This window comes from Toxotes jaculatrix, chromosome 1, assembly GCF_017976425.1.
Source record: "Toxotes jaculatrix isolate fToxJac2 chromosome 1, fToxJac2.pri, whole genome shotgun sequence".
Classification (NCBI taxonomy): Eukaryota; Metazoa; Chordata; class Actinopteri; family Toxotidae; genus Toxotes; species Toxotes jaculatrix.
This window is the reverse complement of record NC_054394.1, coordinates 3,956,386-4,028,474: the sequence shown is the minus strand read 5'-3', so window position 1 is coordinate 4,028,474 and position 72,089 is coordinate 3,956,386. Positions and strand designations below refer to the sequence as shown.

Genomic DNA, 72,089 nt, shown 5'->3' with positions numbered 1-72,089 from the left:
AAATCCACATCTCAGCGTTTGAGGTGCAGGGGACACATCGAGAAAATCACGCCAGTAAACAACCCTCCGTGTCACTGAATATCCTAAAGCTAAGACTACTCACTCTCTGCAGAAGTGGAAAATCATTTGAGCATATTGACCTCTCGTCTTGCCTCCCCCGAGGTAGGGCAGATTGCTGGCCATTTCAGCACAGCAGTGAAGCACTAATTCAGACAGGCGTGGAGCAGACGTGGCTCCAACTTGAATGTCAAATCAGCTAGCATCTTCCCAGGGGCCCAGGGGCATCTGACCGCCAGTTTGTAAGGGAGAACCTGTGGCCGATGCACCCCAGGGTGCCAACATTTGACACAATATCGTATCTACTGTGTGTACAGTGCTGGCGACAAGCATCTGGACGTTGGTTGAACGTGAGGTCAACATGAGTTTATGTTGGGGGGGGGGTGGACAGTGGAAGCATGCGCGCACATAGAAATGCTAATGCTTATTTTAACTGACATATGTTTATCTTGTGGTTTCAGTGAATGTGGGATAGAAGGCATTTTATTACATACTATAACTCCATCTCAGCCTCTATAAATAGGGAGAGTGATATTAATAAGAAAACCTAACGTTAAGCACCTAAGAGAGGTGCTGGCACATCATGAACCACCAGAACAGATTCAGTGCTCCTCGGCATAGATTCCTCTATAGTTTGGTCAAAAGTCCTCCCATAGGTAACTGAAAACACCACAGCATATGACACGTATCATTTTCATACTAATCAGTATCACTAATTCAGTAAAGCAGTGGAAGAACCTCTTTGCTGCTTCTCCACTCGTTTATTAGCAACTTAAGTTTCTTTTCAGTTTTAAGCTAGGGTTGGCAATATATTATAGAGGTGTTTTGATATATTTTTTTAAAATTTTCTTTACATCACCACAGCAATCAATGAATCAAATGCTCTGAGAATAAATAGCAAAAAATCCATTGTCTGTGGCAGTTGCTGCCCTGTAGTAAACCCGTCAATCATTTCATTCAGCCCGTGTGAAATGTGCACTCTGCCTGTGCACTCATTGCATGTGACTGCCAGTTTTCCACAAGAGTAGGCAGACATATGACTAAAGCTAGCAAGCTAGTCAGACAAGAATGGCAGAGAAAGTGTAGCCATACCTACAACAACTTACACTGCTAAAAACAGCAAGAAATGAAAGACAGAAGTAGAAAAGGATACGACAAAACATTTTTGAATTTTTTTTTCTCACATGGTCATGATCTGATTGTGTCAGCCGCCAGGGATCTAGCATGCGGTGAATTCTGTGATCTAGAATTGTTATCTAAATAAAGTCATTGCACAATCAAATGAGATGCGTGGCTTTGTCTCCAAACATTAGTTTAGTTTCAGTAAGAAATTACTGAAACAATTATGACACTATGCAAATGACTCTGAAAGTGAAATGTCGCTAAGTCTATCAACTATCAAATCACTGCAAATGTTACGAGTGTGCAAATTTGATAAAACAGAGGCCTAGTCCTTTTTCTAAAATATGGCCAAATAATACACTGACATTGAAAACTGTTATGAATGTCATAAATGTCAGTACATAAAATGCAATGTAGTGGTATCATTTTTTGGCAGTAATGTGGGTGTCTTTGAAATGCAGTAATTACTGTCAGATATGTTGTGTGATACGGTGATATTCTGTCTAGAGGACAACCACTGCCAAAAGAGCAGAAGATTGCCACAGCACCCATAGGATACTACGTACACAGCCTGATCTGTCAGCCAACACTGACCTGTGTTTACAATCAAGTCAAGAAACCCCGGGACATGCCTCTTCTTCCTTCCTGTGTGTATTTCGTTATAGTAATTATATATTGTATATATCTTATACAAGTTATAGTATTTCTGTAATATGTTAAATATTTTATTGTGTTCCAAAAAATACAATAAACAAGTGTCATACCACATTTGGATGTCATTTTTTTCTGCAGCATGTAAGGAGATAATTAATGTAAATGGCTTAAATGTTTACGGTGTAGGTGTAAAGAAAAGGCATTTATCATTTTCAAGATTTTAACCAAACAAGTGGGATCAGATTATTCAGAAATGAATCAAATCTAGTTTGTATTACTGATTACACCCTTCTGAGGAAAAAAAACCCCGTCCAAATACATCTGCTCCTTGGCCTGTCACACTCCAACCACCCCATCCTCTGCCTCCTCTTCCTTGGACCCTGCTAGTTGCCCTCTCTCACACAACCCCCTCTGCTTCGCCTTCAACACCAGGCCTATCCTTTTTTCGACCAGATGATGTGCTTGGCTCTGGAGTGTACTCATAATTAGAGCCAACACTGATCTCACTGCAAAACAACGTGTAATTATATGACTCCAGTACAAAATTCATGTTCATCAATGTGTCATTGATGGTAACATAAAAAATCACCAGGTAGGTACGGCAGTTGTTTATTTGCTGCTGAAAATCCAAAATAAACGTTCAAAACAAACTTCGGCTGTATTGAATTGCTAACCTCAATGTTTTTTTTATCGCTATGTCATATCTAACGTTACCACAGCCTACCATTGCCTAGCCGGCAATAAATTACTGCATCAATCCTAATTTTTCTTAATCCCAACGCTAACATGCTAGCTCGACAGCTGTAAGCACTAACAATAGCAATGGTCATTGTTTGAATTCATTATGATAATGTTAGGTGTTTTGTGTCATGTGAATGAGATGTGACGTAGTTGGATACGGGGACTGATGGCAATGATGCGTTCATGCTGGCACTTTTGTAGTTGCAGTGAACAAATCAGCAGGTCTTTTAAGTCCACTTTGACTTTTTCAATAATTAATCAATACCACAATCTTTCCAAAATCTTAATCAAGTGCTTTAAGTTTTCCTAAACAACACAATAACATTGTTAATCATGTTTTTGTTGCCCCTGGAGACAATTTTGTAGGAAATCAATTCAAATACATCGACAGGGAACATTTTGCAGATACTTCCTGTATGAACATTTTCCATTGGCCGCGAACAGTTTTCAGATTCAGTATAAGTATTTCCTCATTATGCTGATAATAAACAAAATATGTCTGCTAATGCAAATTGCCTGCATGTGAATTTTTTGTGCAAATTGTATGTATATATACATACGGTGCATATACACACCTTAAACTAAATCCTAAACCCTAACCTTAAATACATGTGAAGACCTAGGAGTCGTGTCATCATAAACTTTGACTAATCCTAATTCAGCATATATCACAAATATAAAAACACACACTGCATACACACATACTTGTTTTCTTACACTGAAACTGGTTAACATATGTATGCAGCCTCAAACATCCCTTGTGTCACATCAGGGCCTCTCATAAGTTAACAGCATCAGCATTGTCACAGAGGACAAATGTGTGCTCATTTTCTCCCTCTCTCTTCCTCGACTTCACTTTTGCTATATCTCTCTACCACCATTAAATTCATCTGTCTCTCTTTCCATTTAGCAGGTATCTTACGCAGGACAGTGGTGGGGTGGAAGTGGGTGGAGGAGGGAGGCTTTGGGGTATCAGCAGGGAGAATGTCACACTAAGATAAACACCGGGTGCAGCTGAAGTGGCTTTGGGCTGACGTGACAAGAGTATCGGACCGTGATTTGTTTCCACTGAAGCTCTCAGTGTGGAGTGGCTCCCACGCATACATCCTGAAATATACAGCATTTGACTCCTGAGTGTTTCTGTAACCTAGTGCTATTTGTTTATGGCCAGCAGTATCATACTCTACTGTATCACAGTGAAGCTGCTAGTGATTGCAAGTTAGAGGAGGTAATATAGAGGTGTTAATGTTTCACCCCTCGCTTTGATCCATCACAACCTCTCAAAAACAAGCCACTGTATTGCAACATTACATTACTGAGATCTGCTCCCTGACCCCATTATTTTCGTTGTGTAAAGCTTGTATTGTAATTTTCCACTGCGATCTATTGACACATTCTCTCCATCTCTGACTCTGCCAGTTACCTGTGTTCATGCAAGTATGGACAGTGAGAACAGGAGAACAAAGTGTAGCCAATACAAGGCCCTAGTCTGCCAAGATAATGGTAAATATTATAAGTATAAAGCAAAATATGGTCTTTGGTCTTGGGTCGGGCTTGGGCATCAAATTTTACAGTACAGTATTGTTAGATCAATAGATTCAGTCAAAAGTACGAGCGCTCAGACAAAAAGACAGGTTAACAACAACCTAGATTAATCATATTAATATGGAAGAGGAAAAAAGGGAAAACGGTTTTAACCCAAACTGCCAGCTGTTAACAACCACCACAGCTTACAGTCCTACCAGTTAACCTTTGACCTGTCCTTCCTGTATTTGTGCACTCTAGGCTGGCCAACCTATATCTCAGGCATGCCAGCCGGTGGATTTGATGCTTCTCAAAATGGATGTTCCCAGAAATATCAGCGAATGTTGTCTTTTAGTGTTTCAAACTGATATTAGAATGACACCTTTGAATGATTCACAAAAAAAAGGTCCTGAAGTTAAGCTTTTCTAAAAATGATCTTTTTATCAGCAGAGAGACAAAGAGAGAGCCAAAAGGTGTGCGCCTGTTTTTCCAAGGAGCTTTGGTGGAGATTTAATATGTAAAAAAAAAAAATTACTCAAATTTGTGTGAGATTGGTAAAGTATACTAATAAAACAAACAAAGTATGTTTCATAAACTTGCCATTTTCCAGTGGCCTGAATGACTGTAAATTGCAAATCTTTAATTTTTTTTTTTTTATAGAGCTGACAAGAACAGAGGTTGTTGGGGAGAATCTTTTTAAAATATGGGAACCTAATGATAACCTGAATGTTTCAGAATTACATAATTCATAAGCACAAATATCTGGACGATGCCTAAAGAGTAATTAATAGTATAAGGATAAAAATGAAAAAGTAAAACCTTAAATGTTTACTCCACTCTTAATGTAATATCTGTAAGTGGGAGTAGCACAGGAGCTACTTTTCTCGCTAATTTTTCCTGTAGGTAAATATGTTTTAGAGCCAGAGATGCCAATAAGACTCCAGCACCATTTACACACCCTCATGTCACTTTGGATTTTCTTTTTTTTAATATACAACTTCATTCCTTCACTGCATTCTCTTTGGCATCATCCCATTTTCTCTTTTCATTTGCTTATAATGATGCTCAGTCTCTCTCTCTACCATCTTTCTATCTTCCTGAAAGTGATTGGTGCGTCTAAAAGAGGACGGAGGGATGGTTGCGAGAGGCCCCATCATCCTTGCGCTGAACATAATTAATAAAAGCAGCCTGTTCCAATTTAAGAGGCTGATTAATGCAACAGATACATCACAGCATGGAGTGGACCATCTCTCTCTCTTTGTTCATAAAAGGATAGAGAGAGAGCATGGCATTATTAAGGTTATGACAAAATGTGCTTATAATAAATCTCTGTAGACAGGTTTTTATTTATTTAATATTTGTTTGATGCTCATGGCCTAAATCTTACAGTTGCAATTACATAAAATGAAAAGTAGTTCAGTTTTTGTCATTATGCTGATGATACACTAATTCACTACCAATCTGTATGTCTTGTAAAAGCCAGTGATGAATCTGAAATCTGCCTTCAAATGAAATGAAATCAAACATACATTTATCCAAATTTTCTGAAACAAACAAACAGGCTCTTATTTCGGGAATTTACTTACATTTGGGTAGAAGTGATAATCTTATGTGTCTAAAAGATATTTTTTTAGCATCACATTAGGCCAAGAGCCAAAGGAAGACTTTGGAGGAATCAACAATTATAATGAAATTAGTCTAATTTTAGTTTATGTCAATATGTTTAATATAATTTAGTTGTAAGAAAGTAAACTTATCTCCTGTGAAAAAATAACAAATAGGGTGTGTTTTACTGCATCTCTCCCCATGACTTATTTTGACTTTAATATGTCTAAAGCGAATCCCATGAAAAGACCAAAACCAATGAAGAACTGATTCTCCTAAAATGTACTTCCTCTGTAGCCAAAGTCTGATTAAGTTTAAGTTCCACTCTTGCACTAGATCACAAGTTCTTTCATTAGGAATAAATATTAGCACTAAGCTTTATTTTGATTCAGTCCCACACACACCATCCAAAAAAAAAAAAGCCATCCACAGCATTCAAAATCCGTATTAATCCACAGCAGCAAATGGCTCTCAGCAAATTCACTAATTACCTCTGTTTAAGAAACATTTGCTAAAAACTACATGTAACCGAACATAGCTGACCCTTCAAAAAATAAAATAAATAAATAAAATGAATTAAATGCGTCTTCAGTAGGAACCAAAGGGACTGAGAGTCACAGACCTGGTAGAAAACTTCTGAAGTATTGACAGGCAGACTAATACTTGGGATTAATACATGGGCTTTCTTCACAAAAAGAAAAATATAGAAGAATGACAACTTTGTCCTTCCACCTGAATCTTGGATTAGATTAATATATTTTTTTTATATACATCTTTCATTTGTATATATATATATATATATATATATAAATATATATATATATATATATATATATATATATACTACTTTTTTTAAATAGATCTTTTTAGTTCTCTGTTGGACTCCACATTTAAAAGTAAAAAAAGACATGAACAGATCAACTGCTGTTAACAACCACTGTGACTGGACCACAAATACTAATAGTAAAAAAAAATAGTGTTATGTCCTGATTTTGCCTGCACACTTCAGAATGTTTCTTGGTAGAGCCATGTGATCAGGGACAGTGTAAGGTTTAAAAAAAAAAAAAAAGAAAGAGTGATTCTTTCGACATAGTGCTTCAAATAAATAAGATAAAGAAAAACAGGTAACAGGTCTTTTTTGATTTAAAGAACTCCCTGGGGCTCTCAAAGGAGCCCTGGTGGTCCCTCAACTTGACTTTAAGAAACCACTATTTTCGAGCTGTGTAACCAATGAAGTACAGTAATGGAGTGTAGTGGCCTGAAGTGTAGCTATGAAATCTTCCCTAATGACTCTAGCACATGTGTGTCTGGCTTTCAGCCCTCTCATTAACGTCACTGGACACTGTATACTCAAGTGGCTGTGTGTGTTATATGTGTGTGTGTGCGTGTGAGGCAGAGAGAGACGCTGCTGTTTGCCAATATAGCAAGGCTCAGAGTGCTTCAGTGATCTCATCTCAAGTTTGCTCACCCTGTGGCTGTGTGTACGTGTCCATGTTTGTGTTTACATACATACACACCTATAGTACTTACTGTGTACTACGTGTAGAGGAGTGTACTTCATGAACAGGTAAGGTGTGTCTTCAATTCTCCAGCGACTGGAAAGATGTAGGTGATGTGTTTCACCTCCTTATACAGAGTTTCCTTTTTCTTCATTTTTCACTCAAGAGTAAATGTTTAGTAAATGTTTCTGTTTTTCCTTTTTTTTGTTGCAGTTACAGATGTTGCAGCTCTAGTTTATGAATAAGCAAGACCTGTGTGTGTGTGTGTGTGTGTGTGTGTGTGTGTGTGTTTGTGTGTTTGTGTGTGGTAAACAGGGTGGTTTGCTCTCTGGAAGAAGGAATTTCCCCCAGCAGTCCCCATCAGTAATAGTGCCTGTAATGAGCTGCAGCTGTCAGCGTGGTTTCCGCACACACACATGCACACAAAACACACACACACATACACAGTAAAGAGGAAGCAGTGACTCACTCAGCAGTGCGCCATCACACTGTACGCTGATAAACAGTGTAACTCATCAGACTTGCATCAGACATTAGACACAAACATTTCCTCAGAAATACCTACTCCTTCTAAAAATATCTGTCTGTGAATTTACGTTACAGTTTGTGACTTGTTATACAACTGAAAACCCACCAGTTGTGCTCCTCGGTTAAAGATACTGTGAAATGAAAAATACATTTTCCAAGTTCTTATGCTGCCTGGTATAATGTAAAGTACATATATTTAAAAAAATATCTTTTGAGTGTTAACATATCAAAATTCAGCACTTTTGTCTTTCTTTAAAAAATATTTTTGATCACTCGTCCTGCACCGAGGGATGTAAACATCAGCTTATCCAGTCAAATCGCACTACAAGACAATCCTTGTCCTCGTCAGTTTGTGAGTCGTAGAAACTACAGGGTCACATGTCAGTGTGTGGATATCAGCAAAAACATTATTTTCCAAATGTGCATAGTTCCAGTCTAATTTACACACAGGACGCTACCATGTCCTGTGCCCCCGGATGTAATAATCTGGATGAAGGAAGCTAAAGGTCCTTTATTTACCATTTCACTGCATCTTTAACCCCAGTGATGTGTTCGGGGTCCTGGAGACACTGGGACAAAAAAAAAAAAAAGAGCTCAAACAGCTCAAAAAACAAACTTTTTTTTTTTAATCAGCTTGATAATTCATGACTATAAGAACTACTTGTAAGAATGATTTTGAAGTGGTGACGTGTTTCAGGGGGTCTGCTACAGAAAATGACACAGTACTGGGTCACAGGCACATCACTGTAGATAGATTTTCATTTGTTTTAGATTTGTTTTTTTTTATGCAGCACTACCCCTCACAAATCCTAAATAATGCATGCATGGACCTTGATAACATATAAAACATTTCCTTATTTAGTGTAATAAAAATGCTTCATGGTCATTTCAGTACTTCGTCACCTTCATCGGCTGTGCAAGTTTGTATCAGGAAGGGTTACTACTGCTTCCATAACTCACTGTAGACTTTACTGTAGTTTTAACATGGATCAAAGATAAGAAAAAAAAAACTGGCTCATCTTGAAATTATTGTTATTATTGTTCCACATACCACAGTGGGAACTGTGGAATCCCAAACACACTGAGGAAGTAAAGCCATTTTCAATAAAGCACGTTAACAGTAATGTCTGACTTTGTTTCCAAAGGTCTTAATCCTGCCTTTTCCTGACATTTTATTTTGAAATATTGTTTGCAGGATTTTAATGAAATTATGACAATAATAAAAGCAGGGCAAGGTGTTTTGATTTTATTACTGACTACAATTGAGACTTCTCTGTTATATGATCAAATTGTTCATTTGTACATTAGAATGCTCAATCTTCATCTTTGTTTTTTATTTATTTTTTTTTTTTTATCACATTTTAACTAGAATATTAGCTGAGGTGCCAGTTTATAATATCACAGAGACCTTGTAGTTGCAGTTTTGTATTACTGGTAATAGAATACAAACTAATGTATAGCTACCGATTTAGGCTTTGAGGCATCAGTCAGGACTACCGGACCTCCCCACAAGTTTCTTGGCACTAAACCACCAGGCTTCTCAACAAGTTTTTTTTCTCTAATTTGACTTTCCCCTCCCAAAAACAAAAATCACAACCAGTAACCTACAAAATATAGAGAAAAATAATAAAAGCAGCACCACAAAGTGTCCCAGCCGAATCGCAGCATTGTGTTTTGACTGGCCGGGCCCTCGGTGACCTCTGCCAATTTTTATCTCATTTCACTCTAACTTTGTAGATCAGACTTTAATTTTGAAGCACGGGCTGCGGGACAGTGATGAATAGGCTACATCAAGGAGGGCTTAAATTACCCCTCTCCCTGGTGGCAACACTGACCGCAAGGAGAGGTGTGCGTGCATGTGTGTGTGTTGTATGTGTGTGTGTGTGTGTGTGTGTGTGTGTCTGTGTTTGTGTGCATGTGTGTGTGCTTGTGTGTGTGTGTGTGGTGACCTAGTAACAGCAGACAGAGAAAGAAAGAGGGCTGGTCAGCACTTGCCCTCTCAACCCTGCTGCTTCGCAGCACACCCAACGAGGCAGGAGGGAGGGAGGACACTGGGGAGGAAGGGAGAGGGAGGGAGAAAGAGAGAAAGAAAGAAAGAGAGAGAGAGAGAGAGAAAGAGAGAGAGAGAGAGAGAGAGAGAGAGAGCATCCACTCTATCTTTTTCAGCGACTCTTGTCAATGCTTGTCTTGTTTTTGGTGAGAGTTTGTAACTTTTAAGGTTATTTGAGGAGAGTCTAACCCTGGCCTCCTTTTTTTTTCATTCTCTCCATGCAAATAGGTGCCTTTTCTTTTTTTCGTGAATACCACCACCACCAGTAGTCTGCGTTAGGGAAGATGAGTTTTGGAGGTCATTCAGTTATCGACGAAACCTTAACACTACATAATAAAACAGTCTGTCTCAAATTGAGGTGAGCTAGGTGGGAGGATTTGGCCAACAGCCACAGGCACGGCCTAAGGCTCAGATGAAGAAAATCAAAAACAGGGTTTAAAAAAAAAAAAAAAAAAAAAAGAAAGCAGATTTTTTGGGAGAAAAAAAAAAACACTAAACATAAAACTAAAAGAGGTGTTTAAAGCAGGCTAGTGGGCTTCTCTTTTCAGCCCGTCCATCGTAAAAGAGAAATCATTTCTTTCTTTTCCTCATTAAAAATCTACTTTTTACAAGAATTTCTTGTGACTCAGGGGCATCTTCTTGATTTTGTGGGAGTCTCAGTTGTTTCTAGTAAATGTATTATTCTCACCTAATTTATAGCAAAAATGATTTTAAGAGGTTTTCAAGTGTTTCAGAGAAAAATCGTTTTTAGAGTCAGAGTAAATGATTTGTTAAGAAGAATATAATTCAGGCAAACTTCCACTGAAACTGTACATGTGTGCTAATTTGGTGACCTCCACACTGTTTCACCGGCTTTCATTTGTATATATCAGTCACTGTCCCACTTTTTCCCCCAGGACTCCATGCTGAGACCGGATAAAAGGAATCAGGGGCTGCGCATTAGTTTAGGGTTTAGGGGACATATAGTATATCATACAAATTTCTTTCTTTTTTCATTTTCCTGCGGTTTTCCAAGCTGCTCTGCCAACTGTCCCTCCCTCTGGCTCTTTATCCACTCTACTAGAAACCAGTCTGCCGTGAAGCCGGTGCGCCACGCCGCCTCTCCACGCCAAAGTGATCATCATAGAGGAAGGAGAAGAAGAAAAAGGAGGAGAGAAAAGAGTGAATCTCGGATGGTGTAGAGTGGTGGAGCTCAGAGATAAATCACAGTAGTTGTGCTCTAAACCTCCCCCTGTTTCTACTGAACCGAACGCATCTATTTGCGTTTTGAGGAGGGGGCGGAAATTCACTAAAGGTTAATCTGGACTGTGACAAAGTCCCTGCAGCCAATAGAATAAGACTCTGGAACTTTAAAACTCGCCTTTACTGATTATATTTATCGCAAGAAAGTGAATGAATGAAACCTAAAAGGATGTTTTTCTCCTGGTACCTCCATGTGATAAAGAACATGTTGTAGCGACCAAAATACTTTTCTAAAAAGCATTAAATATTCTTCTGCGTGTGTCTGCGCGCGTGCTTTGATGAGATCTTTACATAACTTAAGTCTATTTCGGCTTTACCTTACTGTTCATTACTAAATAACAACAATAATAAAGCGATACGGTCGCATTTGGACTCACCCCCTCCAGAGTGAGTGCCAAAACCGTGCCATGCCGTGCGTCCGTGAAGAGGCTTTTGGAGGTCCGCCTTGTGCGTAAAGGCAGCAGCGGCAGAAGACAGAGGCAAGGTCCCGATTCCCTCACTACAGCCCCCCTTTACCACACACACACACACACACACACACACACACACACACACACACACACACACACACACACACACACAGCTCGGCACACGGAGGGAACACCGCATAAATTACTGACCTATGCGTAAAACAGAAGTTTCACACGTGCACACGCACAGGGTAATAATGGCACCGTGTAAAGCCTATAGGAGTCTGGACCTAAATGTGTGCGCGCGCTGAAACTGATTAGCGCGTTCTAAGTCCTCTCTTTAATTGTTAGTTGTTTCTTCATCACTTTTGTAGCCATTTCCCTGCGTCTCTTAACACTTTATGGCTCAAACACTCAAATATGAGTCATCCACGCAGCTGTCATAATATTCTTATGCGTCTCTGCCTTTATGGAGTCCGAGTCCTATAATTCCAGCGAATTGAAACCTGTCACCGCAGATTTATTTCGCTATACGATGCATATTGTTTTAAAGGGGGAGAAGTAAATCTGTTCATAATATCAGTGCGACTTGTGTATCCCAGTTGCAAACCACCAAAGGCGACAGAGTTGAATTAAATTAGTTTTAATATAAGTGTTAACATGAAAACGCACCAGACAACACAGTGATATACTGTGATATTTATCATATAGGCCCACTGGCAAGAATTAACAATCTACGAATTTGGTATGTTATTTATTTTGTAACGCTGTAGTTTTTCATGTGTGCTACAAGCAGGACGTTAATAAAGTTGTGGTGATTTGCTCGTGTATTTCACTTTTTAAAAATGAAAACAGCAACTTTGTATCGTACCCAACAAAATCTTTGCGCCAGAGATCTGAAGTTTTGTTCTCGTCAAAATCAGAAAGTTGAAAAATATATTTAACCCATGAGGGACGTGGGGTTATCAGATATGGAGTAACCTGCGTATCCTGACTCAGAATGACACCGTAGGTTTTCGAAACTACAAATTTCGATTCCAAACAGGTCTGACACAGGGAGGAGTTTGGGTAATATTAGTAAAAAATGTTTTTATTAAATGACGCACAGCTCTTCCTGTAATGAAATATATTGAATTACTTTTTGGAACACGGCTCAATGTTTTTCTTTGTGCGTTAAACACAATGCAGCTTTAAATCCGTGTCGTTTTCACAACATTGAAGTGATTTGGAAAGTTTTATGGAAACGTTTTAATATCCTGAGCCAGAGATGAATGATCAGAGTGACTCGCTCTCTCTCTCTCTCTCCCTCTCTCTCTCTCTCTCTCACACACACGCACACACACACGGGCTTAAAAACGCGTGCGCGCGTACACCACACGCTGCAAATCACTGACTCCATAATCGTAAGGACAATTTTGAAAATCTGACTTTATTTCAAATGGAATAATTTTTGAATGCTATCACTTTGTTTCCGTTTCATTAGAACATCGAGTTTTAAAATGAACTGCACACACACACAGACACAAACACGCACACACACACAGTAAATAGAGAACTGATAATTGAAATTGAAAAATAAAGCCATGGTCTTGTAAATACAGGACACTGATTTAACTATACGACACCGAGAAAAAGTCGTTTGCTGGCTTTGTATTGGGCTGTGCACGATATCTACACTGCTCTTTTCACAAGTCACACTTGTACACGAGACTCAGCAGCACTTTGGCGTAGTGACTTATTTCACACACCGATGGCTGAAGAGAATACAGCTCCTCAAACTTATATTAACCATTCATTTCATACATTTCAAGTTTAAAGCCAACATTTGCCCATAAATATCTGATGTGATGCATTTAATCCAAATGAACCTGGCACACAACGCGCTCTTAAGTTTTTCTATCTAAACCCAGTTCACTGCCAAACTGGTACAAATCCCCAGGACCTGGATCTGTAGAGCACATCAGAGAGGAAACTGTCCAACGCTTTAATCTGTCGGATCATACGACTTTAAAGAGGAAGATTTTTTTTGTTATTGTTGTTGTAATACAGTTGAGTTTCATATTCAAGAGTTTGGCAGCTGTGTTGGCAACACCTTAAGGTCCCCATCCCACACAGACACACACACCCAGACACTGTCCTCTAAAGTAGGCGGTGTGGGTCGTGTCTGTATGTCTATATCTCCATTAGTGAATACAATGTGAATACAAGATTTGTTACATGATACTGGAGTTTAATATACAGAAGAGAGCAGAGATAACTTAATGTGTCCTCGGATGTGCTGCACAAAATAAAAAATATATCTATATATATATATATATATATACGATTGACTTACTGAAATCACCTTTCATTAATGTGGTTAGGAAAATACATTAAAAAAAGAGATAAGTAGGACAGATTTTAGATATATTTAATGGTGAACATTTTTTTACAGCCACTTTTATTTTTAGTTGATATATAGTGGTTAGGAAGCGACTTCGTCAGTTCCATTTAATTTCAAACATTAAAAAAAAAAAAAAAAAATTATGAGATTTGCTGCTGACCAAAACCCAGAGTTCGCCTTTGCATGGACTCCTTAGCACGTAGCACGCCCCGGTTATTAAATAGATATGTCTCATGTCTTTTTCTAATTCTACTGAAAGCAAATTTCTTTTTTTTTTTTTTTTTTATCCGAGCGCAAAGCACCGAAAACCACGCTGAGTCTGCCAAGGAATATATATTTTTTAATGTTCTAAGCGGAGAAAATTAAAGTCTCAAAAGTCGGCGACTTGGCACACGTTGGGTTTTTTCCCCTGTTCTTTTAAATACTTGCGAAGGAGAATAAAATGTTGACGTCGCGAGAAGCCAAAACAACAACAACAACAACAACAACAAAAAAAAACTCGGACTCCTTTTTGGGGGTAGAAATGCCCAAAAGAAATGCCGCGCGCTCGCTGACGAGCTTCTAAGAAAGTGGACTTAGTCAGACAGACGAGGACGAGAGCTCTCCATCGCCCACGAGCGCGCGCGCGAGCTGTGTGTTTGTGTGCGGGAGTGTTATGTTTGACTGTACACTGTGGGGTGGGAGGGGGTGTTGTAGCATCGCAAGGAATGTGAGCACGGCAGCTGTGTGTGTGTGTGTCTGTGTGTGTGTGTGCGTGCGTGTGTGTGTGTGCGTGTGTGTGTGTGTATGTGTGTGTGTGTGTGTGTGACACTGATGGATGCGCCAATGGAAAGACGGACAGATGCTTGGGCGGATCTAACGGCATGCAGTGGTGGAGCGGCGCACACAGTCGCGGCGAGATTAGGGCGAAAACATCCTCGATCGGCGGAGAGTCACCAATCACCAATCCTCCCACCGAGCCCGGTGAACGGAGGAGGAACTGAGAGACTCTCCGGTCTACCCGAGGAGCGACGCGGGGAGAAACGCTGAGGAGATCTGATTCCCTCGACGGAACCGACGAAAGAAAAAGCTGTTTCTCCGGCTTTTGACGAGCGTGAGAGACGAGGCGCAGCAGCACCACATCTGGCGCAGAGGAAGACAGGAGGAGAGAGAAAGACAGCCTTTGGCAACTCACCCTTAGTGCCCTCCCTTGTTCTTCCATTCCCTCTCCAAGAATCTTTTATCCTTTGTTTTCACCATCGTGAAGCCACGCGTTCCACTCTGAGGATTGCCTGAAAAATACAGGATAATATTTTTTATCCACTTCACCAACTCAGTTGAAGCCAGAAACTTTTATTCCTCACAGTAAGGTGAAACACTGCGAGAAAAGGGAGCAACGACATCTCCAGAAAACATCAACATAACTTACTTGTCAAGGGTGTAAAGCTTACCTGTAAAGAAAAAAAAAAAGTACTTTATTCCATTCAGTGCCAAGGAAAGGGGGACATCGCTTGGTGAGGATTTTGCGCTTCTCCGATCATTTGAGGCGCAGGAAGGAGAGCGGAGCGCAGTGTTGGGAGACACATCTGATTCGCTGCGTGGCTGATTTAAATAGCTCCTATCAGGCCACGTAAAGAAAAAAAAGGGGGGAGAAAAGTACCATCAGCGGCCAAGAAAGTGTTTGGCAGTAGGCGCTAGAGCTCGGTTGATCCGTGCGCTCCAGCAAGCCTGCATGCATAGGAGCAGCCTGAGCCCGTCATCTCCTCCTCCTCCTCTTCCTCATGTACATTATTACAACAAGGGAGACCCAATCAAGCACGTATCTCATCGATTCACGCACACACACAGACACGCACGCAGCTCCACTACCACGCGCTCACACACACACACACGCACGCGGACACGTGCATACGCATACATACTGACTGAGTGACTTGCCCTCAGCGGATTTTTCAAAGCGCTCTCGGACAAAATAACGTAGCCGTGCCAGGCAGGGCAGCGTGTGGGCGACCAGTCCCGGCCGTCACCTCCTCCTTTTCCTCCTCCTCCTCCTCTTCTTTTTTCCTCCGCTATCGGCCCTGAGAATTAACAAACTGAAAAAGCTGCATGTGGCTTCTTTTTTTTTTTTTCTCACCACCGACAGGACTTGCCAGAGGCGAATGGATTTTTATGAGATGGTTTCAGGCACGTTTCAGCTGGTCCACCTCTTGGCTTTGAACTGCGCGTGATTTTACCGGGAGGGGAAAAAGCGAAAACCTCATGGGTAGCTCTGCGGAGGATCAGCCCGCGAAGTAAGTATGCATTTCCGTTCAGATCAGGCTGTCAGCCTATGTGTGCTTGTGAATGATACTGTATATGTGTGTTTTTGTGAGGCTACCATGTGCCTGCATGTCTGCTCCTCTCTTTCCATCTGCAATATGACTGATATTACGCACATTTCAAACCACAACCAAAGGCTCCTGATTACCCTGCTCGTTCGGAATAAACGGGGCTAGAATAAGGTACTGAATGACAGAAAGAGTGAGAGGGGTAAGAGAGGCAGCGGGGTAAGAGAGGCAAAGGGTGGGGGGGTTGGTGGGGGGAGGTTGAGTGAGGGAGGGAGAGAGAGACAGGGAGCTACGTGACGCCTATCAGCGGCGGAGAGGTTGAACCGTAGAGGAGGCGCAGGGCTTCAGTTGTGTCAGCTCTTGATGTGTTGTCCCCTTGTTTGCGGACTTTTGACTGACGCGATCATTTGGTTTTATCTCTTCAAGCTTGCCTGTTGCAGCCTCCGACGCCAAATAAAGAGGATCACACGGAGGCATAAGGCGCTTTTTTACCTCCCTTCTCTGTTTTTCTACCGCGGAGCCCCCCTCTCTGTTCCTGCCCTCACCGCGTCCATCCAAGTCGGAGCGGGCGAGAGATCGACGGAGCGACCGACAGAGAGAGCAGCCAACCGGGGAGTCACGCTGGTTTCCCCCCTGTCTCTCCTTTTTTAATTAGCTTCGCATCTACCGGCTATTTCTCCTTTGATTTCTTTTTGTGTTCCAAAACTGCACATTCTCCCCTCCCTTCACGCACCCTCCCCGATCTATGTGGGAGCCCTGAGAGCGCACCCAGGGGGCAAAACTGTGTATCAAAGCACCGCGGATTCCCCAGGCAGCCTCGGATCAGCGGGGCCAGAAAACTCCCTGCCGGGCCCCCGAAGCCGACATGCCGCGGAGGAAGCAGCAAGCGCCTCGGCGCGCCGCAGGTACGCACTGGCTGTGGTTTGCATGCAATTTACCTCTCTCTCTCTCTCTCTCTCTCCTTCTCTCTCTCTCCCCCTTGCTCTGTTTGTGCCCCCCCTTCCTCCTCTCCGCCTCCCCCATTCAGTTACTTTTCATTGATATTTCCCTCACCCACATAGTAACATTTATGTAACTGCATCACCTTTTGTTGTGTACTGTAAAGAAACTAAGAACTCGCATAAATGTAGCACTTTTCACAGCTCCAGTGCCCTCAACGCAACTTTTGCCCTCTCCTACTAGACATGCGTTATAATTTCTGCCAAAATTATTACTGTTACAGTCAGATGGTGTGCAATATCAACCGCTATACCTCTGCTACAACACCTTATCAGGGATTTTTAGAATTGCAAAAGACTTTTAACTCCACAGTTTTTATTATTTTTTTTTATTTCTTTAAGTCCATTAGTAAACAGAAATGCTGATTCTTTTTGTGGTCTGTGGTAGAGATTAAATGATTAGTCAGTCAGTCAATTAGTTGATGACACAAAAATCAGTCTCTTATTTTGGTAATCAGCTCATGGCTTGAGTCCCTTTTCAAGCAAAAATGTCAAACCATCTGCAGTTGTCAGCCACTTTCAAATACAGATGTTTTCTGCTGTTTCCCTCTTTGCTGTAAATGACTGCAAACTGAACCTCTTTGAGCTTTGAATTGCTGGTTGGACAAAACAAGACATTTGAAGATGTCACCTGACGTTTAGGGAAACTACGATGAGCACTTTTTTTTTCCATAATAAAAAAAAAAGGAAATCATGTTTGGATTAACCAATAATGCAAATCACTGATAATCTGTAGGTTATTAACATTTTTCATAAACGCAAATCATGAAAAGACCTGTTCGTTAACGGCTGTGACCCAGAGGTTCGAGGGACCATCCTACTGCCTCTCAAAAAGGGCACAGGCCAGCTTCTCACATAATAGTGCACGGATCCTGGAAAAGCGTGTCAGTGTGAGAGTTTTCAAAGTGAAAAGTCCTTCTCGCTTTCGTTTTCTCCTCGCCTCAGAGAACCTGATCTTTTATAGATCAATCTTTACCTCTTTTTTTTTTACTCCTTCACACTGCCCCCTTCTCCTCCTCCTCATTCTTCTCCTCCGATTCTAGATATTGACTGTGGAATTAAGGGTCTATACCGGAGAGGTTTTGGTGGAACCCTAGGGTCAGCTGACTGTCACGGGGGCCTTCGGTGTTTGCTGATTTCTTTTTGGAGAAGTCTGATTAACTCTGTAACATCCCGGTACATTACAGGAAGTGGACTCTTTCAGCCACATTTGTCTTATATGATCAGCATTTTTCTCCCTATTTATCCTTCTGTTTTCACTGAAGTGTTACTCTAATACCTCTGATAATGTAGTGTTTCTGATGGCCTACCCGTGATAGTATTACACCACCGTGCTGCTGTAATATCCTCTTCAGCAATTTGTAATGTGATGTGTTTTGATACACAATATTTGGTCTTGGAACTTATTTAATTTTCTAGTATATATTCTGTCCCCCATCATATCAGTATATTTATTCAATACTCACTTAAAAAACATTGTTATCGTTTGTTCTGTAAGTGCTTTCTGTTTTTGTGAGACTTTAATATAGTGACCTCTGAAAATTTCTTGGAGATTTACCCTCCTTGTTTTTCATCAGGGTTCGGTCTGTTTTCTTTTTCTCATTCCCCTCAGTTTCTGGGAAACACTTCTCCTCTAGTCTAAAGATTCTTTCTCAGCCTGGTGAGGCAGCGTATACTGGAAGAGAGCTTTAATGGACAATTGCCATCTTTGATTTGACGCTTGATTGATCACCTGTCATCTGGCTGAGCCTTTGATCTGTTCATTCCCGATAAGTGTCAATAAATCACCCCTCCCTCCAGCCTTCCCTCTCTCGCTCACTGTGGTAGCAGAGCAGGGCCTGCTGAAGTCACGTCTGGCCTTGCAAACTTCTAGCCATCGTTTAAGTGCATCTTTGTATTTTTCCCTTTTTATTTAAATTAAATGTCCTACTTTTTTTTCCTGCTTTTATTTAATGTCCCTGCAGAAGTTGAGGGAGACTTTTGGTTTTCTCATCAAAATCATTTTCGAGGCTAATAATTTGTGTTCATTTTCAAACTCAAAAGATTTTGAGTCAGTTAAACAAATTATATGAGCTTTCTTTTTTTTTTTGTAGCTTTTGTCTGTCTGTAGCATGTGGCTGTGTGGCTTTGAAACACTAATTACCATTCATTTTTACTGTAGTGGATTAGTACTGATTTATTCATGACCTTTAACATTTTATTTTAAGCCCAGCACAACCTTGTTTGCAACTTTATTTAACTCTTGAGCAAGTACAGTCTCCAAAATTGCCTACAGTCTAGCAGTACACACACACGCATGCACACACATATTCTAACACACATAATTACATCGGTGCAGTGGCGCATGCACACAAGACATGCTGCAATGACTTTATAGTACATATAAACAAAAATGCAATACTTTTTGCGCACACGTACACGGAGTGGTATGAAAAATGGAACTATTAGCCTAATCGTGAGGCGGAAGACTGGTTTGCTCCATCAGAAGGACCCGTCAGAGAGACTTTGTTTCATATTTGATTTAATTGTCTGCCCCCTCACAGCCACATTCATCAATGGCCTTAATGGTCAATCAGAGGCTGGCAGAGAGAGAGAGAGAGAGAGAGAGAGAGAGAGAGAGAGAGAGAGAGAGAGAGAGAGAGATAGACAGAGAGAATGAGTCTTATGTATTCTCAACCCAGGGCCTTACTTGATCAAAATGTTTTAGCTAATGGACGCAATGGGTGGGGGCAAAGGAATGGATGGATGGATGGATGGATAGTGGGATGACTGAAAGCCTTTTTATTCAGCTGGAATGAGCGAGCGAACGCGCCGGCAGTGAGAGCTGGAGAGAAAATGAGGCATTTATTTCTTCGATGAGCGGATGAGAACAAACACGAGGCAGGCAAAGGAGGAGTTTCATTTTACACTATTGGCAACTTCCTATTTTTTACTCTTCATTCCTCCTCCTCCTCCTCCCACCATCTCCTACTCCTTCCCTCTCTCCCTCCCTCCTTCCCTCCTTCCCTGGCTCACAGCTGCAAGTTATAAGGTTGAGGAGAACTGCATGGCACACAAAAAGTGATGACAAATTGATTGCGCCATAGTGATGGCAAGACTTATGGGAGGATGGCAAAATGATAGGCCTTGATTGGGAACTTGGGGGTGGGGGGGGTCTTTTTTTTTTGTTTTCTTTTGTTTTTCCCACAGCAGAATTTCTTCTTTCCTTCACTTTTTCCTCCCTTTTATGTCAGTGATTCGGTCTCTCTATCGTGCACCCAGAAAATTAAGCATTCCTGTAGAGTTTGTGGTTGAAGGCAGTGATTCATTCAACCATCAAATCTGTTAAAATGACAGAAACTAGTAAATCTGGTTAAAGGTCAGAGTGCTTATCGAAAAGTTCCTGTGATTCTGCTGATTTGGAGCTTTTCATGTGTTCTTAATTGGTTAATGCCAAAACAGACCAAATGTCGATCCATTTGAACGTGGCGTCACAGTCATCCCATCTCTTCTACAGGGTTCTGCTGGGGGTACAGCTGTAGAGAAATAACCAATTTATTTTACTTTGCACAAGTCTACATCTATCTCTGTCCTCTGTCCTGATCCCTCACGCTCTTCCTCTTTCTTTTCCAACACACCTCTCCCTCTCCACCTCCCCCCACCACCACCACCACTGTACACTTCCCACCTCAGTGGCGGAGCGCACTCAGCCATCTAAAAAGAGGAGTTGTTTTGCCAGCTTCATTAGCGTTCTCCTAATTAGCCGAGCATCTGATGGATCTCTGACAGGCCTAATGATTGGAGATGACAAGCTCCGCACACTGTCACGCTCGCCAATTAGGTCTGCAGCGTAGCTGGATGTAATCAACTTGATCTTACACCGTCCTCATTTGCCCCCCCTTTTCACACTTTCTTCCTTTCTCCACCCCACCACAGGTGAGATATTGGACATTGGTGGCATGGTGTGAGTATTAGTAGCATGAGTATTAGTAGAAGCTAATTCCAGTTGTTCCTGAAATTAGCGGCAAAGACAGAATGAGAGAAATTAGATTGTTTGGCCGTTAAGGCGTTGATGTTGTGTGTGTGTGTGTTTATTAAACACATGGGTCAATTTAAGTCACCCTGGCTTATTCATGCACACATGTATACGTGCACACACACACACCATTTTCTGAGGTATTTATTTTTTTTAGTGCTCCTGACATCAGGAAAGGACAAAGCTCAGTCGAGCAGCGGGCTTTTGTCTGTTGGCTTCAAAGCCAGGCTAGACCAAACAGATCATTGTTATAGGAGAGGAAGCTCGGACATCAAACAGCCAGTATATTTTTTTTTTATCCACATTTTTTTTACGGCTCCTTATTCTACTTACTTATATCCTCACATGTGAAACTGCAAAACTATTGTTTCAAAGCTGTGTAGGTTATTTAAAATGAAGGATGTTTAGCAGTGAGTCGTAGTCGCATGTGTGTGTGTGTGTGAAGGTGTACTGTCTTCCTATGAGCCTACTGCAGATTGATAACGTTGACACTGGTCATTATTAGCTACTCAATGACACTTTCCCATAGTGGGAGGATTTTTCACCCGAGTTGATTTTTCAGAAACACCTATCATCAGCACGGTGTCCAAAGAGGCTAAGCATGATTTATGTAAATATTAACATCAAGACAGATCTGGTTCTGTCCAACAGGAGATAGATGGCAGCCGTGGAGGAAAAGCAGCTGATTTCTGTGATTTCTCTGCCTCTGTGTGTGTGTGTGTGTGTTTGTACGTCTACGAGTGTGTGTGTGTGTGTGTGTGATTGATTGTAGATGAGAGCGAGAGATTAATCACGCTTGATGTGTGTTAACGTTGCACTCGCGGTGGATCTAAGTCGAGATGCAGTGGCCCATTTAAATATACTCACACACACACACACACACACACAGATTCACAGGAGGGCGCGGGCACACTTGCACATACTCACAACGCTGCAGATACACACATGTTCACATTGTTCAGCTGCGCAGAGCAAACATTTTTTAACAGGGATTTTGAATTTCTAGAAGAACAGGCCGTTGGCTGTTTTAAAATACACTTTATGATCTTGTTTATTTAAAACACAGCATAGGATAATGTCACCTTATATCAGAGCCTATAGTCCCGCCCAGTGGTTGGATATAAGACCCAATGAAACAGTAAATACAATAAAGGTAATTAACAAAAAAAATCTTGATGCGCTTTGCTTACGCTCACTATTAGCTACATCTTCTCGGGCAGTCATTGTAGGGAAATGTAAAATAGTATTGTTTATTATTATATTGTACAATTGTCTACTAATTTTATCTCATATTTCTTCACACACGTTTTGCTCACTGAGTGTAGTAGCAGAGAAAAAAACTGCCTTTTTATTTTTCAGTAACTGTGATTTTTGGAAGGAAAAACATCATCTTATTCAGCACATACTTTTCAGTTGCAAAACTTTTAAAACCTTAGTTTTTTTTTTTTTTTTGTCTTTTGGACTCTAGTATCCCTCTTGAACATTTCAAAGGTCACCTGGAAATGAACTATAAGACATGGTCGAAGAATTACTCAAGTCCTTCACTGAAGGATGAAATTCAGAGCTTACTCATCCTTGAAGTGAAAGTCGTCCACTGCAATTTCTAATGAAGTGGATGTATTTGAATAGCAGCACTTCAAAGTCCTTTCATGCTTAGGCTCTCACTACTTCCCACCTGACACACTAAAGCATATTAATTCTTTTTAAAAATTCATGTATCCGGTCGTTTCTCACATGTAACTCGTACCTGCTGAAAGATTAAGGAAGAATAAAAATGAAGAGTTCTCTTTGAAATGAAGTGTATCAAAAGGATATATGGTTTTTGTTTTTTCTTTCTTTAGTATGACTTACTGTTGTGTATGGAATAGACCGTGGGAGAACTGCGGTCATCAAACATTTATCACTACCTTCACTAGCCTGTCTCTGACTGAAACTTACCATGTTTCCTAACTTTTGCATGTATGCTAAGCTGACAACACTTTCTGTTCCCGTCAGTCTCTGAGTCCCAGTCTCAGTCCTGCTCCCTGCATTACTTTGTGCAGAGTGAGTCTTTCCCAGGCAGCTAACTGACATTGTGATTAGTTATGGCCTTCCTCTGCTTTTCTCAGTGCTCCTGCCCCACTACACTCCGCCACAATGAACCCAGAGAGAGAGAGAGAGAGAGAGGGAGAATATATAAAGTGGGAGAAGTTGCATAGTTAAATATTCTATCATAGGGAAAGACAGAAAGGGAATGAGATTGTAAGAAAAAAAAAGATTATGAGCATGGGCAGGAGGAGAAAGTAGAAGTGAATGAAAAAGCAAGCAAGTAGACAAATGACAATCATAGAGAGAGAGAGACAGAGAGAGAGACGGAGGGAGGGATGGCGGGAGGGGAGCTAGAGCTTCCTTGAGGATAAGTGGCTGATGGTTTATAAACAGTGTTTCTTCTCCTCCCTCTCCCAGAATCTTCCGTCATGGCTCCCATTAGGTTGACAGCTGTCAATTAGAGCTCCCTTGGTCTGGCGCACTGCACTTTATTGCAGGCAGTTGATGCTGTCATTTTGCTCCCAGTTTCGCCTTGAGCGTTATCACGAGCGCTCAAACAGTCAATAGCTGATGCATCAGCAGTTATTTCTTAAATTGGCTCACAAGGCTGCATCCTGCATCAACCCCCCACCCCCTCCTCCCCACCCCATTCTTCTCCCTCTCTTCTCTGTCTATCCCCTCCTTGTTCTCCTCTTTCTCCCAAAAGATTATTTTGTTAGGAGAGAGAGCAATGGATTGTGCCTGTAGGGGGGGTGGGTGGAAAGAGTGCAAGACAGGTTGCAGAGCACAGGACACATGAATACTGAGAAGTATATTAAAGATTATATATATATATATGTTCACCTTATGAATGCAACAAACAAATCAGAGCAAATTTCTTAAAGCAGCTGTGAACGAAGTATTCTGATTGCAATTAACACTGCAAAGCAAAAGTGTATGTAAAAAAAAAAAAGAAGTATTTATGTGCCACATAATCATACAGTTTGTGCACTGTAATGCAGGGTGGCTAAAAAGGCCAGAGTGTGATAAAGAGTAATACAAGTGAAAACAAGAATTAGAAAAAATAAAACTGAAAAAGTGTAAATGTGATGTGGAAATACAGAAGGTATGGCTGTTTGAATACTGAATGAGAATCTAAATGTTGATGGCTGCTGATTTAATTATGAACTACAACTTAGTGTTTTGTGCCAGAATAAGATTCATGGTCTGTGCTTCTTCCTATATTTTTTTTTAACTTGACTTAACTTGACTTCAAACATACCTGTAATAATAGAGATCAAAGGGGACTGGTCCTAATCCAAACAGAGGCCCCTTGCCGTAAGGAGTGAATGGAGTGAGATTTCCACAAACACGTGTGTGCGTATTTAACTATGCACACACACACACACACACACACACACACACAAATTCCTGTGCTGACAAAAAGCAGATATATGTGTATTTACTGCTGCAGTCCGAGCAGGTTGTAGACCAGATCTGCTGGTGGTCTGTGTTCAGGCCACAGACTCACGGCAACATGTCTTCAACATGTCTTAAAATCAAATTAGTCATCATCAAATACTGGGTCTAAATCATGGTTTCAAAATGTGGAGAAACTTCTGAGAGAACGTTTTACTAGTCTAGTAGTCAGTGCTCTTTCCAGCAGCACAAGTGGCTTCTGTCTATGGTTTGCTATATTTTTATAGAACGTACAGCCTGTTGTACTTTGTATCATGTTCAGGAGACAGGGGACAATGTGTGTGTGTTTAAAGGGGGCTCATAGACTGTAGGGAGCTGCACACCCAGTAGGGGGATGAGACAGTGTCAAGACAAGGTGTGTGCGTGAGTGTGCGCCTGTGTGTGTGTGTGCATCTTTTGAGTGTCATCTGGGCTTGGCTCCAGGTCTGGGTTTCTTCTTACCCTCAGTGGGGGTTGGCTTTATGTCTGCAAAGTGTGTGTATGAGTGTGTTTGTGTGCATGCTCACACACTCAGGGCCGTTCACTTCCCTTTCCCACGGAGGCTTTGGCTGTACCTAGACAAGACTGGCAGCCATCAGTCTCGTGTGTGTGTGTTTGTGTGAGACGGTGGCTGTGATAAAAGGCAGGGGAGCCAGTGAGGACCCGTCTCGGGCCCTGGTAATCAGGGCCAGCCTGAGCTGACATCCTTCTCAAGCTGACAGCGCCTTCCTCTTCTCTCTCTCTTTCACACACACACACACACACACACACACACACACACACACACACACACACACACACACACACACACACACACACACAAGTTTGTCCAGCTATCCTTCTTAGGACGTTGCACTGACTTCCATTCATTGTGGACAGCCTAACCCTAACCCACAGCTTAGCTATAACCAAGTCATGCCTAACCCTAACCTTAACCTAACCTCAGTTCACACCTCACCTCTAACCTTGACCAGGACCTCAGAGAAATGATGTTTTGCCTCTTTAGGACCAGGCTCTGGTCTCAATGAGGACTTCTGGTCTTGGCAAGGTTGGCATCTACACCGGAAAATGTCTCAAAGAGTTAACAAAAATGCATACACTCACACACAGACACACACACGTACATACAAGTCACCACACAGTCACTGCCAGAAGACAGTTAGACATGCCTCTGGCCCCTCTGTTCTCCTTTCTTGTTTCATGTTCTGATCAGTTTCAGATGCTGGGAATTATCCTTACCCTCTACAACACCACGACTATGTGTCTTATGTCTGTCTGAAGGTTTATGAGTCAACCAGGAAATGCATGGTTAGATACGGTCTGATCTTACAAGGGTGTGGTAGGAAACGTGTGTATAAAGCAGCATACACACCTCTGAGTGTGTGTTTCTGTCTATTTTGTGTGTGGTCTCAAAGAGGGTTAAGAGCAAGGAGGCAGGTGAGATGAGAAAGAGAGAGCCAGAGAGAGAGAGAGAGAGAGAGAGAGAGAGAGAGAGAGAGAGGAAGAGAGAGAGTCAGCCATGCTGAAAAGAGAGAGAGGAAAGTGAGAGAGATGAGAGGAGTGGGGAAGAAGGCTGTTTTATTTTATACTGCGAGGGCCTGTTGCTAATTAATGTTTCTTGGTCGGTTTCTGTCGGAGCTGAGTAATGTTTTTGATCTTTATGCCTGATAACTGCATACCTAATGAGATTTCAAAGCTGGTGGAGATGGGAGTTGCTGCTCCCTGCAATTATTGACAGATGCCTTTTCTCTGCCACTGGCTGCCGCGCCATAAATCCTTCCTCAGTAATGAGCTTGAGAAGTGCCACCCTGCCAGTGAGCTAATGAAACCGAGCAAGGGGGGCCGCCTGTGTGTGTGTGTGAGTGTGTGTGCATGCGTGCATAAGAGTGCATCACACTCCTCTGACACATTTTTTTCTCTTTAAATGCACTCTGCAGATGTCAGCCACCTCGCCTGCTAACGACAAAGAGAGAAAAGAGGCAGGAGAAAGATAGTCAGGGAGGAAGATTGGGGAAAAAAAAAAGAAATACAAAGCAGAAGCCTCTCTCTGTTTCTCCACTTTATGAGAAGTTTCAGGGTGGTGCTGGGGAGGGGGTGCTCAGGTTACAGCCCCATGTTAAGGATATTTGTCTAGGTTTGGCTGTTTTATTTGAAATACTAGTATCTCTGTTGCCAAACGGGACTGTGATTGATATCGCTGTCCCCCCACCCTCCCCCCCTCGCCACTCGCCTGCCCACAACCGGCAGTTGCTTCTCCCTCCTTTTCTTCTCTCTTTTTTTTCTTTTTCCTCGATGAACTCTTCCTCTCTATAACTCAGCCAGGGAAAGCAAAGGACTTTTTCAAAAAAACAGAAAAAGAAAGAAAGAAAAAGGCGTACGAAGAAAGAGAGAGAGAGCGCAAGAAAAAGGAGAAACTGTAAAGGAAAAACAGGACGACCTTTTCTCTGCCCCAAACACATTCACTCAGTCCGAATATCTGGTGCAGGTTTGAGCACATGTATGCATGTGCTTGCATATTAGACTGTGCATTGATGTGGTGTGTTTAAAGTATGTATGTGGATGTGGGTGTGTGTGTGTGTGTGTGTGTTAGGAGCGTGCTTTTGGAGGATTCCAGAAACCAGAGGAGGAGAGCAGTGAGTAGACGAGCACCGTCTCACTGCCAAACAGTCGATTTCCCCCTCTCATTGTCCCCACCATACATCACAGACCCACCCTTCTCTCCTGACACAATGACGTGTGTCATTTATCAAACAGGGCTTTGCCAGGGCCTCACATGTGTGTGTGGGAAAGCATAGGGGTGTGTGTGTGTGTGTGTGTGTGTGTGTATGCATTTGTGTGTGTCTACAAGCACATATGTGGGTTTCAGTGTTTTAGGGGAGTCCTTCCTTCTGCCTCTGAGGTCCTCCAGGGAAGGGAGGGAGGGAGGGAGTGAGGGATGAAGAGTGAGGAAGAGAGAGAGAAAGAGAAAGAAGGGGATTACTGGTGTTGAATGAGTGAGTGTGTGAGAAGTTTGGGTGGGGGGGGGGGGGCAGAGGAAGAAATCGGCTGGACTAGTTTCACTCGTGTTTTGGCTCGGCTACTTTCCATATCCCCTGGGAGGTGATCGGGAGAAAAGCAGCACGTGAATGTGATATTGATACAGCAGCTTTAAATAGTATTTTACACACAATTACTCACATTTCACGTGTTAGAGAAGTATAGATTGTAAATCATACCTCCATTAATCTCCTTGATGCATATGCAGGCGTGCATTTATGTTTCTGTGTCAAGAACAATCTGTGTATATCTCTCTCTCCTATGCTCATGTGTTTAGGGGGTTGCTTGCAGGCGTGTATCAGTCACAATGTCTTATCTAATGCAGACACACACACATACACACACACACACATATATACACACAACCTCTCACAACCGCGCACAAGGCTCTCCCAAGGGTTTGGGCAGTGCAGTCTCTCTCTCACTTCACTTTTTCCTGATTCAAAGAGAGGCCTTATAGAAGATGGATGCTCCTTAAAAAAAGAGCCTGTTGATGGATATGAATCTGGCCCTGCCATTCATCACTGCTATATTATTTAGACTGGATCACTACAGAGCTGTAACCTGAGCTACAGCTACGTGTGTGTGTGTGAGAGAGAGAGGACATAGCAGGTGAAGGAGGGGAATGGGGGGGGTGGGAGGAAGAGGGGACAGTCCGGATCTCGACAAAGGAAGGGAAAGACGAATAACAGTGAGGGAGGAGAAGAAGTGACCGAAATTGTGCAGCAAATAAAAACACAACAGAGCGGGATTAAAGGTCTAAATACCTGTCAGGGTGGGGAAAGGGTCTGAGGTGAGAGCTGATGATGGATCTTAACAGACAACTTTTACTTAAAGGAATCTAATTAATATTCAGAAACCTCTGACATGGTCCAAAGTAGCATAATGTCTCTGATAATGCCTTTTCATTATGGATGTCTTAAGGGGAAACTACACCAATGTTGCACATCAAAGTCATTGTACTAGTCATTGTAGCTGAACAAAGTTGTATAAAGCTTTTTGTGGCTCCAGAGGGAGCCGTGCAAAGCATAAAGTAATATCACTTGAGTCACAAGTTTGAAAATTATATACATATATATAATAAAAATCTCAGCAGACCTGTAACCTGCTCTTCATCTCTGCTCGTCAAGCAAGGCTACATTAGCTATAACGCGCATATGCCAAAGAAGTTGGACCTAATGAATCAAATCTATGCTGAAACTAACGTATGTGTAAAAGTAAAGACAGGAGGTGCAAGGGGAGGGAACAACAAACTATGGCTCCTTCCCAAAACTCCTTCCACATGCATGTAACCATTTTAAATAACATGGTATGCTCTCTCCTTCCCTTCCCTCGATGCCTCTCTTCCATCTCTCTCACTCTTCCCTGGTTTCTATTGCGCCAAGGCAGATGTGGTGATTTATTGTGGCCATCCATCTCTCGTACTCATCCATCACCGGCCGGTTGCTAGGCGATCATGGCAGCAGCTGTTTGCTTTTGAGTTCGACAGAGGGGCCGTCAGTCAGTGGCGGCAGGTGAAAAGCATTACGAACGCGCCGTTGTCACGCTGAATAATTAATCAAAGGAGGGAAAGATAATTAAAAAGATATGACCCTTGCTGGTACTTGGTCCTGGGTTTGCCCGGGAAGAGAGGGGGAGGAGGGTAAAATAGAAAAGGTGAGAAAAAGAGGGCTCTTTCTTTGTTGCTCCTTTTTTTTTTTTTTTTTTTGCAGTAACCCTGGACCCCTCCTCTGCTTCCCTCAAAACATTCAGAGGTACATGGAGGGATGGAATGAGTGAGTGCTGATAAAACAAGCTCTCCTGTTAGTCTGTGGCACTGCTGTAATTAATTATGAAGAGATCTGCTTGAAAAAGGAGTGAAAGGATTTTTTTTTTTTTTTTGAAATTGCAGAGAGAACGGAAGAGCTCTTCAAACTGGTCACAGTCACACAGTTATATGCAGAGACTGGACTGAGTGATAACCACCTGCTCTGTCAGTGTTTCAGAGATGACTTATTTTTGGCATTTGAAGTTTTTTTAGACAGTTTTACCATGAGGGAGACAAATGGGAGAAGAAAAGAGAGGAGAGCATGACGTGACAGAAGTTTGATGTCTGATTTAGCCAGATAAACCATTAAGGTGTCAGTGTGCTTCAGCTGTAGCTGTAGTCCCCCCCCACCCCCCGCACCTTTCCTGATGATGTGACAAAGAGGGCAGGGGGTGAGAAACTGGGAAAAGTTTGAACTTCTCACCCATGTTCTTTCGTTTTTTTATTCTTTACCCAACTACTTCTGTCACTTTTTGTAATTTAGAAACAAGTGTAACACCATAAATGCCTTTGAGCAGAGACTCTCCGAAAGTGTGCACCCTTTATCCCCATTAAAAAAATAATAATCATATCTCCCAGTGCACATATCATGTTTTTTTTTTTTTTTAAATAACTGTTGGTTTCCCCCTTGGTATCCACCAAAGCTCTTTTCTGATGTCATGTTTTCAGATTTTTAGCTGTAGTCTCTGGGGCCTAAACACTATCCTGTCTAACACTGGCATCATGGTGCAGCAGCTCTCCAGCCTGACTGACCTGAGTCTGTCAGGCTGATAATGTTAAACTGTTTTGGCCTTGTAGGAAACAATTTTCATTAAAGGCTACAAAACCCATTTCAAAATAAAAATGAGCATGGCATTGTCTTATAACAGCTTTAAAATCCCATTTACACAAATGAACTGACCCACACATCATCAGCAAAGTTATGTTGTCAGGATGGACTTCTAGAAATCTGTGACCAAAACTGCAAAAACAAACCTCAGAACATCATAGGTATGCTATAGTGTATTTTCTTTTGTGTAAATATGGAGTGTGTAGTGTGATTCATTTAGTTAGAAATGTAGGATAAACGCATTTGAACTTTTTTTCTGGCTTTACTGTGTGTCTGTGTGTGTTCATGTGTACATTTTGCTTCCACGCTCATCTTAGCCTTCATATGTGCATTTACATCAGCGGTGAAGTATTCGACAGGATCTCTAGCCTTCTCTTCTGTGTGACATCTTTGATCTCCCGAGCCGGGTCCCCGTGTGTTTTGACATCCCTCATTTTCTCACCACCATTTATTATCTCGAGTTTATACAGCGCTAGCACACCGAATGAACCAAATGTTCTGTACACACAACCAGCCAGGCTCTGAGACATAACAACAGCATGGGAGAGAAATACACAGACGGAGAGAACTAGACAGAGAGACAAACAGGAAGACACAAAGAGATTATCTTGTATTTCACATATCCGGCTCATTTTAGGATGTCTGAAATGGCCTCACTGCACTGGAAGATAATTTATATTTAATAGAAGATTTTTTTTTTTTTTTTCAGAATTAATTACAAGCTCTTAGCTGCAAACAGAGGATGCTGTCCTAAGTCAAGTACCTCGAGTACACCTCCCAGAGATCACTTCTAAATCACATAGCTTCTGATATTAACTGTTATTAATGAAGTATCTCTAGAATGTATGACGATCTATGTATCTGTGAAAACATCATAAATTCCTTGATCTGTAACAATTTGTAGAAAAAAGTTATACAGAAGAAACTTAGAGGTATGCTTCACCCAGAAATGAAAATGTTTGTTTCAGAACCATGTTTTACTTTGAATGCCAGATAAAAGAAGGTGTTCTGCCTGTTACACTGAGCCCGCTACTTTAAGAAAGGATTGTATAAGAGAAACAGTCCTCCTGTAAAAAAAACAAAAAAATAAAAAAACAAAACGCCTCCCAGGTCATCTGTACAAGCAGCTTATTGTAGTTACATTTAATTGTTAGTCGACCAATAGTGACCATCATAATTATCACCTGATCAAAGGAGGAAGATAGGTGACGTAGTATAAAGTACAACAAAGTCCACATTAGGAGGAGGTTGGGATGGATGGATGAAGGGATGGATGGTCGATAAAACACAGGACCTTCACACAGGAGACTGATGTTTCCCGTGTGAAAGTGATAATACGTGTTGTTTCTTTTATCCATGACCTTTCCACAGCCTTAACCACATGTTTATCATTGTAACCATGACAAGCTCCTCTAACCATAATGACGCACTTATTTTAACCCAAACCACAATCTTTTCCTAAACCTAACCGAGTATTTTTTTTATGCCTAGACCTAAGCAAACTATTTCACAACCTTAACTGGAAGTTTGCAATCGTTACCATGACAACAAAGGTCAAACATGTCTGACATTGGTACGCTCCTGTGGGTTGTATCTGAGGGTACGGACAATCGCCCTATATGTTTGTTTAGGTTGGAGGGCGTTGGAAGTTACGAGGTTAGCTAAGTTTCTGTCTGTTTGTCAGCGTCAAAAGTCCAGTCTTCTGCTGGTTAATGTTACCTGTTGAATAAAAGAAATAAATCCCTAAAGAATGAAACGTAGAAGACAACATTTCTACTGTGGCAAAGGACAAGGGACAGAAATGTTCTGACAAAGTTTTTCTGTCGTCTGAAATGAACTAAACAGTGAGAAAAAAACTGAAGGAAAGCATACTGTCAGCGCTGTAACTGAGCTGAAAGTTTTTGAAATTACTGAACTGCCATTATTCTCTTTAAGATAGTACGGTAAAATGGAATCTATGAAATACCAGAAGGCCTCTTTTTCCTTTCTTTTTATTTATTTATTTTTTCCTGGCTTATTATATTAAAGTGATAGACATTTTTAAAAGTCATAAAAATGGCATCGATTTTGTGATGTCTGTTGTTTTGGGGGTATGAAGTTAAAACCTTCTTTATCAATCCAGACTGAATTCTTTGATGTACTGGACCGAACAAATTGCCCCGTAAGCGTGGAAATAAATGACTAAACACATCCTTAGGTAAGGTGATTAGGCACATTTCTGCAATACAAAATACTATTCTAACATATTTTGCAGTGGAGATAAAGACAGGAAGGGAGATATGAAGATAGATAGGAAGACTGAACCGACTGACAGATACTTACCCAGGTAGTTAGGAAGGATAGACAGAGAGAGAGTGGAAGGAAGACATGTAGCTATAGAAATACACAGACCGGGGGAGGGAGACAGAGAGAGCAGCAGAGATGGGAGCAGCAGACAGTGCATCAGTCAGCATTTAACATTTTGCTTTCTACCTTTTCTGGCACTCTTCCAGGAATGATTTAGCCTCAAGCTTTGCCCCAGGTTATATCCAGTCTCTCTCTCTCGCTTTCTTTCTTTCTTACTCACACACACACACACACACACACACATGCACACCCATACACACACACACTCTCTCTCACACACACACACACACACACACACACACACACACACAAAGAGAACACAGAAATGAAAGTCTCTGTTTTGATTGAACTAAATGAAAGAATACAGGCTATTTAAAGGCACATTGGCATCACAGAATCACGAGCAGAAGGAGGAGAGCAGAAAGAGAAAGGAGGGCTGTGTGTGACTGTGTGTGTTTGTGTGTGTTCCTTCCATTAGCACTTATAACCTAGTCAATAGACACTTGATTGGTTAACACGTAGTTATTGATTCATCGACCGTTATAAGCTCGGGTGTTAAACAACCTCACCATACACAGCTACGCTGCAGCTGTATGAGTGGAATCTGCTCTGAAACATTTACACTCATATCTGAAGGTCTGGAAATAGGATACATTTTCAGTGATGGCGTCCATTTAGTTGGATCTTTTATTTATTAATTTAGTTTCTGAAGTTTCTGAAACCAAAACAAGGGGGTGGGGGGGAGGGAGTTTCTGAGAAATCTATTAATTGTTGAACATTCCTGAACTTTAATCAGTCATGATTTAAAAAAAAAAAAAAAAAAGTCTCAGTAATTTGTGTTAAATAACTCCCTTATGTCATATGGGCTTCATTTCACTTGGCTGTGCTGTATGAATCATCACCACATGGTTTAAGCCAAAGCAACCATTACATATCTCAGTCAAGAATTTCAGAGATTAAGACTGATAGATTCACTCCGCTCTGACTTCCATCACGCGAAGCTGAAGCTGTGTCACTCTCAAATCAAAGAGAAATGAGAAATCTGTTATTTGAAAAATTGAATAGCAACGATTTCCGGACTCAGACTCTCTGTGAAATTATGAAGTATCTCGAGGCTTTAACTTATAAACTGGTAACTTCAATGAGGATGCAAATATTGTATATTAAAATTAATGAGCATTGACTATGAGATAGTTTTGTTTGCTAGTGCACAAAGCATAAAATTAAAAATACCCCGAGCACTTATTGAAAGATAGAGCCTGTGCCAGACCATGTTTCTTTTTTTGCCCCAAGTTCAGTTTTGAATGAAACATCTTAATCATCAACATCTGTCAGATCAGATGGTAAAATACAGTGCAACACTAATTATGTCATTTGTTCACATCCCTTCAATTGGAGTTTATTCAAAACCCAAGAATTGTCTCCTTTTGGTGCTTGTGCATTTTTGTTTAAAGCTGTTTGATCAAATATCTCTTCAGATAAATGCCACTCATTGTTGTGTTCCCAGTGCCCAGGGTGATCGGGTACAAATATAGTTTTGTGTGGTGTGTGACTCCCCCACACCCACACCCACACCCACACCCACACCCACACACACACACAGATAATGTGATCAAGCCAGTAAAAAGCTCCCTCCCTGTTATAGTTGAGGTATTTTTAGTTGAACACCACGAGATTGGGGCTTTGTTAAAACAGCAATCTGGGCACAGGATTTTAGCGTCTGTAATTAAAACACACACATGGGTTCAAAGTACTTTTCTAAATAAAAGTATGAAGTGATTTTTGTAAGTATTTTAGCAGATTTGTTGGAATGTGTTGGAGTCGCAGTGGTTGTGTATGTGTGTGTGTGAGGGAGAGAGAGAGAGAGGGAAAGCTGGTCTCTTCCTGTCAAAGAGGAAACAACGTTAGACAGAGTCCTGACAAGACTCAGTGTTTGTGGATTCCATAGGCCTTATACAAATGCACACCAGCACACACACACAGACAAACACACACTCACTGACAGAGAGTGTCTGCATGTGTGTGTACCCTGTGTCTGTGTGTGTGGGAGTTATGTTGTAAATCATGCTAATCAATTGTGGCCTGTGTCAAGGCATGCCAGACATGGCGAACGGTCTGTTTTACATTGGGGGGGCATGTGTGTATGTGTGCAGCTGTCACATGATGTCCTGCACACAGCTGTCACAAATCACAGTTATGTGTCTCCAACACCGCAGTTACTGTATCTATCATGTTAGTGTGTGTGTGTGTGTGTGTGTAAGCTGTACAAGGCTGTAATATGGAGAATCTTCATGATACTGCAGAAATGTGAGATGGTTTGACGGAAGGAGCTGAATTGGTCATTTCGGCCATTTTTAAAAAAATCTTTATACCATCACTAAGGATTTAAACAGATGCTCAGGGGTTCATTGGCAGGGATGAGACCTGGGTAGTCAGACATGTACAGTTATCACCATCTTCCAGCAGTTTCCTTCCACAGCCCACACACACGTACACACACACACACACACACATATTCACAGAATTGCCGCATACTTTTAAATGTTTATATCTTTAAAAAGTTTATTTGAAATTGAATAGCAAATATTGGAATATTATTTTTCAAAAAATATCTGTTCTAAATTGCATTAATTGTATCTCATAGGAAACAGTGATGCACTAAGGTACTTTAACTGTACTGTCTGCTTATTTGTATGAACTGCACTGAACAGCAACAAAATCTATTTCATTTGTGTTTAAAAACACTGGGGTTTTCATTGTGATGTTCGTATTCTTTTTTTTTTAGTTTATAACAGTTCAGATTATTACCTATTGTCTCCTCGTACCAAAATATATATATATATATATATATATATATATATATATATATATACACACCCAGCATAAGCTCTCTATACTGTAGATTAAAAAAAAAAATACATTTTTGAACAAACATTCAAATGAAGCTTTTGTAATGTTTTGCTGATCAGCATTAAAAAAAATAAAATTTTTAGACGTGCTGCTCAAAGTCACTGACATGTTTTAGCTGTGACTTTTTATCATGAACATCTATCCTTTGATTAATTAAATATTAGCAAATATTAACTTATTTCACTCACTGATCATTTAAAAGGAAAATAAAGTCCAGAAATATAAAAGAAGAAGAAGTTGGAATATTCTCAAGACCATTTTCATTCATCACAACTCAATTCACCTCTGTGCATCTTGGGTTCTTTCATTTCCTCTTACGTGTAGAGTATGAGTGTGTGTTAGCATGCGCATGTTTATGGATTCCCTTAAGGTCTGGTTGCCATAACAGCACTCTGAGGTTGTGTAGTTAGACAAGGCCTTGTTTGCCTTCGTGTTCTACCTGTAGCCTGGGTGACGTGTCTCGTGAGCTCTTTTATATACTGAGATATTTTTACAGATAAGCGCGTGCACACCTACACACTGTTCACACACACACACACACACACACACACACACACACACACACACACACACACACACACACACACACACACACACACACACACACACACACACGCACACATATCCTTTGCAACATTGCTGCATGCCATTAAAAAGAACTTTCTTCTCTTTTTTGCTGGTCTTCAGGCCTAATTACATGGCGGTCTCCTTCCTGACATAATTCATTGCTGTCTGTGTATTTATTGCCCTGCTAGAAACACACACGCACTGTCGCAGACACACAAATCCAGTGCTTTGAAACTGAAAACCCGTCTTTCCCCCTGACAGACTCACACACTCAAACACACGCCGCACACCGTGGCCAAGAGGAAAGGTGCTGATGGCCTGATCCATCATGTGACATGCATATGGTCAGACTAACATGCTAACAACACACTAACTACATATCAAAGTCAAGGAAAAGCCTTGTTTTTAACAAGCCGCAGTTCTCAGGTTGCACTTTAATTGCATGTTACTACAAAGATGATGAAGGGGAGAAGTTAAAGTGTAGAACATGTCAAATCAACACAGAGAAATCAGCAAGCCTTTGATGGAGAGTGAAGAATATGAAGGTCCCCAAGCTACAGCATCAATATTTAACTGAAACTTACTTTTTTTTTTTTTGACTGAATTTATGGACCAATACAAAAAGACAGAATACTTTTTTTTTCTTTAAGCAAATTCTAAAATTCAGCATGAAAATGGATTCACGTCACTGCAGTGCAGTATTTTGTTAAAATGATGCTCCACACATACTTACTGTAGTGTAAGTGTGTGTGTTTTTATGTGTGTGGCAACTAGCTGTAGAAACACATTGGAGAAGGGTGTCAAATTAACTGATGCTTGCATTGTCACAGTTTAGTATGCTGCTATTTTCAATTCATGTTCTATTTACTGTCATGGAATACACCATTGTTTGCTGTCAAAGCAAAACACACAGGCACTGCAGTAAGAATAAATAGCACTAAAGTTACATGTGATATATTTGGAAAATAATTGTGAGTAATAATGACAGTAAAATGTCTCATTTCAACGGATGAAGTGATGAAGATACACAGTATTTGGAAATCATGTGTTTTCTCTGTAGCATCACTCATCGTCTCTGTTGTCATCACAGATTCAAATATTGACCAGTTTTACTCTGAAATCCTGGAAAAAAAGTCACTGTGATTTCTTGGTGATGCATGCCGTGTACAAAGAAAAGACGCTGTGACAGAGAGAGTGTTGACTTTGTTGGATCTGGGTCTTGTTGAGGATTTTGTTAGTTCAGTCACTTTGGCCAGGTAGACTGTCATTTTGTACTTGACCGTACGTACAGAGAAATAGTAAGATTATACTTTTTGTACACATTCATGCAGAATTTATTGCCTCTCCCAAGGAGGTTATGTTTGTTGTATTCAGTGTATCAGGGATGGGTCCTGGTCCAGGTAAGGACCCATTACATTTTGGTGTGGTTCTGGTTAAAGTGTCAGATCCAGGAATTTTTAATAACTTTCCCTAACATTGAAAGTGTTTTTTTTTTCACCTTGGTGGAGGCACATTAATTCCGTTACTTAAACCTTACTAAACTAGTTTAACCCTTATCCTAAACGTATCTTAACTTATCTTATCTGGCCTCTGTATGTTCAAGGAGAGGCAAACGCTCCTCCCTTTATGTGATCACTCTCATCGTCTTCTGCTTCTGAGAACATTTGCTTCTAATAAATACAGAATTACAGCTGTAATTCGGACAGTCGCCCTAAAACCCAACTTCATAAATTCCACATTTTCAAACATGTCAGTGTAAATGACAATGATACCTGAGTTCTTGTCAAGAAATTTGAAAGCCAGTGAAAACAGACCACGTAGTGTGTGTGCATGGCCACATTAAAGCATGTGTGACTCTAAGCCTCATTAAATGAGTCTCATACATGGCTTGGCGCTGTAAACATGCTAATATTTCTTAATGGCACTCTCCTACATTGATATGCATGTGAACTCTAGACCGTTAACCCCCTCTATCCCACCCCACCCCGCTGCTCATCAACCAAGGAACACACACACACACATATATACACTTGCCACCATTACGGGGCCCCCCTAGCTCTCTGTTTTTCCATTAATATCAAGTGATTGAGCGTAACATTAGCAGATAAAGCAGAGACTAAGATGACATATATGCCGTGGATGGAGGAATTAAAGCCTAATATAATCACTCGGCCTTGCATAAGGAAAAACCATCGGTCGTCACTACGCCTGACATTTTGATTTCCAACGTTTCTGGCACAGCAAGAGAGAGGCAGGGGCAGATGGAGACTGATTTCTCTTTTAAGTGAACAGATACTTAAGTAATTGTTCAAAGGGTCCCCACACACACTTAAACCATGTACACAAAAACACACATTTATAAGAAATAAATATAAACTAATATATATAAAATAAACGTGGATGCAAACATAAAGTATTGATCTTATACCTCTTAGGAAAAAGGTGAGTGTGTGTGTGGGTGAGTGTGTCTTTAAGCTCTCGGTCCGGCTGGTTATTTTCAGAGCAAGTGGAGAGCACATCAGTTTTTATTAGCTTAATAAATCACCTTTGTTGTCAATCAAGCAGCAGAGAATAATTGGATATGGTTGAAGCCTTGCGTGATGGATTATAAATCATTCAAGATTAAATTAAAAGATAATGCACAAACTTAATGGTTTGTGTTTTGCAGTCTAAATTGCCTTGGAGCAGTGCTGTTTTCCAGCTTTATTGCCAGCTGTTTTTTTTTTCCCCTCTAAAACCCCTCACATTTCACACCTTTTATTGCTTAGACAGCGCTTCGCCACTGCTCTTTTACATCTGTGTTTGATTTGTTTTACAAATTCATTTTTGGGGAATTCTCTTTATTAATGTGTGGAGGAGATGCATTTCATTTTTACATGCAGCATGCCTTTGGTCAGAGTATGTGTGTGTCTGCATGTATGTGTAAATGTGCATGTGGATGATGAGCTCATACACATGCATCCTCTTGTTTTATTCAGATTTAAAGATCTGAATCTGTCTGTGAGTTACATTTGCTTTCGGTCGCAGCTGCACCTTGGGCCTATAGCAGCGATAATGAAAAAACAAACAAAAAAAGAAGGTATTGTAGCACAAGAGATGGGAAAAAAAGAAAGGGAAAGAAAGAAGAGAGACACAGGGAGGCAGGAAGAGACAGAAAAAGAGCTATATCATGTATATTATGCTGCGGCCAGTGAATTTAAGTGTGTCCGTTTGCGTTTGAACAGAGCAGGCGTTATCATAATCGCCTCTTGCCAACTTGACAGGACCTTAAAGTGATCCTGTCATTTTATTTACACCCAGACCACTGTCTGATTTACTCCAAAACACACACGCATGCACACACACACAAACACACACACGTACACAAATGTTCTCCATTGCTAACTTCCCAAGCGAGCTCAGTCGAGTAGGTCGGATGACATCTTTTGATCAGAGCTGTCCAAAGAGATCAGAGTAGACTGGCAGGTAATAGATACCCAGCAACTAACCAGACTGCACTGCAAAGAGTGTGTGACTGTGTGTATTTCTGACAGTGTGCATGTGTGCTTGTGTACGGAAATACAGCACATAGACATGTATACTCTCTATTTTAGCAAATCAAAATCCTCACAGTGCAAAAGCACTGATATCACTGTGTACTTGCTGTTGGCACACAGCAGTGTTTTCCTTTGCAGTGTCTGAGTGTGTCTTATTTTGTTCTTATTTTAGTTACTGTGTTGTGCATTATGGTGTTTTCTTGTGTTGTAGTGTGTGTGTACATCAGTGAGTGATTACTGTGTGAATGAGTACTGTCTGCACCCTTTCCCTCTTGGCAAGTCAGACCTTTTCTCTGGGAGACTGCTGAAGGCCTGTGACAAAGATCATGGAATTAGAGGAAAAGTAAAGAAAAACAAAGGAGCGACTTGGTGAAAGTGAAAGACAGACCAAGCCTACGTGGCGTGTGAGGCAGACCGGAGATGATGGAGGCAGAAGGAGAGAGAGAGATGAAGTGAAAAGAGGCAGGGAACAGACAGAAAATGGTGGTTACAGACAGGAACAGCACCAGGTGAAAAAAAATAGATGGTGAATGGTGACTAGCGTGAATAAATCATGACAATATTGGACAAATTTGGATGATGCATTTTGAATGCTGAAATAATGACTGGGTCAACACTCATGCATTATTATGCATGTCTTATGTATATTGCTAGAAACCCCTTTCAAGTTCAGAGAATGCTGCAAGCCCAATAAAAATTAAATCTTGATTACTTAATTACTATTTAACGTGTGCATTCTAGAGAGAAACACATTTTGAATCTGATGCTCTAACAACCACCAGGCCACTTAAGGAATCAAGTTTAAATGTAATGTTAAAGGAATACGCCACATGCTAGCGGGGACCAGCCGTTCAGTTTAGACCTAGAACAGACACACACAGGAAACAATAGTGTGAACACATATCAGTGGATGACTGTCAGTAAATGATCATCTGCCTGTCCTTTGTTATTCATGCAGCTTCCACACGGAGCAGTCGCACTCTCAAAGACCACAGGGTAGCCTCAGGTCATGGGTACTGTGCGAATGTGTACTTGTATGACTCATGTTGTGGGGACATAAATCTGTTCACACAGTCACACTGTGGGGACTCAGCTTCTTTACAGGGGCAAAAAGCAAGTGCCCATAATGTAAATGATTACATTGTAGGGTGAAAACTTGGTTTAAGGTTAAGTTAAGGTTAGGGTTAGTAATGTAATGAAGTTAAGGAAACACATCTGTGTGTGTTTGTGAGGGTGTAAAATATTCACCTCCCTCAAGTGTTTTTAAAATGCCTAGAGTAAGATTTAGCTGGGAATACTGACTTGATAATTAGTTGGCACACAGTTTTTACACTTTTATTACCATTTCTTATAAATAACTGAATATCACGGCTTTTTCCCCCCCAACAGAGAAAACACACGCACACACATTCCTGCAGTTAAAAGTCAGTGTTAGGTGTTAAGATGACTGTCTACAAGACAAACTCATTTGAGATGGTGCTGCATTTTACTTGTCCAAAAAAATTGATCTCTTTTGCTAAATAAATACTACATATATATAAACATATATGCGCACACACACACACACACACACACACACACACACACGCACGCGCGCGCGTCAGTGAGTGTGTCATCCCAGGCATACACTCTTGTATTGGCATTGTAACAGCAGCATGTAAATACACTGTCAGCAGCTCCCCAGCTGAGTGGCATGGGGAGATGATTAGCCAGGCTAACGCTGTTCACACACACACACACACACACACACTTACGTTTCCATACACAAGAGTGCTACAGCAGGATCTGTGTTTCTGAATAATTGCAGTATTTCAATGTCTTGCGATGCTGCTGCAGCCACAGACAGACACACTAACTGTTGCCACTCCAAATCTAATCTCCCCTCTCTCATCCTCTCCCTCGCTAACACCACTGCCACTATGTGCTGTATATGCTAATATTATCTCAGCTTTTTTGAAAGGCATTTTGCATATTTTGGACTATCATGCTGTTCATTACCACTTATCAGCATGGAGCTAGTTCCACATAAAAATAATTCATATCCAGTACATACAGATACAGGCCTGAAAAAAAAAAATATAAATATAAAATACACTTTAGAAGGATGCCTCAAACAAAAAAAAAAAAAAACCACAAGTATCTAAGAGCTATAAATCTTGCAAGATTAGCACATTTTTGTCAATACAAACACTGGAGTGAAAACCAAAAATGAAGAAAAAGCAGAACTCTCTAACGCGTATGACTCCACAAACACTGTAAAGTACATTTCAAATGCCTCCAGCGATATTACAGAAATATTAAAATATTTAATAGATTTAAAAGAAGAAGAAGAAGAAGAAGAAGAACCATAAACACTACAAAGCAGAGGAACTGTTATGTTATTTTTAATTTCCACAAACACAGTGTTGTTGCCTACAATGGTGATTTGTGCATGATTCATTGTACAGCATCAACATGTTTCTACTAACACATAGTGTGCTGGTTGAGAAGCAATTAGTGTCATATTCCCTATGATAGTGTAAATATGTTACAAGTCTGGTAAGTCATGTAGCCGGTTGAAGGAACAGCTCAATTCGTCAGGCGTCTGGGTCGATCGAACACCTCTTGGGATCAATGGCATGCCTCACCAATCCCACGGCACTCACTGCAGACAGACATGCCCCTTTAACCACTCTTTGTGCAGACACAGACACACACACACACACACACACACACACACACACAGAAGCCATCCCACCAATTTGTCTGTGCATGTCAAATCACAATAATTAAGCATTATCGATCTCAGATTCAATTAACTTCATTAACGTGGGTTGCACTGGTGATTGGGGAGGGATGGAAATGAGGAAGGGAGGGAGGTGAGGGTGGAGATTATAGGATCTCATTAAGTGGGAAATGGCAGGGGGGTGGATGCATGTCACACACACACACACACACACACACACACACACACATACACACACACGTAAAGTCCATGTGAGAAAATCTGGATGGCGGTTGCTTTCATCTTAGGCCAACAGACTTGTCTTCAGCTTTGTCTTAACAAAAATGTTGCCCTACATGAGACTGATGTGGACAATCTGTCTCTCTCTGTGTCTCTCCCTCACTCACACACACTCACACACACACACACACACATGCTGAAAGTGCGTGGTCTAAGCAGAAGTGTAAACGAACAGCGCTGACGTGCCTGTGTGTCTGATAGGGCTGTTAAGTGGTTATATAAGCATGATAAACTGTTTCCTAACATCATAACATCTGCAGAGTGCATAAGCATTTCCTCACTTTAAGCGCAGACAGGAATACAGAGACATAGTTCAGAATCATAGTTTCATAATCTTTTGTATTTGTGATATGACTGTAAACCCAAAATTTCCATTTATTTCCATTTGCTATTATATGACAGATTTGTAATTTTGTTCAGATGTCAAGAATAATTTCCGAGTCCTTCCGCCTCTCCCAGAAACAACTGTGGTGTTTGGTTGCTTGCCTGGGTTTCAAAATCAGCAATCTCTCCCGGCCCGTTCGCCTGAAAATGAGATCAAACCACCTCTTCCACCCTGCTGACAATTCATCTGGAACTCTCTCTACCTCTCTCTCTCTCTCCTAATTAAAAGAGCACCTGCATACCTGGTGTGTTTGGTCCTGGCTTCTTCTACTCCAGTGGTTTTGTGTGCATGTGTGTGTGCGTGTGTGCAGATGTGTTTCTCCATATTTATCTCGGTATCCTCGGTCATAGTGTTGTGAACCTTGCAGCCTGGATCTAAGCCAATGGCCTTGGGGATCATCTCTGCATGTGCTGAGTCTGTGTGTGTGTGCGCGTGTGTGTGTGTGTGTGTGTGTGGCCCCAGTCTTGACTTCCTTCCAAGTCCTTCCTTCCTTCCTCCCTCCTCTCCCTCCTCTCCCCTCGATCTCTTCTCCTTCTACCACATAATAAATGTGGTGTCTCTTCTCTCCTTCTCTTTGATTTGCACTGTAAATTCTGTCGCAGCTTTATCTGACTGCATTAGTTACAACAATAAATATAATAATGGAGAAGGTGTGGAGGAAACCTTTCCCCATCTTGTGCTCATCACCCACAAACACAGTGAAACCATTTTGAGCCAATTTTTGGCAAAAAATATGAGAGTGGGACAGTGAACACTGACACTCTTAACCCCAATAGGAATATTACAGTGAGTTTCTATTAGGTCAGAACTAATAAGTCTGCTGGTATGTAAGGTGAACAACAAGGAGCACTTGTACTCAATGGGATACTTCTGCAGTGACCAGGGAGTATGAGGAAAGATCTGGGTAAGAAGAAAAGGGCGGAAGAAAATAAACACAAATAGGTTTACAAACTGGTGTGCGGTTGTAATCAATAAACTACCAGCTATAATGGATCGGCCATGTGGCGTGAAGGAGATTTAACAAAAACTAGTTCGCAAGCTGGCAAAAAGGCCAAATAAACAGCTAAAAGTAATAGATGCATTGTTGAAATATCCATATTGTAGTAGTATGAATGCAAACTTGACAGAGCCTACAAAGACAAAGCTAAAACATCAAGCACTGAATCACTGTGTAACGATATCCGTTTACCCTTTGTAACTGCCAGCACGGCTGTGGTGGATGGTGACATGCTGAAAGAAGCCAGGTTCAAAATGAACTTTAAAAAAAAAGATACTATGGTGAAGTGTTTATATTAAACTGGATATTGAGACTGCAGAAACAGCAATCAACAGTCTGCATATTTTATGACACACAAAACCACGCAGGCAGCTGTGGTCGAACTGTCATTGCATTAATTTATTGTAACGCTTCACCTAGTAAATGTCCCAATGTTTCCGTATTTTAACATCTTCTACCTCAGACAAGTCTGGAAATCAGCTGTGCGCTTCATGCACCATGTAGGTGGATGTATCCTACACACCAGGGTTTCATTCAGCACATGCTGGTCTTGCTGGAAAACACTGTTTCTTCCCTGATCCTCTGCATGTGTCTATACATATCACACACTTGCAGGTACACAAATCGGCACACACACACAATTACACACCGTGCTCTTATCACACAAAGGCAGCTAATTTGAAGAGGAGTGTGTATGTTGTGTTTTAAAGGAGATTTCACATTGATGTTTGGCCTTGATGAGAGCACCGGGCTGCTGTCTTCGGCTGTTTCCTCAGCCAGAGCATTGTTCTCTTAAACAGCTGTCGTTTTGGCTGATTCAGAACAGATGGCATGTACATGTGGGTCTGCTTGGCTGCACGTATGTGCGGGCGGGTGGATGTGTCTCCGAGACAGAGTGGGGGAGAGAGAGACAGGGAGGGAGAGGGTGTGTGTGTGCGCTTGCTATCCATAAATGTTACAACATACAGCTGAAATGGATCATGAAGGTTTTAAGATGGTCGTACTTCAATAAAGTAAAAGAAACAACAGTAACTCACGCAGTGTGGATAGGGATCAGGTGACCCCGCAGTCAGTTTTTTAATTGAACATAACAGCATTTAATACAAGATAATGTGTTTGAAGTGTTTCAAATGGATGGTTTTTGTTAGACTGAACGCTGGAGCAGACTGCATGTTCAACAGAGAAGCTCCTGAGATCGCCTGAAGGCAAAGAGTTGTTATACTACAGCAGTTACAGTACAGCTGTATGTGTGTGTGTGTGTGTGTGTGTGTGTGTGTGTGTGGTGTGTGATGTGTGATGGGCTCTGGGATATCTGTGTCTCTGTGCATCTGTTTATCCCACGGCAGTGTCGTATCATCGCCGATGGCAACCAGTGGCTTGACAATGACAGACTCCTTTCTGTGTTGCTGCTGATGCAGTACTTGCACACACACAAATGCATGCACACATACACTCACACACACACACAACTTCACTGCTCAGTAATAGATGGGAGTTGGCAACAGCTGAAGTGTGTTGGTAGCCTGTGTTTTCCTGTGTTTTCAAGCCCTTATTCTCACATAACTGTAGGCACTATTTGGAGTTTTGTTTTCAACCTAGTTACCTTGCACAAAATTTTCCTCTTTCTGTTGTTTTTAAGGAATTTCACTGTGCATTGTCATCATATATATAACCGAATTTTTTTTTCTTTCATTTATTTTTTTCTGCGTGTCTCTGAAAGTGGTAGATTGTGAGTGAATATGTGCATCTGTGCCACACCCATCCCACTGACCGGCTCACTCTGTGTTTACATACCAGGTTAGATGAGTGATGACCTGTTACAAAGAGGAATGCTAGGCACAAGGCCACTGATGTTCACACCTACACTCATCTTCTTTGCCAGTGTAGTTGCTAAAACAAGGAAGAGGCCCGTGTAAGCATGTGTCTGTGTTTGCTTCAATTGTTATTCAGAAATCCAGCCTTAATCTCAAAGTGTGAGCATGCAGCATTTTTCATCTGATGTTGTTTTATCCTTTTGATAGACTTATTAACAAAAGAAAACATTCATAGATGTACAAGGAGGCGAGACTGTGATTTGTCTTGATACATCTTTTCTCTGTATGATTTCCATTGTATTATTCTTAAACTAGAGGGATTTGAATATAAATTGAAAGCCTCAAGCCCAGTCCCCGAAGCTAAACTGTAAATAATAACTCTAAACTTTTTCTAATCTTTGGTAATTGAAGCAAATGGGTTTTGCGGGGAGAGATTTGTCGCAGACAAACGTACATACATTCATTTTTATTTACGAGGAGGCGAGGGCTGAGCAGTGTAATGAGTGAAAATGCATGCTTAATTTAAATAGCGAGTGTGTCTGTTAGGGAATGCATTAGAGTCTGCAGAAGAAGCGTAAGACATATTAATTGACAGACAGGAACCGCTGTCTCCGAGGTTGATACAAGTAATTTATTACTTCAGAAACGAATGCCACCGCCAGAATGTGCTTCATTAATTTCAAATTTAGTTTTAATTTCAAGCTGTTGCCCCTTGAGAAGAATAAGGTGGCAAGTTCTATTTGAAGACACATTTTCCCCTTTCCCTCCCTCCATTTTTCTCTTTCCATCCTTCATCTCTCTTTCTTGCTGTCTCTGATTTTCTGCAATACAGAACAAAGACCTGGGGGTGGAGAGAGAATGGGAGGGGGTGGCGACTTGATTTGAAAACAGTGTCCATGTAAAAGGGGGAAGTTAGAGCAGAATTACTCCAACAGTTTATGATAGGAAATACTTTGTCTCCGAACGTCACTGGATGATTGCTGTGTTTCCTCTGGAGAAAGTGTGAATGCCAGTATCTTGTGTTTCTATCAGTTCCCTGCTTGGAGAATCTTTGTTAGATATGCTTTCAGTGTGGTTCTAACAAATCTCTTTCCCTCTCCTTTTTTTTATATCTCTCTGCCTGAGCAGCATATGTCCCTGAAGATGAGAAGGAAGCAGCCCTGTTGGATGAGGACCTGGATGGAGATGACTCAGCTCCGGAAGGGGAGGAGCCTGCTGCCAAGTTCCTATGTCAGGACAAAGACTTCCTTCTCAAGGACAGGCCAGGATCCACTGGCTTCCATGACTCCCCCAACGCAGCTGACTTTTCTGGTCAGGAGCTGGACAGTGAGTCTCACGTGAGCGAATCCAGTGACAGAATGTCTGATTTCGAGAGCTCCTCTCTTAAAAATGAGGATGATGTCCTCCTCTCTAAAGAACCCTCAAATGCCCTCTCTCTGTCTTCCTCCTCTGCCATGATGGCTGCTGCCAATGCCAATGCCCCAGTAAGTGGAGATGAGGCCGTGTTAGCCACAACAGGGTCTGTGGCTGACAGCCTGGAAAAGATGAAGGCGATTTACACCTCCTTCCTGACCAACTCTTATTGGTCTACACTGAATCTTAACCTGAGCCAGCCCCCTGCAGAAAAACCCCCTCGCAGTCACAGCAGTAGCAGTAGTAGCAGCAGTAGCAGTAGCTGTGGAAGTGGAGGCTATGACTGGCACCAGACAGCTATGGCTAAAACCCTCCAGCAGGCCTCACAGAACCACCACAATAGACTGGGCATGGTTCAACACCCCGCAGTGGCTGTATCCACAGCATCTACAGAGCCCAACCTCTTCAGCACTGTCCAGCTGTACCGACAGAGCTCCAAGCTTTATGGCTCTATATTCACGGGTGCCAGCAAATTCCGCTGTAAGGACTGTAGTGCAGCCTATGACACACTAGTGGAGCTCACGGTGCACATGAACGAGACAGGCCACTACCGCGATGATAACCACGAGACAGATGGTGAGGGCGCTAAACGGTGGTCAAAACCCAGAAAGCGTTCCTTGCTAGAAATGGAGGGGAAGGAGGATGCACAAAAAGTTCTTAAATGCATGTACTGTGGGCACTCCTTTGAATCCCTTCAGGACCTAAGTGTCCACATGATCAAGACAAAACACTACCAGAAAGTGCCTCTGAAAGAGCCTGTTACACCAGTGGCAGCTAAGATTATCTCCACGGCTCGAAAGAGAGCCCCTATTGACCTAGACATCCCTAGCTCACCTGACTCTAATGGAGGGACCACACCTAAGCCCACCTCCCTCAACGACTCTAACGACATACTCCAGAGGGTTACCAACCCTTATATCACGCCTAACAACCGCTATGGACATCAGAATGGTGCCAGCTATGCCTGGCAGTTTGAATCCAGAAAGTCACAGATCCTCAAGTGCATGGAGTGTGGCAGCTCTCATGACACACTGCAAGAGCTAACTGCTCACATGATGGTGACCGGACACTTTATAAAAGTCACCAACTCTGCCATTAAGAAAGGTAAACCCATTATAGAGTCATCCACCTCAGCCCCCATATCCAATTCAACAGGTGAAGAAAAGGTCCAGTCCGTTCCCCTGGCTGCCACAACCTTCTCCCCTCCACCCGCCCCAGTACCTCCTCCAACCAGCATCTCCCCAACTGCCATGGCTGTGGAGATAAAAAAGGAGGAGAAGGAGGAGGAATGCACTAAAGAGTCCATCATCAACAACGGTAACAATCTCATCAAGGAGAAGAAGACAGGAGCTGAGGAGGAGGCTGAGGAGAAGTTTGATATTTCTTCAAAATATACTTATCTGACTGAAGAGGATCTGGATGAAAGTCCAAAAGGGGGTCTTGATATCCTCAAGTCTTTGGAGAACACAGTGACCTCTGCCATCAACAAAGCCCAGAATGGCGCTCCAAGCTGGGGTGGGTATCCCAGTATCCATGCTGCCTATCAGCTTCCAAACATAATGAAGCTCTCCCTAGGCAATTCTGGGAAGAGTTCTCCCCTTAAATACATGTTCCCCGGAGGAGAGATCCTCTCTCCCACTGGTAAGAGCCAGCCTCTGATCTCCCCTCCCAGTCGCCAGACCTCACCATTGCCCAAAAACAACTTCCATGCTATGGAGGAACTGGTCAAGAAGGTGACAGAAAAAGTGGCCAAGGTAGAGGAGAAAATGAGACCTCACAGTCTTGTGAGGGGATCTCCTCTGAGACGTACCACACCCTCACCCTGCAAGAGTGAGGCAGGAGACTCAGCCCGGGGAGAGTCTCCCAAAGAAAATAGAGCAGGGGGCTGTAAAACTCCTGAGAATACAAGCGGAGTGGAAAAAGTAGTAGGAGATGGAAATGGAACCAATCATGGAGATTCAAATGGAGATGTTTCCATAAAGGAGTCTGTGGAAAACGGAGTGGAGTCAGCTGCTGTGACATCGCCCCTGCCCGCCTCCCTGACTGGCAGTACAGCTATCATTACAGACCATCCACCTCCAGAACAGCCATTTGTCAACCCTCTAAGCGCACTGCAGTCAGTAATGAACGTCCACCTGGGGAAGGCTGCTAAGCCTGCCCTGCCCTCCCTTGACCCCATGAGTATGCTGTTCAAGATGAGCAACAGTCTGGCAGAGAAAGCAGCAGTGGCTACTTCTACACCACCAGCACAGACCAAAAAGCTCAGTAATGACCACTTAGACCGCTACTTCTACCAGCAACATCTAAACAACGACCAACCCATAGATCTCACCAAAGGCAAAAATACTGACAAAAACAGCAGTAGTGGTTCTCTGGGTTTGACGGTTCTCTCTTCAGCTGCTTCAACTCCTTCCTCAATTCCTCCCCCCTCCACTGTCACAATGACCAAAGCCTCAGCTGCAGTAGCTTCCTTCATGTCCACCTCCCCTTTGAGAGAAAACGCCCTCTCAGACATCTCTGATATGCTGAGGAACCTGACAGAAAGTCAGGTCGTCTCCAAGTCCTCCACACCTACCAGCCAGTCTGAGCGCTCCGACATTGAAGGTGTCACACAGGAAGAAACAGAAGATGTTTCGCCAGCCCAGAAACGTAAGGGCCGCCAGTCCAACTGGAACCCTCAACACCTCCTCATCCTACAAGCCCAGTTTGCTTCCAGTCTGAGGCAAACAAGTGATGGCAAGTATATAATGTCGGACCTGAGCCCACAGGAGAGAATGCACATCTCCCGTTTCACTGGCCTCTCAATGACTACAATATCCCATTGGTTGGCTAATGTCAAGTACCAGCTGCGGAGAACCGGTGGCACCAAGTTCTTGAAAAACTTGGATTCAGGTCACCCGGTTTTCTTCTGCAGTGACTGCGCCTCGCAGATCCGTTCACCATCCACCTATGTCAGCCACTTGGAATCCCATTTGGGTTTCCGTCTGCGAGATTTGGCCAAGCTTTCTGGGGAGCAGCTGCTCAGCCAGATATCGCAGCAACACCATCAACAACGCCACACCAAAGGACTATCTGAAAAACTGCTCTCTAATCTTCATTCATCCAGCCACCCTCTACCCTCCTCTCTACCCACATCTATACCCTCTTCCCTACCCATCTCCTTGCCCTCGTCTTTAACTAGCTCTCTGCCCTCGACTGAATCCCCAGCACCCTCCCCCGAAGATGACGACAGTGGGGCCATGTACCAGTGCAAACTCTGTAACCGGACTTTTGCGAGCAAGCATGCGGTCAAGCTTCACCTGAGCAAGACTCATGGGAAGTCCCCTGAGGACCACCTCATGTATGTGTGTGAGCTGGAGAAACAGTAGCACTGGCTGGGGGCAATGATGCACTCTTTCATAATGGCTCAATCTTTCTTGCTCTGTCTCTCTTTATCCTTTCACAGACATTTCTTTCAAAGTAAAGAAAGGATTATTAATGTGATGGAACTGCACAAAGATGCCATACAACTACTGCTTTGAGTTTTGGCACATGGTTTTAAATTTTGCATTGTAGCAGTTTTTTTTTTCTTCTTTGTTTCAGTGTGAGGTAGACTCACTCTGGATAAACTCACTCGATTTTATGATCTGAGTGTGTGACGTGATCTCCTTTGATAGGACTAGTGAATTTTTTTCATAATGTGCAGATGGGGGCTGTTGTCATTGAGAAGACACAGTAAATGAAGGTAAAAAAAGAGATTCTAAAATGAAGTGGTATGTATTTTGTGTACATGAAAATTAAGTTCCTTTATATTTTGGCATCACTGGGGTGTGATAAGCTGCATGCATAAATGAAACGGTTTAGTTAAACATTTTATAACTAAATCTGGTGCACTTTCCATGATTTTTTCTCTTCATGTTTTCACTCTCCTGCTCGCTCTATCTTTTTTCCTTTTTTTTTTCTTTAATAATATTTTTGTGCTGGAGTCAGCATTTAAAATTTAACCCTCTGAGTACGTTAAAGCACTTCTACAACTAAGATCCAAACATTATAGACTGAAGATTTACGATTGGGAACTATTGAAGCTATTGTGAGAATTCGATGGACAATGAATGCAATGTGTCCACAATGCCTGTTTCTTAGACATATAATACGTCATGTGTCTAATGGTGAACATGAAAGGAAGAAGATTCTGTATTCAGTGCAAAGTTCTCACATCTTGGGCTTAATACTTGTCTGGAAGATGCTCACAGGACTTGACACAAGCATTGTCGCTACGTGGTGAAAAAGAAAAAAAGAAGGAAATATTAAGTCTTTTACTTTGGTCGATCAGGGACCTATATTAATTCAGGTCTGTGTAAAATATGTATATAAAAACATATTAAGTAATTCCTGTCTAAATTATGCATCATTTCTATATTTTTAATTTAAAAGGATTATGACTATCTGCTGGCGCACAGTATATGAAGACATAAATAAAATTGTTTTGCACAATAGTTTTATAAATGTGTTATTTAATCAAAGGATACGAAAAAAAAGGGAGGTAACAAAGGGATGACAACAGGTGAATCTTTTTATTCCCGACTCGTGCTCAAAGGGTTAAAGACTCTTTTTACCAGACACTACTCTACATGTGCCGCTGTATGAACACTAAAAAGATAATAAAGGTTGTACAAAAAAGATGTTACTTTATGAAGATATTTCACATGTAAACTGTTATTTATAAGCACTCTTGGTTGTTTCATATCGTTGAATGCCTTTTTGATTGGTCATATTTTTTTTTCCTTTGTTTTTTTTTTTTTTTGTTGTTTTTTTGTTCTGTCTAATTGCTCTGCCATGATTCCACACTGCAGCTTTATCTTTTTGGGATATGAAAGGTAACCATGGTTACACTAACCCCTTGAGTGACAAGTTCTGCTACATTTTTGGCAGTTAATTTGCTGAAGTAACTGACAGCTGCCAGTGTAGAGAAATAAAAAAAAAATCCCTATGTGTAAAATATCGGCATGTAAACAGCACAGATACTGTTATGCATTCTGTGCCGTTAGTCCTTTTCATTTCATTTTTTTCGTTTTCTGTTGTTGTTGTTCTTGACAATGAACCCCCATTATATGACTTCATATAACCTTGTTTTCTACTGCAGCATTAAAAAAAGGAAACTGTTTTTTGCAATAATGTGTGTGTGCATTGTGTGTGTCATGGCTATCAATTATGTGTGTGCTGTGCAGTCCCTAATGAGCACATTAGACTGGGAGTGTGTCAACGTCTGTCTGTGACGAGCTGCAGACTAGTTTACAGTGAGTGGCAGCAGTGGGGCCGTGTGGGAGGCAAACACACACACACACACACACACACACACACTCAGACATGCAAAGAGACACCATCATTGTTGGGCACTTGAATAGCCTCTTCTGTTGTTCTAGTGGCTTAGACTAAGGCATATACTGCATATATAAGACTGAGTCTACAACAGTAACAATCAACAATCAAATGACAAAAAGTTTAACATTTATAAGGAGGCAGTGGATGGTGGTGGTCTCTCATAAAGCACAAAATCTGTAATTTATAGGGTCAATTTAAAAAAAATCTCACTACTCACTACCTTACATAATTTGCAAACATTTGCCACTTAATTTGTGAAAATATGTGAATAAAGTGCAGAGATGTGTCAACTCACACTATCAGATAACACATTGTTGTCTGATAGTGTCAAACAGCAATATGATAATCCACTTCATCTATTCACTCTTTGCAATCAAACAACCCAAGAGAGCAACTGAGTTTCACACCCACCATCTCTCTCTTTCTATGCGGGATATGGACTCATAGACACACACTCAAACACACACAAAGTTTCCCTTCCATATCTCCAGCTCTATAATTACCTCCGACGTCCATTTTGTGTCTACTCTCAAAGAGGTAAGGGACCTGACAGACATATTTGTTTAGGCTTTGTGGGAGATGACAACAATGCTGACAAGATGAGCAGGTCCTTTCAAGTGTTTATTTATTCATATTTTTCCCTGTCCAGAGATGTGATTAAATAGGAATTGTATCAGGATCAGTTTGATGATATGTGCTACACAATGGTACAATATAGAAAAAGCAGATGGAGAGAAGAGTTAAAGCCTATAGGAGGAAGAGATCTGTGAGAGCTGCTTTCTGTCTTATCTACATGAGAATCAGTATATGTTAGGTAAAGGAATGGGAATACAGAGTTAGGAGTCAGCTGGAGAAAGAATGTTGAAGAACTAGCACATAGATCATCAACACATGCAACTCTGCTCATACAAACATAAGTGCATCACATAAACATATACAGAGCACACACAAGACAGCAAAGTGAGACTGTGAGCAGATTGTGACTGTGAGCTGAGTGTGAGCTGTGTGTTGCTGAACTACATCATTTTTTTCTGCTCTGTTCTGCCACTTAATATACCATGCTATAAAAAAATCATCCATACAAGGGTAAGTACACACACCTGCACACAACACAAACAACTCAGACCAGTAAACCAAATTCTCTTCTTCACACATACACACATGGACACACAAAAGCCACGTACACACACACATACACCTCTCAACAGCCAGGTAGAAGGACTTCATCTGCAGTGACAAGGTGCCACTGTGTGTGAAAATGTCAGCCTTCAACAGTGCAGCCTGAAGTCTGGCACCATATTTAAGGCTCTCATTAGCCTCAAAGAAAATATGCGTGAAATTGAAGTGTAAGAAAGCCATTTTCTCTCTCCCTGCCTTCACATCCAGCAAGTAGAGGAAGGGGCTTATTAAGGTTCAAAACTAACATGCAGGAGACAGTGGGCAACACCACTGGGAAGTGCACGCATGCACGCACACACAGACACACACACACACACACACACACATACAAGGAAATATTCACATTCATAGACTTACTGTGTGTTTCAATGTAATCATAACGTGTACTAAACCACATTAGTTACAGTCAGTGAAGTAAACTGATGAGTAAATGCTGACCACCAGACACTGAGGCAAACACCAACATTTATGTTTTTTTGTTTTTGTTTTTTTTCTTCATTAAAGCACCCTATACTCATTCGACTTCACTTCGGGTCTCAGTTTAACACAACACCATTACACCATTATGTGCACCACTTATGGAGATCATGAGGAGTTGCACCAATATTCCTACAAAAGGGGTAAATGTGCTTTAATAAAACAGGTCCAAGAGTTCTTTTCAAAATGAGACAAGTATCAACCACGGAGGCAGTTAACACACTTTGATACTTGCTCAGAAATACAGCAGAAGTTGAGCAAATTGTGTATCTGTTCACAGCACAAATAGAGAGTGGGCTGAGAGGTTCCTATTATAGTATTAATAAAGACACCTAAAGAAATTGGTCATCATATCCATCTGTGAAGGACAGGGGGACTCCACCAGTAATGAATGGGGGTTGACGTAATGGAAATTATTATTGCCTTAACTTGACTGTAGGTGGATCCAAATCATCCACAGTCACAAGCTTGTGGCTCACACTGAAACAATTAGTCAATTAATCAATTGTTTCGGTGTGACTGATGTTAATCTCTCAAGCATCAAGACTAAGGGTCTATTGTCACGCTGGCTACAAACATTTGCTTAAAACATTTCAAAAGTGATGATTTGATGCTTATGCACTACCATTTCAGTTTTTTTACTACTACTCTGACAAAACCACCAATCTGAAAGGCGTCACTTCTCTACACTGGCAGCTGTCAGATGTTTAGCCATGTTAGCACCGTGTCACTGTCAGTCTGTTGCTCGGTCTACCACTTTTGTCCAAACTGCAATATCTCACCAACTTTTGGATGGACTGCCATGAAATCCTACTAAGTTTAGCGATCAGCTGACTGTTCTCTAGCGTCACCATGAGATCATTTCAGTCGGAGACTCTTGCGACCATAGCAAATGGTTATAAAGTTAGATTTGGTGGAAAAGGCTCTGCTGTTTGAGGAGGCTCTCAGTGAATCCAAGCAGATACATAGATTCTGCAGAGAGAACTAATCCCCATACATGAACATGAATCTTAGTTAAATCAACAACAAAAAATAGATTTAGGATTTTGGGGTGGTGGAGGGAGCTGAGCACTGGTATGAGCGTGAGTCATAGAGTAATGCTGAAGAAGTGTCTGGTTGTAATGTACACCTGAACAAATACACCTGAATGAAGACTTTATTTGCTACACAGCTGTGAATTAGCCAATACAAGTGTAAATTCAGTGTTCTGCCTGAACTAACGCTATGCTTCATTTCAGTCAGAGACACATCAAGGAAGTGACCATTTATCGCAAATGGTTATACATGTAAATTGGCGAAAAAGGCGCTGCTGTTTGAGGGAGCGCTCAATGAACCCAAGCAGCAATGTCGACTCTGGTGTGAGAGCTAATCCCCCCGAACAAAATTATTGCTTTCTGCTTAATAAGTTTTAGCAGGGAGTGTATAAAACCCCCTAAAACAACAGTCACTGCGATCCACCTTCCTGAATATGCAACAAGCTTCCTGCAATTTCCACTGAATATTTTCAGCTAAAAGTATCTAACCTATGAGTGGCAACCAACATCTTGCAATTTTCCTTGAATGCTAGCAAAGTCCTTCTAATCTGAGATGTAACTCAATATTATTGATTACTCTCAGAACAACATATGGCAGCATCTTCAATAAGCATCAGATCAATAACTTTAACCAAGTTTGAGTGAAGTATTCTTTTAATAACCAGTTAAATAGCATGTACAAACTAGGCTAGCATAGCAGTAAAATGTTTTATTGTTTTTAGGCATGAAAAAAGCAAAAATGATCAATACAGAACAGTAACCACAGAGGCACTGAAGTTGAGGAAAGGGTTTACAGTTTTCAGTCTGTAATGCTTTCATTTTCATGTCATTTTAGGCAGATTATTTTAATCAATCAATCAATTAATCACTCAAATAAATAAATAATTGCCATAGAACACACACAGTACCTAAAAAAATCAGATACCACACTCTGCCTTGGGATAATCTTCACGGAATGCTCAGCTTTCATTCACTTTAACTAGCTTGCTTAAAAAAAATTTACTTTAGTTGATTATTTATAGTTCATAGCATAGGGATAAAGTCTGTTTATGTTTGGTTAAGTGTCTATATGCCTGAGTCTCTAGGCGTAGTCAGAGGTATCTCAGAGTGTGTCGGTGTGCCACGTTGCTCCATCACCAGGATGCAGAAATGGCTAACACAACAGATTTTGTCAGCAGTAGATGAAGTGGCATACCAGCCCAAATTGTGCACTTTGTCAGTAACTCAAACAGTCAGTGGAGAGATTAGAAGTTGAAGTCTCAGTCTTGTGACAAACACTTATTCCCCAACACAAACAGTTTACTTTGTGTTTTGATCGCACTGCGCTCTACGAGTTGCTCGGTGGAGCACCTGTTCTCAATGGTCCATGGGATAAATTCCAGAAACAGAGCAATCATGCTCACAGGTAGAAGGTGTCAGAAAGTCAGATACAGTCAATCTTGAAAAAAATATGTAGTTGCAGCAATTGTTGGACACAGTGGCTTAATATACAGTAAACGTCATTAGTTGCAGCTCTGCTTATGTCCAAAATATATGCACGTATGGACACATATCCTAGTTGTCTGCAAAATGCATAGCAATTAAAGTCTATTGTCCTATTCTGTGGACTATGTCAATAGGAAGTAGGCTTTTGGAGATGTAAAACGATTGCACTGCCTGAAGGTAGCTATGCCAGTGAACATTAACATCTTAATAGTGGTTTTGGAGATGGTGCTATGTGCCAACATACCACACCCTCATTGTAGCCCACACAATGCAACCATCAGAATCCCCCAGGAACACAGAGAGAGCCTCCACAATAGTGAGCTGCTCACATGCATTTGTGGAAGGTGTGCTGCAGATCCAGATAGCTTTATCTAAAGAAGGGGGCTGGTGGGAGGGTGGGAATACAAGCTCAGAGGATCTACTCTCCACAATGGAATCACACTGCATAACATAAATAAAGCCAGGGTACAAGCAACCATACTGCTTACACAAAGACACACAGGGAGAGCGCCCTGTCCACGTCACTTTCTCTTGATTTCTTTTTCTGTTCCCATTTCTTCTTTCTCCTGTTCTTTCTTTCACTTGTACACAGAAAGTCACACAGACACACAATGTTATCTATAGGAACACAAGGCATCTGCTTCACACATCCTCTTTTCCAATTAAACATAATATAGTTCTTATTGGTAATATTTTATGCTAGTGTGCTTAAAATCCAACCAACCACACTTATTCAGAGGAAAAAAGTGGCCGCATCTCTGCCTAGTATGAATAGATCTGATTGGCTAATACATCTTAGGAATGATTTGTCAAGGCAGGTTCACGCCACTGTGTTGATGATGACAACCCATTCCTGGAAAGGAAAACAGAAAGATAAATAGATGTACTTGGTAGAGATGTTGATGGAACATCAAAGACAGAATCTTCAACAGATAATTTTCTGATGAGAAATATCTGAAGTTATTTTGAGCCATGCTAGCAGCTTGGCTCCAGGGATGGCAATGACTGTCTATTAGTCACATGGTCAGTCCACCTGAAATAGCTAAGCAGCTATTGGATGGATGGTCATAAAATTGGGTGCAGATGTCCCTGGTGCCCAGGTGATGAATCGAAATAACTTTTACAGTAATCCTCTGACCTTCCCTCTAGTGCCACCTGCAGGTAGAAAATTTCACTTAGCCAGTGAAATATAACAGGACTAAACACCTGTAAAACTAATGATATTCCCATTATCCTTAGCTGTACTTGCAATTAGTGCTAAATAGCAAATGTACACATGCTAACAGCCTAAACTAAGATTGTGAACCATAGTAAACATACCTGCTATACATCAGCATATTGGGGTTATCACTGTGAGCATATTAGCATTTAGCTCAAATAACTGCTGTGTACCAAAATACAGCCTCACAGAGGCAGCAGCTTGGCTGTTACAGCCTATGAAAAAGTAAAGTTTAAAATCTTAAAAATTTCTTTGCAGCATTAAACGACTAAATAAGTAACAATGAAACTTAAAACTGAAGAATAAACATCCATAGCCAAGAGTTTAAAACTTGAAAACTATTTTAAGTGACGACGCAACAAACGAAAAACAAAATAAAATCTTTCATGTTCAATAACTGAGCTCGTTGCAACTTGTTCATAAATGATTCTATCACTCATTATATGAAGATTATTGAGAAAGTAAGTTTTCTGGGCCTTTAACTGTTAGTCGTGTTTGTATCTGCACAGTTTTTACGGTTCAGCTTACAAAGCCAGGTATTGTTTATAAGTGAAATTGCTGGGGAAGCAAGATGTAACATCAATATTCTGTGTGCATAGTTTTACAGCCAAGATCACAACAGTTACAGTACAGACACACACACTGACAATCAGTGATGGACTGGACTTTGACAAGTTACAGCTACTCTTTGTCAATGTGTCAGTCAAACAAAACATTATAGTGAGGAGGAGAAACTATCAAAAATACATCCAGTGTTGTGGGAATACTTGTGGGATTCTGTATCACTGAGTGAGTTAATGATTGAATGTGATCGTGGAGATACAGTGACGATAACAAGGAAACGCAACTAGCCTCAAGTCAACGCTGAAGTTGACACCCTAATGCTTTGCCGCAATACAAGAATAGGGAAAACTTGATATTGTCACAGCTCCACTTACTTTATTGAACCTTTATTCTGTATAACAGCAAAGACAGCGCAAAGCTTCAACTACCCTCTTTACTCAGCTGATATTGATTGACTGGGGTTTCAACTCAAAGAGGGCCTCCTAAAACATATCTGCCTAAAGCCTCTAAAAGGGTAATCTGCCTTGCTTCGGTATCATCATTTTCAACCAGTCTTCTCGATGACCTGAAACGATTCACATTGATTTTTTCAGACACTTTTTACAGCATGTTTTTGCCTTGTTACTTAAAGGCATTATTCCTCTAAAATCTAAAAAGTAACACTGTGGATCTAACACTGGATTCTAACAACCTCACGCCCCACTCTCTACAGTCAGACAAAACTAGACAAGAATGTTAAAATAAGTTGTCTGGCTGCATCACTGAGGCTTTTCTGGGTATATTGAGGGGAAAAACTAATTATATGGAGATATTGGTCATGTTTCCATGTTAAATCATGTCCGAAATTCTGCAAATACAAGCTGCCAGTTGGAGAAAAGAATTCCCCCTGGTGTATGAGAAATGGGAATTCTTTGTGGTCACTTTTTTCCCCCCACTTGGCATCCTGAGTTGCAGAAGTTTGTCAACAACGCATCAAGGCTGCAGCCATTCCCCTATTGCTGGTAGTTCAAGGTATGAAAACTTAAAACCTAAATTTCATTTGCATACTTGTGCAGGAGCTGCTACATGCAGTAATACAATACCCTTTCCACAGAATTGAACTAATTTGGATGTAAAACATCAAAGAACCATTCTATGAGATCACAAAGATCACTCTCTGAATCCGTCTGCAAGTCTCTTAGTCATAAATTCACCAGAGCAACTCTTCTTGGTAACATTACCAGGGTCTTGATTCGCTAATGTCTTGCTTTGGGAGAGAGTTATTCATTTGTACAGCCACTGATGCCTCAGATCATAGGAATGGCATATGTAAATTCTGTCTGCGCAGGTTCTTGGGCTAGATTCCTCAAGAAGACTATGGGAAGTGTGCCAGGAGACTGGGAAGTTGCACATCAAAGTCATACATCAGAAGCAGCTGGAAGGTGGAATCATGACATTTACTTGCTTTTTTAATAAAATATTTAAAGAATCCTTACAAGGGTTAACTTTTAAGGTTTCATACTCTAGTGCTGCCCTGAATCTTCTTTTTGGTGCATATAGGAGAAAGAACAAACACAGACACTTTTATGTATGAGATGACATTAATTCATAGTATACATTACCAGCACTTATACACAGGATATAGGCATGAAAGGATATACTTTACTGTGTGAATGCCCTTTAAAATACTAAAATCTATCATAAGTTATTATCACTTATAGTTATCATTTGTTTGTTAGCAACGGGGTTAAATATATTTTTGTGAAAGCATCAACCAGAATTGTCATTAATTCTATAGGCTTGTAAATAAAAATTATCCAAATATTCAAAGTGAGATAATTCTCTTATAAGATATAGATTTAACCCCATCTGTTTGCACTAGCCAATCACATTCTTAGAACCTTTTGGCTTATAAACTTACTTATAACCATGCAAACTATGAAGAGGCATAGTTTGATGCTTCAGGTGCAAGTGAAGATGGTGTTTTTTGGTTGTACTAGGGGTTATGTGACTATTTGTTTGTTTGTCATAGTCATAGGGGATGTCAGGATGTGATGTCCAGCACCTAACCCAACCATAAAATCACATTTCATAGTTTTAACATGAGACACTTTTTTTAAAGATAAATTAACATCTTAATAGTTAAATCATCTCATGATTTTCCCATCTGTGGTCTTTGAGATTAAAAACTATTCTTGTGATCCGCATTAATAAAATGTCCACATTTCATTTATTGATTTGTTTTAATTGATTTCCATATCTTCACATGAGTCAGGCTTGAAAAGATATTATATGCAAATTGCTAATTAAGTATTTAAGTTGCTTCAAATGTGTTTTTGTCAAGAATCCACAAAATGTGCACTGCACTTTCCTGAGATGACAATACTTCTCTGTGGATCTGTATTCTCTTTATTTATTTATTCTCTTTATTCTGCCATGTCAGCTATCACTTCTAACTACTGTGTTTCAAAGTATGTTGTGCTATGAATTTTAATGCATGCGCCCCCCAGCTCTGATTAAAAGTCAGTCAGTCAGTCATTGTGTATATTTGGTACCTGCAAAGCCACAGCTCTTGTCTGACCCCACACGTTCTAAAGTATCTTAAAATAACGCTTGTGATGAATGTGCAATTTCCCTAATTTACAGCTGGCTGCCGTACTCAGGACTGTGGGCTGGATGGAAATCTTAAATGGGGCTTGAACAGCACTCCTCACAACAAGAAATCAATATGCCATGCAGCCTAGAAAGGCGACTTGCTATCTACTGTGGCCGAGGCAACGCTCGTGGGGTAATTTCCTCTAAACGCTACAAACACAGCTCAGCCACTTCACCGACACAAATAGAATCTCAGTCACACGCTCCGACACACATACACTCAAGAAGATGCGTGCTGAATGTGTACGCTCATGTGTGCTCGTGTGTGTGTGTGTATGGAGATACAGTGACAGAATGTATTGTAGCCTGTATATGTGTGTGTGTGTCTGTGTATTTTCAGGTGCTGCATGTACCATTTTATTTGTTTGCTTTGATCTGATTTGTCTTTTTTTACAGGTGGACGTGTAGACTGTGTACAATTTTGTGCGTACACACGTGTCTCTGCTGTTGCATGTGTTTACTATGCATAGCAAATACTCAGTACTTATTCAAATGATTTACATCCGTCACACAGTATATGTGAATTGGAAATCAGAAACATTGCATGAGAAAAAACTGTATTTGAATGAGAGCTTCAAGCAAGTTCTTTGGTGAAATGTTAATGCGTGAACTTGGAAATAACAACACACAATACTCTCTTCAGTAGTTAAAGTTGCCATGACAACAATGTCAATGATATTAGGGACAGGGAAACTAGCTACATTAAAATCACATTCACCATATACACCGTATATTCAACATCACTAAACGTTACGCCTCAAAATGTACTGTATTCGTAACATGAGGTATCTGGACTGAATTGTTTGGCCAGGATGCAGGCCGAGGTCTGGACTTTGAGAAGCCAGTGTTCGATTACTTGTCACACTTAAATACAAACACAAATCACCAGGAAGTTAAATGTGACACTAAAGATGCTCTAAATCTCACTTTCCAGCAGTCCTGTCCAACATGACCACACTCGATTTTCCTCCTCAAACCTGTCATCTTAAAGCAAAACCTGAAAAGACGTACCACTTAAAAACACACAAACGTTTCTGTTAAACAAATTATGACACTTAGACAAAAGGTTTACAGATAACAAAATCTCAACATATGAGCAAAGACTTGAAGGTGTCTCCCACTTAAAACTCACAAACACAACACTGTAAAATGTGTCTTACAATTGTCGAGATCTGAAAACAAACTCAACTGAAGGTTTATATGATTCAGACTTTTGTGACTCTTCATCTGCGGATATGGTGCAATCAGGAATAGAGCTCTCCTGATTGAGGGAGAGTTGTAGGTGAGTGAGTTCAGACCATATCCATTACCAAATATAATCTATTCTCCTCTGTGGAGATGCTATCTGTCCCGAGTCCTACAGGAACAATACAGAGGATGTGCTGGGACTGTTGTTCTTGGATTGGTTTGCTATGGTACTCATCAGATAAGCTGGGCGCTCCCTGCAGTTTCACATGTACCACATTAAGAGTGTGTGTGTGTGTGTGTGTGTGTGCGTGATGATCCTCGCCACGACATGGGTCTACTATTGTAGTTCTATGGCAAAAATGTTTTCTAAATATTTGATGTTCCAGTATGTGGGGAAGCCTGATAAGAGTCACCTGGAAGGTGGGAGGAGGCAAACCTGAGAAACACCGTCAAAGTCCTAAAAACAGTCTGCTATGCAAGTGGCACCATGATACACGGTACATGTCAAAAGTAAATAAATAATGTAATTAATTTAAATAAATAAATAAAAATACTTAAGCGGTTAACTTGACTGTTACTTTCATATTACAGCATCTTGACTTTTCCTTGATTCACCAAGAGAATCTTGAGAGCAGTTCAGCTGCATACAGTATTTTGTGAGGTGTGTGTGAAGGTGTGTGCCACCTTCTATATCCGGGGCCATTAAAAACTGTGTTCAGTCCAATAGCAGGAAACCTCAGGGTGGGGCTCAACTGGGACATTCAAGGGGCTCCAACCATGGCCTGAGCTACAGTCAGACTGTGAATAGTTCTTCAACAAAACACTCTAAGGGTCTGTGTTTGTTTGGGTGTGTTACAGTTATCAGTGAGAAGATAAACACAAACCAGGAAGTTAAGCCAAAGATGCTGCGCTGTGGTAATCTTGATAGTGACACTGTAATCTGGAGGTGTGTGTGGCTGCACTGGGTTGCAGCAAAAGGCAAACCAGGATAAAATGTTTAGCCCTGAATTCATAACAATTAGGAAGTCCCGGCCTACAACCGTACCCCTTGCGGGGGGGGGGGGGGGGGGGGGGGGGGGGGTTCTGCAGGAGAATGGGGTACAGGGGCCTTTACAATGAGCCATTCTGTTTGTGATCACAAGGCACAGCCAGGGGGAGGAGCTTGGGGGACCTCAGAATTGCCTTGCTGCTTTTTGCAGATGATGGGGTTCTGTTAGCTTCATCAAACCACGGCCATGGTTCACTGCTGGAATTGCTTGCTTCGGGTTGGGAGACAGTTACTGCCTCAAGTGGGGGAATTTTAAGTATCTTGGGATCTTGTTCTTGAGTGAGGGTACGGTGGAACGTGAGACAAACAGATTGGTGACGTGTCTGCAGTATTGCAGGCATTGTACCGCACTTATGATGATGAGCTTTGGGTAGTGTCTAACTTCCCATCTCATATAACTATATACTATAAGTTATATAACGCTAACTTGTGAAATGACTATATAAACATTGAAGTCACAATAATTAACAGCAGTAGAAGTAGCAGTAGTATAATGTTAGGTTTGTACCTAACACTATACTAGTCTATTTCTTTTCCGCAAACTTCCATTTTAATACTACACAAGTAGAAAAACCTCTGCTGTTATTTTGTTTCATTCACTCAGAAGGTTAACATCATCTCTGCTAGGGCAGCAATCGTTTGGGTCTCAAACGCTGTTAAGCATTGTAAAGATGCCATTCAGCCTCTGATGACAAATATCTCATAGTGTCAAAGGTGAAACAAGCTGACGTGGACGACAGGAGAAAGTGCTCAGTATGGTCAAATCTGCCTCGTATGTTACATGTATGTTAGTGAATGTGCGTGTAAACGCATGAGACCGTGCATGTATATAGCCGTCCTTAATGACCTCAACCACCGTAAGCAGAGCCTTTGGCACTGACAGTGAAGCTGCATTATGAGGTCGAATGTGTGACCCCATTCAGAGGGATGAGATATGTTTTCCTTCAAAACACACAACAGAGCTCTGCTTCACGCTTAGAACCCGGAGCTCTGCAATATCAGCAGATTAGTGCAAACTAAAATCTTTCTCATTTTAACATTAAACTTACCAGTTTTGAAATTTGTAATTTAAGTAAGTTCATACCTTAAAATTGATATAAAAGATGCATGTCTAACTGCCTTAGCAGTTCATCCGAAGGTGAGGAGAGAAGATTTAAGTGGTTATTGATTGGCTTGGTGATCACTCTATTAGTAGATAGCCATGAGGTAAAAAAGCATAAAAACACACTAGTTTGATGTTTGGTGTGATCAGCAAATTATACGAGGTTTAATCATGTGGGAGGAGGAAATGAAACTGTTCTCGTATACTGATATCTTCATGGGTAAGTGTAAGATCCCTAGGCAGTGTTCAGAATACACATGGAGAGAATAAATATCTTTTCCTTGTCTTTGTCTTTACATCCCGCAGATGTTGCTTGAAGTTGCTTGGGAGAGAAGCATCTGGGCTATTTTGCTTTGTTTCCACTTTGTACCACAGTAACCTAAATTTAAGAGTGTCAGAAAATGGATGGACAGTTAAGAGATTTTCCTGTTTTTCAGATCATAGATTATTTCTGAGAGAACTATTTGAATCTTATTTTTGGTTCTAATCCAAGGGGATCTGCAAAGTGTGGCAAAGTCATGAAGAATCGAAATTAAATGATTTACAACTAAATACCAGTTAATTTTTAGGAAATTATGAGTAAACCTTCCAGGAAATTAGTTGGAAAATTCATTTTCGGTATGCTGAATGAAAGAGGGAAAAAAAGGGAAAAACATATTGATTGGAAAAAAATGACCTTAAATAAATCATGACAATACATTCATACATTTTCTGCATTAAAAAAAGAAAAAAAAAGTGTTGTATGATCATAACTAAACAGATTCTATTTTGAGCTAATATGAAGAGAGTTTTGAGGTCAAGATTGCACTAAATCACGAGGTAACACCCGTGAACAACAATATAAGGTTTTAATCTGGCACTTAAACAGTGCCAAGGTTTTGATGCCGTAATGCTTCAAGACACGACTTGCTAACACATTCATGAACAAAAACGGCTCAAAATTGATACTGCCACTTTTTATTCCAAACCACTTTCCAAACTCACCTCTCATGTGCTCCTCATAACATGCTGAAGTCAGGAGAAGCAGGGTTAGCTCCCTATTCTATTTGCCTGATAGCCCGGAGATCACACCCCTCTCACTGCTCCTCTTCAAGCTCATTATCACGGTTAAATTATTTCCTCCCACAAGAACGTTAATTAACACACACGTCCAGACCACGTCTGGCTGCACAAATTGATTACAACATCAGAGCCAGTGTGTGTGCGTGGCTGGCCACTTCAGGAACAAAAGGCGATTGGCCCTCAGTGGGGGCCAGCAAGCCTCTAATAGCAGCAGAAACATATTACATATGCCACACAATGTATAGCATACTACCTACAGTGTGTGTGTCTGTCTGTGTGTTTGCATGTGTGTAAAAAAAGAAAAAAAAAAAAGTGCGGCGCATGTCTCCTGTGTACATGCTAATGAGTGAACGGAGGTAACAGCTTTAACAAAGGGTGCTAGTAGTAGTGGTAATCAAGAGGTATCAGACATAAACACAAAAAGAGAAGTGCCTGCGTGGCGGTGCAGACACATACACTAGAAAGCAACATACACAGACGCACACTTCAAACTGAGAATTTGAATTTTGTCATTATGACAGAGCAGGATGGGTAATTTCAGGCTTGGCCTCAATCACCAGTGTTAAGCATAATTTCAGTCCTGAAGGGGTTAATTAGGGGCTGCAAAGAGAGGACTGAATTAATTGGCTTGTGCCTTTTCAGAAAGAAAATAATGGAACGGTTGTGACGTTTTCATACACCAGAATCAGCTGACAGCGTTGACTTGCCACGGCTATAACTGAACATGTAATAACTAACAGAAGCGTTTGATGAAAAGTAAATGACCTACAGATGTTAAAGGGTGAGGCTGGCAACATTTTTTACTGTCAACAAATCCAATGGAAAGACCAAAACCAAAACTGAACTGATCCTACAAAAAAAAAGGATTATTTGTGAGTCCAAAGCCTGATATAACTTTTCAGCGTGTTTACACAGAAAGTGTTTTATCCGTGTTTTTCGGTCATTTTTCTAACATGTGTCTGACAGAACAGATACGCTCCTATTTTAATCAGTCTAACTGTCTCTCCTCCAGTTTTTTTTTTTTTTAACTTGGTCTGGTGTTATTCTCACTGACGGCTGTTTCCACGGTTGGATAAACAACAGCACCAATCATCGGTTTGTAGGCAGGAAGAATAGGGACATCATCTTCCTGTTAGAAGTAGTGTAATTAGACACAGCTCATGTGTAGGTGCAAGGGTACTAGAAAGCAACATACACCGTACTGACTGAAAATGATGTTGGTAGGACAGAAACATCCATACGTCCCAGTCAGAAAACAGCAGACAGGAACGTAATGATATGGCTGAATAATGAAAACAAAACAGCAAATCTAATACACACTACCTACCTCCAGTTAATGACCGACAGGACGAGACCTCTCACCTTCCCTCACCTACCTGACTTTACCTGTTACCAAACCAAATAGTAGTGTGGGTGGTGACTAATAGGCCTACATGTTTACCTCTCAGCTCTTTTCACAACTGTACGCACTTGTGATTGAGACCGTACAGTACTGCAAACCCATGTACATGACTCCACCTGACTTGACTCTGCTGTGGCTGACACCAGCTCTCGTACATACTTGCTGCTTTCAACACTTCCACTACATGCCAAACTGCAAACTGCATGCTAAAGAACACCAAAGAGACCTCTTGCTAATTTTGGGGCTCGTTCATGGAGCTAGCGGAGGCAGGCAGCGGATTTAGTGCTTGTTAGCTTGTGGATATCATTCCTGGCTGGTTAAATAACTTTTAACACCTGTTAGTGTTTTTGCATTTTGATTTAAACATTTTTATCATCTCCAGTTAATTTCTTGTTTTTGCAACAGTCATGATAAAACACGCATACGTGTCTCAACACAGTTATCTCAGTGAGTAAAACATTTTGGAAGGTATGTTCTTTATTGAGCCTACAGTTAATTGTTTTTGGGAGGATAATGAAGCCTATCGCTTTACTTTCACTTCGTCGTATCATGTTAGTGTGCCCTGCACTCTTGCGGCCTGAAAGATGTGCAACACTCAACACTCGACAACACAACTCAACACACTCTACACACACAACATTCAACCTCATGGCACTATAGTGCTGAGTTGTGTTTTTTTTTTTTTCATGAAGCTATATATTTGTAGGTAGGCCAGCTGGCAAATATATTACCAGACTTAGGAAACAGCTCTGTGCCACGACTGAAAGACAATGCAGGAGGAAATGAGCAGCTCAGAGGGAGTGAAGTGAACTGGACAGGTGAGAGTATCTGAGAGGAACAGGGAAGCTCTTTGCATCATGAGTATTTTCTTTTTTTTATCTCTTCATTTATTTAAGTGGAGGTGCGTTGATGGGCACCACGCCTGAGTGCCTATGAAACAGAGTTGGCAAAAAGCTGATGGGGGGGAAAAAAAAAAGAGTCCTCCATCCCCTCACTCTGTCTCTCAGTCTCTCTCTCCCTTCCTCTCTGCAGTACTGAAAGGCTCATCAGGACTTGTCATCGCTCTAATGAATATCATTTAAATTGCTTTGTGTATGGGAGTGAGTTTGGATGTCGATTTAATTTGCGCATGTGTTTGAGCTCTTGTGCTCGGCGGGGCGGACGGACGGAGAGCGGCAGCCCTAATGAAACGCCGGCCTCGGTGACAGGCTGACGAGGCCTGACCCGATCAGATTGCGTTGAAAGGAAATTTTGACAGAGCGGCGGAGGTAGGGAACACACTCGCACAAGCATGCAGACAGAATGGAGGATACAAAGCAGAAATACACAGACACAGAAACGCACACATTTACACACACACACACACATAAAGATTAAGAAACAAGATGCACACTTGTGCAGTATTAATGCGTACCTGCTCGCATGCAAACTCTACTAAACACATGTACAGAGACAAATATCAGCACACATCAAATCTGCGTTTCAGGAAATAACCTGACTTCAAGCTAGGTTTATGTTATCACAACATCCCAGTGTGCTGAGCACCTGTCCTAATTTGCAGATCCCATCCCCTTTAGCGCAGCTTTGCTAATGATGGCACCTCAATGTCCCTGAGCAGGGGGAATATATAAAATAACACCCACTTCACTCAGGATGAGCCATACCAGGCTATAAGCATGGCCTTATCAAAACGAAATTACAATATATGCTGATACCGTATTTCAGCAACCCCCAACCCTCCCACAACCTCCCCTCCAAATCCTCGCGTGTGCACTCCCACTGCCGCACACCTGGTGAAATATTACAACCTTGCAAAAACAGCACAAAGCATTCTCATCTAGCGAGGCGCTTATGATTTAGCGTTGCAGGTGTATCAAGAGCTTGCTCCCCCTTCTCTTTCTCTCTCGCTCTCTGCCTGACATACCAGCGAGCGTGGCCACGCAACCACCCGCTCAGCCGCAGCGCCCTGTTTCATTACTATCACCCAGAGGTTTTTTAATTGAGTCAGATCCAATTATGAACCAGCAATTAGCTATTAATATAATCAATTACTCCTCCACGCTTGTCACATCAGAATGCGATGCAGATGTGGAAAGTGTGTATGGTGCATTCAGCGCATTACTAACCAGGTTTATCACAGTCATGGTGGGGAAAGGGCCCAGGTTAAAAAAAAAAAAAAAGTAATAATAAATGAATGAGTGAATGAATGAATGAATGAATGAATGAATGAATGAACCAAGTAGAACCAAGTAATGAAAAGACAGTACTACTACATGGCTGGAGTACATCCTGGTATCAGAATGAGCACATTTACATGCACACAAGAAATCAGGCTAGTGGAAGAAAACAGGCTATGAGGGTAATTGGACAATGTGCTTATGCTCACTGTAGTAACCTGCTTACTGTGAGATATAGATAAATATACATTTGGTCAGATTTCTATTTTACATTTCTGCCTTTTATACATAACGATAACAGTTATGTTTAAATGTGACCTCATCAGGAACAAACAACAGATAACCCCATCACAGCCTCTTTGCATTTCCCTCCAGTTGATTTCAGAACTGATTTTAACATTGTGCTTATTACTTTTAAATCAATCTACGAATCCACAATCTCCAACATACGTTTATGGCCTAAGGTTGAGGGAGTGAATTTTAGAAAAACTAGCACATTTATTTTTCAACATAGTCCCCTCCTGCATTTACAGACTTCCATACTTTGTAGGGGTCAGTGTCTTGGACCTTCAGAAAGTGGTCCACAGCAGCGATGATGCCATCATCACTGTCAAAATGGCGACAACTGAGCTCCTTCTTCATCTTGGGGAAGAGGTCGTAGTCTGAGGGGCCAAATCAGGCCTCCTTAGGTGTTAAGCCCTTGAGACTGAGGCAGGCGATGACTGGACGAAGGCCGATGTCCGTTTTATCAGACACTGCTGACTTACAATTTTCAAGGGCCCAAAACAGAAATATCACAAAAGTTACTACCTTCAAACTTTCTGCATAATCACTCAAAGAGTTGAACTGCACATGAATGTAAAGAGATCTGAAAATTTCAAGTACTGTACAAATAAAAGTGTTGTCTTACCCTGAGAGTGTGTGTAAAATTTTCCATTGTTCAGCTGTAATGGCTTTAGCTGGACATTTTGAGCTGGTTTACATGTTCATACACTTTTGCGTGACACATTAGTGGCTATAGACTCAACCTTCCTGAATGACACGAATCATGCTCTGGAGGCAAAACGTTTTAAATTAAAAGGCATATTTGACCTGTTACAAATGCTCATAAGCACTGGAAAATACTGAAACATCTCAGAGAGCGAGAGACAAAGAAAGAAAGAAAGAGAGAGAGAGAGGTCTCTGACAGTCCAAGCAACCAGGCAAGTTAAACAGACACACATAATAGGATATTAAACTTTAACTACCCCATATTCATTCCAATCATCCAGGAGAGAAACGGCCAAAACTTCAGGCTCCAAATTTCATTTGTGTCTCATTGGAAAGGTTGAATTTATGAGGCCTTTTTGTTAACAGAGAGGTATGAGCCGGATTAAAAAGTTCTCCAGGCCTTTTTGCTCCAGCCTCTCTCTCTCTTAATGACATATGTCTTCATTTGTGAAGGCTCAGCTCATGCCAGGGTGGAACTTTCATTGGCAAGAGCCCGTTTCCCCCAGGAGAACTGTTAAGCAGTGCACAGGAAATAAAAAGGAATGCCAAGTTACTTCCTAATGTCGTGAGTGATTTCATTACCTCAGACACTGGACTAATTTAGGGCAAGCGAAGGAATGGGATTTCAACATGCAAAACAGCAGATACTTACCCACCAGCAAACCGCAGAACTCTGAATTCATACAAAACTGCATTCATAAATGCAAACAAATGGGGATATGAAACTGTAGAACGGTACAATGGAAAATACACTTAACTGCCTCACGTCCTGAAGGCAACTTCTCTTTGGAGTAAAGCCTGCTAAAAGGGCGATGTGTTAAAAACCATGCAATTAAGGGGGAACTATAGAGCAGAAGAGGAGGAGGAGGAGGAGGTGGAGAAATGAGATTTCGTTGCAGGGAGGACGTGAAGCTCAGATGATCCTATGATGAGCTGAGCGCTTGTCAGGACAGTGAGGTCGTCGCCAACCGAGATCTCTCTCCTTTTAACTAACCTGCATCTTGACAAGGCAATCAAGTCCCTCCCCAAGTGTAATTAAATGATAAGTTCATATTTGAGGGACAATTGTGAGGCGGCCGATCGGAGAGCCCTGTCACTGCGAGCTGCTGGCGTGACGAATACCCTTATTAGCAGCCACACTGCACCCTTTCAAGAAGAGGGCTGACCGGGAGTGTGTGTGTGTGTGTGCGTGTGTGTGTGTGGGAGAGGTAGTGAGGGTCCAATGTTGTGCATTCACACACATCCTCTATCACACAAGAGGAGAACATGCACACAAACGCACATTGTTGCACTACCGCAGAATAGACACACACCTGCAAACACAAACACACACTCTCGCCGCAGCCGCCAGTGATCGTTTAAGATATGCCCACAAAGGGCAGATGGAGGTAAAGGGGACATGCACTCCAGCGTGTCAGCGCAACATGCATCTCCCTGTAAATCAGTGAAAGATGATGTGAGCTCTGCGTCCCAGCTGTTTGATATGCAAACGGCTTTTCTATGCAAATTTGTCTCGACAGCTTTAGACAACACAGAGCAGGAGAGTGGCTTCAAGGCCCAGGTGTACTGAGGGAAGGAGGATTTTAAAAAATAAATAAATAAATAAACAAACATTTTTCGCGAAATGACAAACAGCCGATTTGGACAAGAGCTTTGTCTAAGCGGCGCCGCACCGGTGATGTTTGCTCCCCCACTTGTCCCTTATTTCCACCCCCCTTCCATTCACCCTAATACTGAGATCATCTCTCACAACGGCAAAAAGGTGCTTGGCAGACACAATGCACCTACAGCTATTATGAAAGGGTGCGCAAACATTACACTATTCACAAAATGTCCTCATCAAAAGAAACGCACCAGATAGCGTTTTGTGTTCTGTTTTCTCTGTTGGTGTCTGTGTGTAAGATATATCCCCTCCCTTTCCTTT

At 41.3% G+C, this 72,089-nt stretch overlaps 1 protein-coding gene across 2 annotated transcripts; it reads left to right on the top strand.

The window, feature by feature from the left end:
* Positions 1–15,957: 15,957 nt before the first annotated feature.
* On the top strand, positions 15,958–52,059 carry tshz3b (teashirt zinc finger homeobox 3b). Of its 2 annotated transcripts, XM_041044791.1 has the most exons (4): positions 15,958–16,085; positions 16,548–17,026; positions 46,959–47,156; positions 47,316–52,059. In XM_041044791.1, exons 2-4 carry the CDS (start codon positions 16,987–16,989, stop codon positions 50,609–50,611), a joined length of 3,534 nt encoding a protein of 1,177 aa, XP_040900725.1. In that variant the 5' UTR covers positions 15,958–16,085; positions 16,548–16,986; the 3' UTR covers positions 50,612–52,059. The 2 variants fall into 2 exon arrangements, with proteins under 2 accessions (XP_040900725.1, XP_040900716.1); XM_041044782.1 differs by having other exon boundaries at positions 46,959–52,059.
* The last annotated feature ends 20,030 nt before the right edge of the window (positions 52,060–72,089 follow it).

Excerpts from the sequence above, each read along its gene's own strand:
- tshz3b (XM_041044782.1), top strand. The coding sequence starts at position 16,987 with ATGCCGCGGAGGAAGCAGCAAGCGCCTCGGCGCGCCGCAG. Across the intron at positions 17,027-46,958 it reads AGCGCCTCGGCGCGCCGCAG|CATATGTCCCTGAAGATGAG; the intron begins GTACGCACTGGC and ends CTGCCTGAGCAG.